General features: G+C 42.7%; 6 protein-coding genes across 12 annotated transcripts; 2 read left to right on the top strand and 4 right to left on the bottom strand.

The window, feature by feature from the left end:
• Positions 1 to 11,820: 11,820 nt before the first annotated feature.
• On the bottom strand, positions 11,821 to 17,646 carry nsmce4a (NSE4A component of SMC5/6 complex). 2 transcript variants are annotated; one of them, XM_071898032.2, is made up of 11 exons: positions 17,550 to 17,646; positions 16,425 to 16,623; positions 16,256 to 16,336; positions 15,865 to 15,992; positions 15,441 to 15,592; positions 14,829 to 14,928; positions 14,223 to 14,313; positions 14,037 to 14,131; positions 13,334 to 13,382; positions 13,128 to 13,213; positions 11,821 to 12,044 (listed from the first exon to the last, which is right to left on the bottom strand). In XM_071898032.2, exons 2-11 carry the CDS (start codon positions 16,621 to 16,623, stop codon positions 11,979 to 11,981), a joined length of 1,047 nt encoding a protein of 348 aa, XP_071754133.1. In that variant the 5' UTR covers positions 17,550 to 17,646; the 3' UTR covers positions 11,821 to 11,978. The 2 variants fall into 2 exon arrangements, with proteins under 2 accessions (XP_071754133.1, XP_078144945.1); XM_078288819.1 differs by lacking the exon at positions 17,550 to 17,646 and adding an exon at positions 16,742 to 16,873.
• Positions 17,647 to 22,851: 5,205 nt separating this feature from the next.
• On the top strand, positions 22,852 to 24,585 carry LOC139910604 (uncharacterized). The gene has a single exon (XM_071897929.2). It carries the CDS (start codon positions 22,852 to 22,854, stop codon positions 24,583 to 24,585), a length of 1,734 nt encoding a protein of 577 aa, XP_071754030.2.
• Positions 24,586 to 25,114: 529 nt separating this feature from the next.
• Positions 25,115 to 28,914, bottom strand: LOC139910656 (zinc transporter ZIP9). Of its 2 annotated transcripts, XM_078288796.1 has the most exons (7): positions 28,783 to 28,914; positions 28,302 to 28,407; positions 27,652 to 27,909; positions 27,471 to 27,539; positions 27,032 to 27,117; positions 26,811 to 26,945; positions 25,115 to 26,687 (listed from the first exon to the last, which is right to left on the bottom strand). In XM_078288796.1, the coding sequence occupies exons 1-7, from the start codon at positions 28,876 to 28,878 to the stop codon at positions 26,436 to 26,438; spliced, it is 1,002 nt and encodes a 333-aa protein (XP_078144922.1). In that variant the 5' UTR covers positions 28,879 to 28,914; the 3' UTR covers positions 25,115 to 26,435. The 2 variants fall into 2 exon arrangements, with proteins under 2 accessions (XP_078144922.1, XP_078144923.1); XM_078288797.1 differs by lacking the exon at positions 26,811 to 26,945.
• Positions 28,915 to 30,148: 1,234 nt separating this feature from the next.
• On the bottom strand, positions 30,149 to 52,535 carry LOC139910615 (mechanosensitive cation channel TMEM63B). 2 transcript variants are annotated; one of them, XM_071897949.2, is made up of 24 exons: positions 52,210 to 52,535; positions 45,815 to 46,036; positions 45,557 to 45,636; positions 43,326 to 43,367; positions 42,012 to 42,102; positions 41,846 to 41,883; positions 41,521 to 41,663; positions 40,768 to 40,819; positions 40,560 to 40,668; positions 40,330 to 40,400; positions 39,619 to 39,699; positions 39,345 to 39,468; positions 37,953 to 38,086; positions 37,687 to 37,824; positions 37,164 to 37,317; positions 36,881 to 36,987; positions 36,637 to 36,723; positions 36,434 to 36,499; positions 34,923 to 35,085; positions 33,892 to 33,997; positions 33,531 to 33,698; positions 33,289 to 33,404; positions 33,093 to 33,164; positions 30,149 to 32,945 (listed from the first exon to the last, which is right to left on the bottom strand). In XM_071897949.2, exons 2-24 carry the CDS (start codon positions 46,010 to 46,012, stop codon positions 32,769 to 32,771), a joined length of 2,517 nt encoding a protein of 838 aa, XP_071754050.1. In that variant the 5' UTR covers positions 46,013 to 46,036; positions 52,210 to 52,535; the 3' UTR covers positions 30,149 to 32,768. The 2 variants fall into 2 exon arrangements, with proteins under 2 accessions (XP_071754050.1, XP_071754049.1); XM_071897948.2 differs by having other exon boundaries at positions 30,149 to 32,948; positions 52,210 to 52,534.
• Positions 52,536 to 52,693: 158 nt separating this feature from the next.
• On the top strand, positions 52,694 to 54,526 carry mrpl14 (mitochondrial ribosomal protein L14). 4 transcript variants are annotated; one of them, XM_078288702.1, is made up of 3 exons: positions 52,694 to 52,820; positions 53,213 to 53,315; positions 53,863 to 54,526. In XM_078288702.1, exons 1-3 carry the CDS (start codon positions 52,757 to 52,759, stop codon positions 54,227 to 54,229), a joined length of 534 nt encoding a protein of 177 aa, XP_078144828.1. In that variant the 5' UTR covers positions 52,694 to 52,756; the 3' UTR covers positions 54,230 to 54,526. The 4 variants fall into 4 exon arrangements, with proteins under 4 accessions (XP_078144828.1, XP_078144829.1, XP_071754039.1 ...); XM_078288703.1 differs by having other exon boundaries at positions 52,708 to 52,820; positions 53,217 to 53,315; XM_071897938.2 differs by having other exon boundaries at positions 52,809 to 52,946.
• A 104-nt stretch (positions 54,527 to 54,630) lies between these two features.
• Positions 54,631 to 65,090, bottom strand: LOC139910608 (calpain-1 catalytic subunit-like). Its single transcript, XM_071897936.2, has 23 exons — positions 64,997 to 65,090; positions 63,625 to 63,642; positions 62,688 to 62,934; positions 61,903 to 61,972; positions 61,013 to 61,131; positions 60,781 to 60,914; positions 60,475 to 60,643; positions 60,239 to 60,322; positions 60,066 to 60,151; positions 59,852 to 59,926; positions 59,584 to 59,744; positions 59,298 to 59,467; positions 58,917 to 58,928; positions 58,529 to 58,740; positions 58,395 to 58,434; positions 58,178 to 58,243; positions 57,808 to 57,865; positions 57,556 to 57,620; positions 57,369 to 57,437; positions 57,193 to 57,271; positions 56,959 to 57,072; positions 56,744 to 56,802; positions 54,631 to 55,781 (listed from the first exon to the last, which is right to left on the bottom strand). Exons 3-23 carry the CDS (start codon positions 62,931 to 62,933, stop codon positions 55,755 to 55,757), a joined length of 2,115 nt encoding a protein of 704 aa, XP_071754037.1. The 5' UTR covers position 62,934; positions 63,625 to 63,642; positions 64,997 to 65,090; the 3' UTR covers positions 54,631 to 55,754.
• Between the last annotated feature and the right edge of the window lie 859 nt (positions 65,091 to 65,949).

Below are 65,949 nucleotides of genomic sequence, written 5' to 3'. Positions count from 1 at the left end.
ATAAGTGTGTGCATGTTGCAGGCACTGTAAGGGAACACCTATAGATTTAATGCTCAAAGCCAAAGAAGACAAACAACTCCACCCATGAGTTAAACTATTAAGTAAAGTGTTGTTTACATAATAACAGACAGCCTATATTAGTGCCGGAGACAAAGTTAGGAGTCAGTCACTCCAGTCAAGCTCCCTTGTCATTTATCACTTAGCCAGCTACTGAGATCAAAGAACAATTCCAACAATATATGGTGTCAAGTTCATAGCATGTCACTTATCTGCACTGCCTTGTTGAGGCTATGCTCTTGATCATCATACAGCTACTATTGTGAGACAGAAGTCATAATAAAATCCTCTGGTTGTTTGTCTCTTTCTAATCTGATATAAAGGAATGATTGTATGTGTTTTCCACCTAAGAGTCTCCACTAGTTAGCCAGAGGCATAATGTAGCTCACAAGGAAGTGTGGTGTAATTCTTGCTAAGTATTAACTTAGTCATTCGTGAGACAAGTCAATCCAGTTAGACCAGCATAAGCATAATTAGATACAGGGTTTAATCATTTTCCACAGTACATTTTGAGGTGGCCACATTTTCAGGCTTTATTTCATTTCTTTTTCCTCAAGTAAATAAGATAAATTATGCAGCGATATACACACACAAGCGCTGGGCCATATCTTAATATTTGTAATGCGTATGCTCTCTTTTTTTATGTCGTTTTTTTATGTATTCATGTCCCTCATTACTCTGTAAAGCACTATTTTAACAAACCTAACAAAAATGCTCTCTAAATAAATCTGGAGTGAAGGAGTGATCCGACCACAGACACACACCGCAGCACATGGCTGTGGCATCACGTTGCAGCAAAATTACCTTCACAACAGAGAACACTTGAGTGTGAACCCACCATACGATACGAGGGGATTTCCCCACACGGGCTGCCTCCATTTGGAGAGGAGAAACAGTTTCCACTCATGCTGCTCTCAGACATAAACTGTGGTGTGCAGGTGCATGCATGCACACACACACACACACACACACACACACACACGGATGATATTACTGCCCCTCTTAGACTCAACATTTAAGATTTGTGGTACACGCATATGTGATCCGGTTCTTAAGGACAGATCCTGTTTTAAGTGAATTAGGATTTGAGTTGATTTGTGTCAACAGAGTGTGAATACAGAAGGTCACAATGTGGCTTTGAGAATGCTGCCCATCTGAGTCTCTGCTGAGATTCAGAATTTAATCTATTCATTCATTATTTATGGACCAGTATTACACAACATGGCCGCATACAAGCACAGGTGACCAAGAGGCAATGATGATACACAATTAAATCACCTCTTTAAAACACATCTTTGAAGATAGCTTTTTAACTCATTCTCGTTTTTTGACTCATTTTATTTATTAAAGCATTTAGCAAAGCATTTTGTAAGTCTGATTCGAAAAGCAACAAATAAAGTTTATTATTGCCTAATGTGCATGAAATAGGCTGAAAACATGGGGGGGGGGGGCAATCTAATGTTGTAGTTGTTATTCAAGATGGATCTTGAACTACGAAACGCCGCCTCTGACCTCTTGCTCTAGTTTTATCTCAGCAGTGTAGTTACTGGAAGTGGACACTGGAGACGGGTTAACAAGTGGAGCTGTGTGTGAGGAGGCTCTGACTCACTGGCCTCACCTGTGTTTCCACTACAAAGAGCCTCCTTTGTGTGACACATTTCAGCACAGATGGAGGATCTCTTTCCCTTCTCACACACAGGAATGATGCTCGCATGCAAACTAGAAAAAATAGCTGAAATGTTGTTGTTAAAGCCGTGTCAGCAAAAAAGTAGTTATTCATCTGCATGTGTATAGGTATAACTGCATTAGGCTATTTTTAAATTTATGTATGTAGATCATTCTTGTTATAATCAGCAATGCTCTTTTTAGAGGGAGGGCCTGACCACACATTTGGTAGCAGGGAAAAAATAACAACATAAAATATTAAAGAATCTCACAGAGAAAAAAGGTGCTGCAGCAGGTAACAGTGTATCTGGATGCCACTGATCTTCCTAGTGCTGTCATTCTCTGTATTGACGTTACATAATGAGATAAAAGTCTTTCGCAGCTACACTGTCATGCATGCAGAGGTGCACACAGTTTCATCATTTGTATGTTCACATGTGGGGGGTTTCCTGTTTCCTGCTTAAGCTCTCAACCTGTCCTCAAGCCCAATCATTAGACCAGCTAATATCACAGTGAACACAACTCTGCTTTACATGCCAAACAACTCATGTAAGAAGTTGAATGTAGTATGCTTATGACAGACTAAACCCCCCTTGAATTATAATCTCAGAGAGCCAAAACAGACTAACAAGGAATGGCTCCAGGTGGCAAAGCATGCCCAAGTTTATGGCTAGCACTTAGCCATAATAATGGCCTTTTAAAAGGTCATTAGTTGGGTCATCGTGCGACCATTTGGAAGCTCAGCGAGGTGGAAAAGCAAAGCCCCCCGTTTCACTCTGTATGACCCCCACACAGAAAGCATTGTCTGTTACTAATTAACCAACAGGAACAAAACAGCAAGCAAGCTGAGGTTGCCTGGAGACTGGTTCCAGTCCAACAGTCGGTGATAAAGCCAACGCTCGCTGTTAATTCACTGTGTCAGTGGCCATGTGCTATCAAAAACTTTAATACTTCACACATGGCTCTTCTAAACACAGACACAGTGCTAAAGCAGGAACAGCGCCTGGCTTGGCCGCTCAATCGCCAGCGTAAACATTACAGTTCAACATATGCAACAGATACAATCTTTCTATCTTTGGCCTCTATCCCATGTTCAAACTGTTTATAACACAACTCCCCGCCCCCTTTCTCCCCTCTCTCTCTCTCTCTCTCTCTCTCTCACACACACGCATACCTTTGCTCACACACGCCACCTTACAAGTTTCATTCAGCCATCTCTGTGGTGTCTGACTTACCCAGCACTGCGCTCCACTGTGCTGAAGGTGACTCCACAGTGCGGTGCAGCCTCCTCTGTTACCCCTCTACCTTGCTCACAGTGCAGGCAGCCTCTGCAGGACTCTCTGTATTTTGACGGGGGCAGACGACGACGCAAACATGCTGCAACACATGCTGCTGACGCTCCCTCTCCTACTGACTCAGCTAACTTCCTCCTCCTCCTCCTCCCCTCTCTCCTCCTGTCCTGTCCTCTGCTGCTGACGCTCCCCTGTTAAATTTCCATGAGCCTCCTCAGGCTGCTGTGCTGTGTGGAGGGCAAGGTGGAGCCAGAAGAAACATTACACTATCAGGCACTGACAAACACAGTGCTGCTGCTGCTGCTGAGACTGGCTGACTATAGCTGACTGGGCCGGCCATAGGGAAGTGCTGAGAATTCTCCACCCCTCCTACCGTAAACTCTTTCCACTCAACCCTGTCTGTCCCCTCCTCCTCCCCGCTCTCCCTTCCCTCTTTTCTTCCTTCCTTCCCTCTCCACCTCGGCTTCCTCCCTCCCTCCTCCTCCTCCTCGCTGTGTCTGGTTGCTGGTTGGATTGAAGGCGGCACTCTTGACAGTCCCTCTGCAGGTGAATGCTGGGAATTAGGCCAAGGGTCGCCCTGCAGTGACCCTCTAAGAGAGGATCAGGTTACACTCCAAGAAGCTTTGGCTCCATGCACGCGCGCATACACACACACACACACACACACACACACAATCCCTATTCTAAAAGCTCTTTACCCATCCCACGCTGACCTCGCAGTGCCGCTAATGTGCAGCCATCATCACCATCATCACCAGTACACATGGACATGACAGCCCCTCTATTCCCCAGCACCTAATTAACACATCCCCCTCCCCATTTAAACAGCCAGTCTTCCGCTTGACTGGCTCTTAGGCAGCAAGCACATGAACCGATAGCTGTCATCTTGTATCTGTCAACCCTGTATATCGGCCATTCTTCTTTCAGTACACTGGATGTTTTCATCTGGTGGTTAGTTTGTGTTTTAGTGTTGAAACCAAATCAGAAATCTCCTCCTGTTGCTGATTTCCCATAGGGACTTAGCCTATCCTGCACATTTACTGTCGTCTTCCAGTAGCCTATGGCTTTCTTTGACTATACTATATGTTGTTTTTATTTCTTCATAAATTACCAACAGACATAAGTACTGTAAGACCTGACCAAAACATGTCACAACATCCTCATTCCCCCATTTCCAGAGCAATAAAGGGCATTTAGGGCTGTAGGAATCACAGTGCACTATGCAGAATGGCCCAGGAGAGACTTTTGTTGTGCACATTTGACTATCTGCATATTACTCTCATCCAGGCATGCCACATGAAATGAATGAATGAAAATCTTTCACACATCTTGTTGGGGGGCTAGAATTCATGGGATTACTTTACTTCTAATGTCTAATAGCATGAACTTAGTGTGAAAAGGCACTCAAAATCACTTAACTACTGTCAAGCACAAGCTAATATTCACTCACACACACAGACACACACATACACACACACACGCACACATTGTACCTTCAGAGAGTCATTCTGACATTCCTGAGGTGGAAACAGAACAACATTTTCTTGAGCGCCCTCTTCTGGCTGTAATGGGGAATGGTCACAACTGCTGTGAAAGAGATCTTGAAGGGGCAAACCTACAGTATATGGCAGTAAGAAGCATGCATTAACACACTCACACACTCACAAAACACAGTTGTTTCTGAAGCAAAAGTAAGAATGTTAAACCCCACTCTGCAGTCAGACACTATGAGGTCCAGGGTGCATGATCTGCAGATTCTATAGATCATGCGACGAGAAAAATGTTTATGTTAATCCTATTAAGATAATCCTGAATTCCGCAATTGAAGTGATCCAGTCACATGTGGAAATGACCGTTTTCTATGGCTGTCTGTTGTGTATCCATTATCCTCAGAGCAGCACAATCAAAATGAATAAAGCACTTAGTGTATATCTAAACAGCAAAAAATAGTTCAAAAAAGTTCATTGCAACTGCAGCACTACATGCATAGTGGAGGCACATACACAATGGCCCTTTTAGAAAAGCAGCAAAAGTCATAAACCAGTATAGAAATGGTGGCTCTCATCAACTCCAGCAAGGAACCAAGCTTGGAAGTAGCGGTGTAGCAGTCCACCTGATTATGGCTAACATTTTGAAAGCCATGGCATAAACATCTGCATAACATATAACATTTGTTTTACTTTAGTGAACAGCCTACACAGCCCTGAACAGCCTACAGCCCGTTATCTGAATGTATATTAGGCAGATACAATCTCTGTTAAGCATGGGAATGTACACAAAGTCTGCAGCTGCACTGACATCCCATATGACTGATCACTGAAGCCTACGGTCCAGTTAGTAATCATGCGAGGAAGCGTTAGTTTGGTTAGTCCTCGGTGCATGAAGGAGTTCAAGGTATGCAGCAGCGAGTAGCAATCCAAGCCATCCGGTGGCAGCGAGGTCGCCCTTACCGATGCCTCGGCCGTGCTGTTCTCGTTCCCCATGGCTCAGCCGGCTGCAGGAGGGCGACGCTGCCCAAACCAGCAGCCTCTCACATCAGCTGGCTGAAACACACTGACACAGCAGCACCATCAGCACGCAGAAACTCCCAGAGACGCAGAGTGTGTAGGGGAGCTGCGGCCCCTCAGCAGTCACAGATTCCTACTCCACAGGATTAGAGGTCTTTGGTATGAGGCCGGAGTAGCGAGGAAAGAGTTTGGTGTGTGTGTGTGTGTGTGTGTTGTTATTGTTAAGATTAGGAACCTGTGATGCAAGGCCTCTCTCCCAGACCAAAGTGCATAAAAAACAGGAACAATTGAACAGAGCAGAAAACATTCTAGCATCTTCAATCATGGAATAACTATCACATGATTATAGCTACATTTTTATATATCAGTGTTGGCAGAACACTTTAGAGATCGCTGGGTAAATTCAGCACTGATGAGCTATGACCAGCAGGCCCTCGTCACATGACTCTCTCTGGTCTGCATGACCTCAACCAAATGGCACCACCTCCTGCGATATGACCATCTTTATCTTCAAAATGGGATCATCATACTCCAAACACAACTACACATGTCTGTGCGTGTGTAAGTGCGTGTTTGTGTGAGTACTGACTGTGGCAGACTGACACAGTGACTGAAGCTGGGTAATCCCATGAGGTAATCCTCCTGTGGTAGATAACAGATTGTGGTGTCTGTGGGCTTCCAGCAGTGTCAGTCTGTTAACGAACAGGACTTAGGGGTCAGGCTGCTATCAAAATCATCCAGGAGCTGCTCTGATCCTCTTTGACATCAATATGTCTTTTTTGGTAACCCCCTGAAAGGTTACTATGTTGAGTAATCACAACATATTTATAATAGGAAAACTGCAGCTTTCAACAACAGATAGGACACATGACATGTCACTGGAAAAACCCTTGTAACTCCAGTTCTGCTGATTTTAAGGTTTTATTTGAACTGAAGGTTTACTTGGTCATTTAAAGGCCACTTTCATGACCCGTGAAACCCGTTCAAAACCCATAATTAAATTTCAAAAAGTTGTCAATGCAAAAAAAAGTCAATGGATCATCTGAAATAATGCCTACTCAGAGGGTAAAGTGGAACTATAGAGAAACACAAAGATCCATCAGCATGTGTGCACAGTATATGTACGTTCCTATTGAATCCCCTCTGACAATCACCTGTCTTCACTCTCATGGGAACACTGCCATATCGCACATAGCTACACAGTAAACACTGCAGGAAGGTTGTGTGTGCGTTCCTCCGCGGAGTGTGTGTGTGTGACCGCGGGGAGCGTATGGTGGGAGTGCGCTTAGTCAGAAAGCACTGACCTGAATATGAAAGACTTTATAAATAGAGTTCTGCTTTGTCCTCTGCTGTCAGGCTTTATTCCAGTCTTCTGCTCTGCACAATTTGTCATGCAAACAAACATCTCAAAATAAATATATATTCCAATTGCTTATCTTCAATCAGTGCTGAGGAGATTAAGAAGATATTTCCAATGTCTTTGCCATGAGAAAACGAATATTGCTGTATTCCCACCCTTACATTTTCATTCTCACGTATTCTGTGGTGCAGCAACTCTGCTCCCATGCCTGCCTCTATGCTATTTGTGTGAATGGGGTGTAATTTCAGCCTCTATGGTGTGTGTGTGTGTGTGAGTGTGTGTGTGTGTTTGTGCGCGCGTGGACGTGTGTGCACTTTAACTGGCGGCAATGTTTCATGGTGTTTTGGCAGCACAGAAAGCACTGGGGCAAATCATATGATTAAAGAGTGTTGCCAGGTCCCTCGATGCCTCATCACTGGCCTGTCCATCACTCAACACCTGGCCATCCATCTCTTAAGCTCCTGGGTTTTGGATGATTACCATATGTCTTTGCTCAGAACTACAATATGTATGATGTCAGTGCCTGCTGCCCTGTATCTGACCCCTCCACTGGTGAAAACACAGTTCTGCTGCTAACAATCAGCTTTACTGATTTCAAAATGGAAACTTGGAAATGATTTTAGATCTTTTTTCCAAACCACCCAGACTTGGGCATAAATGACTTTAATGAATTAATGTTTTATTTTGTTGTCTAGGAAGTGGCCAATCACACATGGAATCGAAGGCCATATCTCCCTTTTCAGGCAGCTAAACCTTTTTTTTTTTTTTTTAATTACAGCTTCACAACGCCAAACCTAACCATCAATCAAAACAATGTTCCTCATAGTTTTAATATGTAGTTCAGCAGACCCTGAGTGAAACAGGTGAACATAGAGGGTCTTCTGGCTTAAACCACATCCCTCCACCTGCCCACTGCAACTGTTTATATGAAACATATTGGATCGTCATACTCCAAACACAGTTACACATGCAGCCTGTCTGTTTGTGCATCTGTATATGTGTTTATGTGACTATTGACTGTGGCAGACTGACACTTAAACTATGCCTTTCCACCTGTCTACTGCCACTATATCAAATATATGGGATCAATGTCATTGAACCAAATGTTCTTAGAAACATAAGGTACTGCAGTTAATCAATATATACTATCCAGGCACTGACTGAGCACATCTTAATTTCACCATAACTAACACAGTCACCCCAAAATGTTCACAATGTTAAAACCAAGCTTAAATATTCTCCTCCATGTCCTTGTTTTGACGTACCTCCGTTTGAAGGTCTACCACAAACAGAGCTAAACAAACAAACAAACAAAAAGAATACTAATGTTACAGTTCATAAACTACTCACCACTACAAACAACAGCTCAGTTCCACCCACAAAGTTTGCCTCGGGCTTTTGACAACCCTCCGGTCTGTGTTTACTGTTGGGACTCAAGGCCGGTGTTTGTGTCTCTCCTGTCTTCTGAGGAGCCCCGGTCTCTCTGTTGCTATATTTGCACCGCGTGCCGAGTGGCAGGACGGGGGGGGCTAAATGGGGGTGGGGGGGGGTGATAGGTGGCGAGGTGGGTGCAGGACAGGGAGAGAGGTAGGGAGAGGACTGGGGGGGGGGGGGGAGAGAGACTGAACTGGAGCTGTGGAAGCCATGGTGTCTGGTGGGTGGGGGTAGGTGGGGGGTGGGAGGAGTGGGTGGGGGTGTGACAGGCTCAGGACGCCTGGCAGTCAGCTGGACGGGACACTAGTTCTAAGGCAACACCGTAAACAAACAGGCACGCTAGACGGACAGGAGGACGAGGTGTCAGCCCTCCTGTAAAGCCCTCAGTAACTCACTGTCGGTCCCCGGTTGATGATGTAACAGGCTGCCCCCCCCCCCCCCTCCCCTCTGTTTTGAGCTCCCTCAGCCTATCGCATTTCTTCATCTGGTCTCCTCATCCTTGTGTTCCTCTCCCTCTGCCTCCTGTCTTTTCTCGCTGCCTCTCTAGATTAGACAGTGATTTGTACCTTCCTCTTTGATTCCACCTACATTTAAGGGAAATAACTGGTTCCAGCCATGTGTAAGGAGTACTAAAAATAGACACACACACTCTCACTGAACAACAAACACTCCGGAAAGTCAGATTCAATCCCTGTGGTTTATCACATCCACATGCAAGCAAATGCTATATCACAAACCCATAACCTGCTGTAACAAAGCCAGCAATAGCAAGTATAACAGAACAGTCATACGATCAGCAAACAACAGCATTTATTCATTTAGCGTACAGAGGGTTTGAAATCCTGACTACTTCTGGCCGCTCTTTTATCTGCCTTGATCACAAGCTGACTTCAGCAGGGTGCCCAGTCTGTGGAGACAGCAGGCTTATTACCATCTCTATAAATACCACTGATTTGGTCAGCCTTGTTTCTGACAGTCAGAGACGTCTGTATCCTCTCATTCTGCCAAGCAACAGTTTCTCAGTCATTGTCTTTCAGGCATTTGCCTAAAAAAAATACAATCCATCCACACTATCCATTCCCTCAAGGATTTCTGTCAGCCTGTCTCCCATCCTTCCTCTCTGTTATTCTGCCTTTCCCCATCTCATGCTCCACATCCAACGGCGTCACCCTCCCGCTTTTATTTTCATCTCCTCCTTCCCTCCATCCCCCCCCCCCCCCCCGACTCTCCATCTCTACAGCTGACGTCGCCCCTCCTCCAACACCGTAGTACACCTACTCTCCCTCTCTGCCTTCAGCTGAGTACAGACACTGCCCTCGACCAGCAAAATCAATTGACTCCATATCTTCTTCTTGCTCGGTGTCTCTCTGATCCTCCTCTCTGTCAGTGACATGCATCGGTGCTGCCTCGCACTCGGCTCGCTCTCAGCATGCTCTCCTTCCTCTTTTTACCTGGCTGCGTGCGATTCCAATGCAGCTCCCCATCTTGTATTCCATGTCCTCCTGTGGCGAAGTGACTCTGGCGCTACACGGCTGGCACAGCACCTTCCTGCAGAACTGCATCGTTACCAGCCAGACGCGGCATTGCAGAAAGCAAGCGGGTCTTTGCTGGCGAGTGTGTGTGAACGTCTCTGTCTCTGTCTCTGTGGCGAGGAGTGACTAATAAACGCTCTCCACTGCATTGCCCTGGGTGCGCCTGTGACATATATTCCCAAGCCGTTATGTAAGATCTACATTACATAAAGAATCCAAACTGATCAAATGGATGTGAAAGGAGAGCTGCTCTGTCCAGCCTCATGTGAAGCTCAGCCTCACATCGCTGCACGGCTGAGCAGACTGTAGCAGCAGCAGTAGCGGCGCTGCTGAGGAGGGGAAAAACGGCTCAGAGCGGGAGAGCGGGAGAGCGGGAGCGAGGGGAGGTGTGAGGAGGAGCGCCTATCCCTTTAAAACACCCAGGGGCTCACTAAAGCTTTTCTTACATGATGGTGATAAGGATTGTGATGATACAAGAGACGTCCCATCACACCTGAACACAGTAACGTTCACTCGGCACAGGTGGAGAAATTAGGTTACATCCAGGGGGAAAAAGTGTCCTGATGTTAAAGAATGACTCATATGCCACAGATTGTGTCTTGCTACGGCTCAGAAAAACAACCGAACAAATTAGGTTATTCTCATGTGCATCCTTTCCCACCCCCCTCCCACATCCTGTTTTCCCTTTATATTTGAGCAATGGCAGCTCAAACATGGATCTTGATGTTATGTTTTCCCAACGTACCACAAGACTTAGTTTACCCTGCGAATGTTTTATTGGTACTACATATAACGCAATTAAGGCTGTGTGAGGACATTTTTTGGACTCCCATGATGCATCTACCTATTTGTCGCTATCGTTCAGGAGTGAAAAAGAGTGAACAAATGTGAAATCTCATTCTACCAGTTATAAAACTGCTGACCAACTTCCCCTGGTCTTTCGCACAACAGCACCAAACATAACAAAAAATATGAATCCAGAACTTGGACAGGAAACATACAGCTTATAGCCAAGGGCAGAAGAACACATTTGAAAAGACCACAGTTTAGCAGATGCATGTGAGCACACACAACATAATAACAACCTGAGGCCGTTGCTCTCGACTTACTGACCCTCTTTGTAATTCATTAACAAATTAGCCACATGCCTGGAGTGACAGCAGGATCACATATTCTATCATACACTTTAGGGCTTTTCACACAGCACATTCTTAGCCTAGGGTTATCTTAACCCTGGGCTAACAATTGGCCCAGGGTTAGCTTAACCCCTGTTCACACACAGACATTTAACCCATGGCTAAACCCCAACAGATAACCCTGGTTTTAAACAATTTTCTGGGGATAACCCTGAAAAGTCGGGGTTAACCCCTTGGAAATCAACAAAACATTACATTGTAGCTCTGTGTTCTCCAAAAAACACAAACAAGCCCAGTGTTTAGAAATGGTTTGCTTTTAACAATTTATCCAGATCAGAAGACTTTTACTGCTGCAACTTGTATTAGAAACAAAATGGGGGTGGATGTGGAATCAGTCAGTGCTACAGAACAGTTATAGAAGAAATGCTGAGGTTCTTCTTGTGATGTGAAACGCCTCTTTGCACTGTAAGGGATTAGATGAGCAGCAGCACTGCAGCACCCTCTGCAATATCAGTTTCTTTTTGGCAGCTGCATGTCATCTTATTTATATGGCTGACCAGTTAGTGCAGGCCTTAACTAAACACCTAAATATTAAACTAGTCCATACACAGCATGAATTCATCTTCTAGGAACCATTACAGAACAAAATATACATTTCAATGGTGAGTTGTCTAGAAAGTTAGAATGTCAGAATTCTGTATATTGATATGTTTTACAGAATAGGATTGATGACATTGACATCAATAGAAAAATGACATGAACAGAAGTCTGTTGCCTACTATTCTCACATGCTTTTGAGGGCTTTAAATAAATGAACACAGAGCCATCTTGCTTTTCTTTCTTTTATTATTCAAACTTCCTAAAAACAGTAAAAAGAAATTTTAAAACAAAATTTACAAAAGAGTATGTTGTGTGCTTGACCTAGAATATGGCCTTTTAGAATTTGTACTTGTTTTTCTCTCTAACACACAGATGAGAAAACGCGGTGCGATGCATCACTCATTCTGCGAGTTATGAGGCTGAATCAGTGGCTCACTGATGTCCAAGGCATCGATCAGCTCCTGGGAGACAATAAAAAAGCATCTTTACATCCATAACAGTGACCATTAGACATTTTTGTGTGACCACTGACTTATTGTAGCATCTTCTCTTTTATAAAGGTTATAAAGGTTCTATATGTGAAAAGTGAAGAAATTAAACGTGATCAATATTACAAGCCCATTCAATATTTGCTGAGAATGATCAATTCATAAACAAAATCATACTTAGGTTACGCCCCCCCCCCCCCCCCCCCCCCCCAAAATGCTGCCCTAGCATCAAACTAAAAAAATAAGAATATTTCTTATTTTGGCCAGTCATTTAAGTGCAATGTTCTAATAATAATAATAATATTTTTCCTCTTCTCCTCTAACAAAAATATATATATGATTCCTTTGTTTAATTTGAGTCTTATTGTTTGAGATACTCTGTCCTGTTGGCAATAAATTAGATTAGATTAAATTAGATTTACTGGACAAAGCAAAAAAAGACAGCATAAGGTTTTATGTGTGTGTGTGTGTGTGTGTGTGTGTGTGTGTGTGTGTGTGTGTGTTTACTAGCTGGTGCACTGTAGGCTGTAGTGCACTGAAGTGTTTTTCTTTAGGACCTGTCTAACACCAGTTCAAATAACTTCAATTTAATCCCCAAATAAGCCTGAAGAGTTGAAAAACAGCAGTAAAGTACACAGCCAATGGAAACAGCAACCATGGAAATTTCTCACCAGAAAAGTAGTGCAGAGAGACGTCTGAAACTACATTAAAGACTCAAACGCAACATCTGACAGGGTTTTCACTGTGACGTTGTACTTGGTGCAGCGTGTCATCTTATTGCCGTTTTCGTCCTTAACTGGAAAACCAAAATGCTGCCACACAGCAGACTTAAAACTTGATGCCTTGAGCGCCTTCAATTTCAGTTTGGCCCGAGTCCATGTTGTCACCTACTGCGTCTACACAGTAGTGAGTCAGCAGGGCTCGACAGAAGTGTGATGACCCAAAAGCTGAAACTCGCTAGCCTTAACTTTCTCTAGTGTTCAAATGATGCAAAAGAGAAAAGATGCGTATCGCAACATTTCGTGTCACAATCTCACAAAGCCCAGAGTTCCTCACCTTCCAGCTCCTGGGGCTGATAGAGACGATGCACTGTTTACGGCTGCACGATCCTCCATTTTCCACCTCCCCCTCCTCCACAGGAGCTGAAACACAGACACACACAGCCCTGGTAACATCATTCAGGTAAAGATAATATGTACAACAATAAGAACAATATGTCCAAACCAATGTAATATGTCCGAACAAATGTTAGGCCTTCTCACCTATACAGGGCAGCTTGGTATTATCCAGATACATTCTTGCCAAACCATCCTGAAATACAAAAATACAATTCTGCATATTCAACATGGAGCTTTTTACGATCTCGTTGCAGGTAAATGACTTTGACTATCCTCCAGAAAACGGACCTGAACTTGTTGCATTCAGCTGTGGGTTACATGGGACCAGAGTAAAGTTAGCTTGCTATTGGATATTATTATTATTTTTTATTTTTCCAAGATTTGAGGAAATATTTTTTCTTATGCGACCTACTGTTGAATTTGAATCATTGTTATACATTAGAAAAATATTTTATTAAACATTGAAATCAGTTCTTCCTCTTCCAGTGATCACAAATATATTCATCAATGTGGTTTTACTTGTCTGCTTTACAAGTTATTGAAGATGGAAAAATGATTATCCACAGAATGTCCAATATCAAGATAACTTCACTCTGGTTTTTATGTGTAGGTGGAGAGAGCAATAGCATAGCACTAGCTGTGAAAAAAAGAGAGAGCCGCGACCTTTATGCAAAATTCAACACGTCTTGTGGCTGCATTGCATTCTGGTCTATTGAGGTTACTGTCTGCAGAGAAATTTAGGGTGGATTTTTCCTTTAAGACACTTTATTTTGGTGTTTCTTTTATTTTAGCACTTAGCTGTAGCTGTTGAACACAACATGCAGCCATTCAAACATAGTTAACTCACCCTGATTAGAAAAGACGTGTGGAAAATGTTCTCTACTGTCCGAGAGAATGAGTTGGGGTCGATGACAAACTCGTAATAGGATATCGGTGATGTTGCTGCGACAGAAACAGAGAGACGTTAGTGACTGATAATTAAACGCATTCCTTGAAATGTTGATATTATCCTCATTAGCGAGTTTAAACTCACGATCATCTGCAAAGTAGCTCCTCAGGTATCCCAGGATCCTCTCCACCTCCTTCTCAGTCGCCTCTTGGTGGGATTCTTCCATTTTCTTCAACTGAAAGACAACATTAACAAGGTGAAGTAACCATTTGGGACGTCAATAACTTCTCAGTTTGAACACATCTAAACCTCCTTAACTCAAATTACAAAATGAAAAACAACATTCAAAGGAACTGACTTTCAGAAATGAACCTAAAATGAGTGCCTATTACTTGTGGTGAGTAGTAACTGTAACCATATAATTAGATAACAAGTAAGTAAAGCAACTAATCAGCCAGGATACTTTTTGAAAGAATATAATATGTAATTTAATTAGTTACTATTTTTTTTTTATTTAAGGGTAGCTTTGAAAAGTAAATTTGGTTCAAAAAGGTTCAAAGTTCACTCCTTTCTTAACCATCTGACCACATTACTCATACTCATAACAACTCATACCAGCGTACTTTGATATCAAAATGCAGAGCTTCTAGACAAAATGCACACAGGTTGGCAGGGCTGCTTACAGGCTGTGAAGTCACACAGTCACACGCATGTAGACAACCGGAGCTGTGTGTGTATGGGATTATCTACCTGAGTGGGCATGATCCTTTTGGCCTCCTTGCTGGGCGCCTTCCTCTGCCGCTCTATCCGTTGCTTCGGGGGAGGAGGCTCCACATGGAACGACCCCATCCTGATGAGAAGAAACACAGGAATGAAAAAGAGATAAAAAAGGAAAATACAGTCCCGCAGGGACACAACACATACATCCATCACTTCCACATCACATGATAGTTTGAGAACAGGGCAAAACAAAATGCCAATGCAAAATCATTTTTTCCTCACTAATATGCAAATTTATGCAGCAAGGTGCTTCAAAATCGAATCAGATCATCCACTCCAGGGGGAACCTGGTGGACCCCAGGAAGAGTAGTTGTTGCCTTGGAAACAACTAATGGGGATCCAAATAAATAATAAACCTTTGGTAGTAGTAGAAGTATGAAGTTTCTATCATGTATTGTTCTTGAATTATTGTGTTATTGTGTCCTGCACCATGTACTACATAATTGCCTTGAGGGCATCTTGCAGTCATTATTGTGCTTTTCAATCATTACCAGCAGTTTAAATAGGTCTGGCTCTAATCATGTACTGTCAACTTGCCCTACTTCAGCCACAAGGTGGCAGAGGAGGCCATGAGCCACTCACATGTAGTGGAAGGAGGGCGCCGTCTTGAAGCAGCACTCTGCTCTTTTGACCACTCTGTGCCAGGCATTGTGGGGCAGGTAGCCATCAACTGCACCTCCATTCTGCTGCTCCTCCTCCCCTTCTTCTAGTCGGTTCAGACCCATGAAGGACAGCTGGCAGACAAACAAGAGATCACCACATGGCTACTGGCCTGGTAGTTGCATTACAAACAAATGATTTTGACTGTATTTTGCTTTTCTACATTGTTGTATGTTGCTGGTCAGCAACTTTCATGTTTGTCATGATGCTGCTTTCTTGGCTGCCCTGGTAGTGCCTGTGTGTTGCTCAACATTCCCAACCAATCTGTAACTGTTCAGTCTTCACTGCAACATTTATGTACCCAGACATAATGTACATACTACATACATAATATACTCAGACTCACAAGGTGCTCAGCAAAGGCGGAGAGGTCGAAAGCGCCTTCAGCGAACAGCTGGCTGGCCTTCTCCTTGCCCAAGTCTGTGGCCACAACCAGGAGCTGTGCGTCCAGAGCTGCTTCCCTCGCCTGACGCACTGCAAGGAACATCATCATTAGAGGCAGAACCACCAAACTGTAGAGCTGCATTATACTGATAATAAAATAATTAAGTTTTGATTTGCATTCTGAATACTACTCTTGTAGTAAGAATTACCCTACATGTTGACATTTCTGCATAATTCTTTTTCCAGCACTTTACAAATGTATTGCAGTTTATCCATGCCACTCTACACATCTAGGTCATTGGCTAGTAAACCAAATTTGAGATTGTTGGGTTAGTATCACTATTAGACATTACCATCTTTAAAAAGTTTGTTTGCCTCATCCAAAACCTCTGTGAGTTTGTTATTGGAGGGACTCAGCATAACCTCCCTGTTCTCTGGAAAAGACATGAAAACAGGCAATGAGTCAGACAGCTGTTAACAGAGTCGGAGTTATCAACACAGTGCCTTGTCCTCCTTACTCACGTTGCACTGAGTTGATCAGGTCTCTGTACTTGCTCCGTATTTCTCTCCTCAGGTCGTTGTCCTCCTCCTGCATGTCAGCAGGACTGAAGGAGGCAGCATCGTCCCCGTTAGCTGCCTCCCCTCTCTGCTCTCTTCTGCGGCCAGCCGCTCCATTCTGCCGCGGTGCCTCCTCCTCGCCGCCGCTTCTGGCTCTCTTCATCTTTAGGAAGATGATGGTGTGTTTATGTTATGGTAGTGAGAGGGAAACACGTTGAGCAATGTTGTGGGACCGACATCAACAAAGTGCGCTTCTGGTTATTGTTGTAGTGAGTGCCTACCTGTAGCCCGATTGTGTAGAAAGAGAAAGAGAAAGAGAAAGAGAAAGAGAAAGAGAAAACGGCAACAATCTGGACCAGCAGACTGTTTAGTTTGCTGTGGGCAAACGTTGCTAGCCGCGTTGCTAAAGATTTGCCAAAGATATTTACAAAAAGACAAGATAGATATCCGTATATTCTCGTCCGTTTGGAAGGAAAGTCTCACACACAAGCACATAATATGTAAAAAAAAAAAAAAAAAAAAAAAAAAAAAAAAAACCACACGATAAAATGAAATTCGATATTTTAATTAATATGACGAGATTAGGCCTATATCTGACACCGAGCACAAAGTGATAACAAATTTGACCTTTCCGTAAGTGACTGCGCATGCGCAAAATTAGAACGACTGCAAAACGACTTCGCTTTCATTAAGATACTTCTGACGCGCAATTTTACTCCAAATAACGCTCGGATAATGAAATCAAATAAACCTGTCGCAAAAAATTAAGACATATTACACAGAATCGTTGACAACCCAATCGACTCTCGGCAAACCAGAAGCAGCACAAATTCCGTGGCGGGAATTTAAGCAAAAACGGAAGTACGTACGACTTTACTATCTCGTTTCAGCAAATTCTTCTCTGAGTTAGCTAGCTAATCCGTTCTCAACTAATCAGTTGTCCAAAATATAACTGTTAGTAACTTTAACGTTGTGGCTGCCGAATTTTTACTCTCATGTACTCATAAATCTGTCATCAAAAGAATATTCTCAACACGTTGTAGTTGTTGTTGAGATAGATTCAACTTTTTTGAGATAAATTCAACTTACCTCTTTGGTTGACAGATACAGTGCTTGTCTGGCGCGCCAGAAGCCAGGAAGTGTTGACAAAGCCGAAGTCAGTTCTCCGTTGGTACCACTAGTTGCGGGGAAATCAAGAGGGAAATTTAAACTGAGTTCAAACCACGACACTCTTGTAAAATAACACATGTAGCACTTGTATGTATAGTGTACATTAACATTATATTATCAAGGCAGGAGGCAGGAGTGAAAGGCCCAGACCAGGGATTTCCTCCTGCTCCTCCTCCCCCATCAAAAGCAGGAGTGAAAGGCCCAGACCAGGGATTTCCTGCTGCTCCTCCTCCCCCATCATCATCATCTGTACAATATCTGATTTGTGTATATAATGTGTGTATAATGTATGTAATGTGTAATATCTCATGTATATAATGTAACCTGTTACACCAACAACTCATATTTATTCCAGCATCTTTGCACTCTGCACCATTGCACTATTGCCCAAGTGTTGTTTAAGTTGTACATAGTAGTTAAATGTTTAGGTTTTACCTCTGTTCATCTTGTTGTCCTTGTTTTTAGCTATATATTTATTCTGTGTAAGTACATTGAGAGCAACAACAAAAAAAAAATGGAGTCAAATTCCTTATATGCAGTGGTGGTTCTGGGAATTTTTAACTGGGGTGGCCCAGGGGTGGCAAAGGGATGTCTAGAGGTGGCCACAATGTGTTGTTAATGTGCGCGCACAGCGCACAGAATTTTTTATATGCATTAATATTCTAATAGGCTAAAACATAAATTAATAGGCAACATGCATACACATAACTGTTGATGGTCAGTCTCCTATTTTGCAGAACCTTTATAGTCAAGTAGGCTAACATTAACAATGACAAATAAATAGGACCTTTTTCTGAGCTCATTTACAAAAGTTAAGGCTATTAAGTAGTCAAATGCTCTAAGCAAACCACCAAACAAAAATGCAGTATGCAAACCCTGGGCTCTATCTTCCTCTTAATTAACTCAAAATGACTAATCTGAATTATATAATATACCATACATTATAGCATATACTGATATAATAAGACAATTAGCCTGGATGTTTTTGGATAAAGAATAAAAAACAGGACCATATTTAAGGCCGTTAAAGTCATGGACTTTGTTCTGAAGAACAAACTGCAAGGTGTTAGGCAATCCCTGCCATGGTACACCAACATAACACCAATTTACAGGCTTGTTTTAATCTGAGGAGACTAGCATGAAGTGACTGGATAAGTAACATGCATCATTACAGAGTTAGTGAATGTGATTTTTGGACAAAGCAACAATGTGTATTATACCATCTTCAGGTTCCTGAGCTTTATTATAATAAATAATGCTCTGACCTGTAACTAAACCTGTGCAAGTATTTGTGGTCATGGATCTATAACAAGCCATTCAAAGAGCTGATGAGGCCTTTTACCAAAAGGTAGGCTACTTTGAAATAATAATAATCATAATAACAATAATAATAATAATAAGATGACTTCATGAAAGCTATACCTCTGCTATAATGAAATAAGCTTACAAGAGACTATTTATTAGAATCACAACATGTCATGTTTATTGTCATTCCAAACAAAACTAGGACTGAGCAATAAATCACTTTAATCATATTCAATAGCACAAGCAGCGCTTCTATGTGGAAGTAATAGGCATCTGATTAACAAGTGCAGATATTGTACAGTATTTGTATTTATCTCTTATCTGGATTAAACAAGTGGCATGTTCATATCACCAGCACCTGTAATAATCATAATCCAGAATTTACAGACTGTGAGAGGAGGGGTGTGGACTTGGGCAACAGATATCAAAATAAATGGGGGGGGGGCGTGTACAGCTCTGGTGATTCAAAATAGACTGGGCGATCAGAGCAGCCCTAATCTTTCATGGCTTTAGGGTAGAATTGAACTTTCAGTTTACAAAAATACTAACTGATGCATTATGTGGCTATATCAGGACAGAATTAGTGGACTGGAGAAACTGAAAAATCGCTATTAACGTAGCTGTCTCATTAACGTCACAACTTCAGGGAGGGGGGAGAGGGAGTTACCTGAATCTGCACACTCATCTGCGCAGCTAACGTTATAAGGGATACTTTGTTTTCAAGAGCCTCTTCAGCTTACTTGGCAGCACTGTTTGCATCAGTTGGGCAGATCACGCTCTCGGGTTGAGGGCTACTGACATCTCCAGACAGTCCAAATAACTCGAGATCATTTTCATACTGTCTGTTGCCAGCTTTTACACTTTTTTCTTGATGTGGACTGCCTTCCTTGTATCACAAAATAGATGAGTCGTTAGAGAGTAGAGAGTCGTTCATAAGATTTTGCTAGCAGCTCGCTCGTTATGCGTGGCGTCCTGACATTTGATGTGCAGCTAAATAATTATTCCCCCTCCTGTTACCAAAATGTAACGTTCCACTGAAAAGTTGTGTCCTGCTGGGGTCCCGGTGCTTTGTGTTGAGAGTGAAGTTTCGTTTGATTTATGTTCCGCCGATAGCAAAACAACTCTCCCCTTAAAGGCAAAGCGGGACAGACACCCGCCCCACAGCGAGGTGATAGCCAATGACGTGGCAGAAATTTTGGAGTGGCATCTGGGGTGGCCAATCAGATTGTAGGGGTGGCACTGGCCACCCCGGCCACCCCTTTAAAACCGCGCATGCTTGTATGTGTACATACCTGGCCAATAAAGCTGATTCTGATTCTGATTGTCATAGACAATATGTAACATGAACAGTTAGATATACAATTGCAAATACAAATGAAATGCAAATATTGTAATTTGTGCACCTAAAAATACATCATACAAAATTGGGAACTTATACAATTCTAAAATGTTGTGAAACTGTGGTTATTTCCACTTGAACTATTTAATATACATGTGGAATGTGGAATATGATGGGATAGTTTGATGATTAGGCTGCATAGCAAAATGTAGTGCAAAGGAGAGACAGTTTTACTTTCAGATAAGAAATGTAATTATCTTTTTTTTTTTTTAATAGGACCTTGTATTTTCCAGTTTTAATGCCACTCTTGTATAGTCATTGATACCATGACAGAATCATAGGCTATCATCTAATATCTTAACCAAGAACCACACTGAAAATAGGGCTAGTCATTTTATCAACACTCCTAATTTGACACTTCCTTATTAGATCATATTTTCTGTTCCTTCACCTCTTCTACATTCTGCTTCATATAACCATACATGTCCATACGATTACATCCAAACGAATGGTTGCTACCAGCTAGATAAAGCGCTTAGCTTACACTTATAGCCTATAGCCTATTACTGGACCTCTCTGGATTTAATACATTTCCACATCCATGTCTAGGAGTCCTGTGTCTCTGGACAAGAACACCCTGAATAAAACATGCAAGGTGTCATTTTGTCTAAAAATAGGTCAGTGGTCATTTTGATTCCAGGTAATGGGAAACAGCAATTCTTGTCTTGTGTGAATGCTCCAAAATGAAATCAAATTCTCAGCAGAAGTGTCAAAGCACACTGATCGTTATTAGCAGCCCCCATACACAATTGCTCAAATCCTTCAAACCAGGCAGGTTTGCAGCATTTGAATGACATCACATGGAAGCTGGTAGGCCAATTCTTCAAACTCCTTCAAGAAATATGCTACCCAATTAACTGTAGGCTATCATTTATTTGAAATCATCATAGCCTACATCATTCTTATCCGGACATAATATTCAACACAAATTCATCAAAAGTGAATAATATGGACAATTTAAAATTGTAATGTAAACAAATCTGTAGTAAATAGGCCTATGTCTTAAACTGTACAATTTTTATAATCCTGACAGACTGTGAAAACAGAATATCTCGCACTAAACAACATGTTTATACAGAATATCAGGTCAAATAGGCTACCAGTCTATTTTTCCTCACCTAGCCCGAGCTTGCTGTTAGGCCATAGCATAATTATTTTGAGTAAAGATAACATAGCCTAGTGTAATTTGGCAAGATTCTCGAGGTTTGAAATCAATTGAAATTATAATTTTTCCCTGACTTGCAAACAAATGACGAATATGGAACGAACTTCATCTTCATCTACGTTTTTACGGCCTTCAGTCTCCTGACTGCAGCTTTTCAACAGCAACAACCTGTAGGGCGGCAGTAAGACGTCAGCAGCGAGATGGTCATCCCAGTCGTACCTGTCAGTAGATGGCGTGCTAAAAGTCTGAGCAATATCTGGCAACACAGCGCCGCTCTTTATTTGAATGTCGTTGTTTTTTGCCATGGTCACCAGAAGAAGCGTCTCTCGCCACTTCCCAGCTGTCTGGAAAAGAAGCGGGTCATTCTATGAAAACGGCACTATTTTGCCCGTCGTCCAAATGTTGCTAAAGAACATTTTAATTTTCATTTTATTAATTTTTTGCATTAAAAGCATATCCAATTTATTAAAAAGAAAAGAAAAACATACTATGGTCATTCACAATTTTCAAAATCTTGTGTTGAGAATATTGTAGTGGCTTACTATAGTTGAAATTCTTAGCTTCAGTTGGCCATGGGATAAAAACATCAGAATATACAAAAGGTTGCTGATCAAGAATTCAAATATTGTTTTTGTTTGGCTGATTTGTTTGCTCAACTAGTCTGTCGACAACTATACCCATAAGAAAACAACTAGGCTAAATATAAATGTGAATAAGGACATAAATCTGTTCAGGATCAGTTTCGCCTGAATGTGATGGAAAGTTAATTGTAAATGCTGCATGTTTAAAAATGTATTTGTGTAACACGTTAGTCCAGGTTGCCCACCTCGCTTGTAATAGGTTACACCTAAACCAGGATAAACTATGCAGGCTACTTAGAAAAAAATAACATTCAACCATTAAGTGCAAGTAACAATTTTACTATAATGGCAAAATGTGATGTTTACTTCAAACTGTAGCCTAATAATTACAGGCCTAATACAAAAAAGTTATAGGCCTACAGTTTGGCAACGTTCTCTTATTTGTTAAGCAGGTTTTTTGGGTTTTTTTTTATACATAAAGTAGGCTAACTTCAAAGGCTTGTTTACAGGGGACATTTTGTGTTTAAAGCCTTTTTGAATTTGATTTTCATTTATGACAAATTTGTTACAGGTAGCCTACACTAGCCTGTATAGCCAAAGGTAAAGGGCATCGATTACATGGAATGACCCAGCTAATCCCTTAATGAAGAACCTCGCCGTGCTGCTGAATGAATGCGTTTCCAAGGTATGAGCGATCTTGTTAAACTGAACATATAAATGTCGCTGCGAACTTTTTAACGAGGCAATCGAGGTTTTTGCTACTATTTTGTCATGGGGGAAATCCGGTCGGCTTCTCCGGTGCTTCACTTGGATCTGAACAACTTTGACACAACAGAAGCGGAGGAGAGCCAGTATATTTTAACGAGCCCCCGCTCACTGGAGTCCTGCGCGCGACTGGGCGTCAAACCGGTTGAACTCCTCATTAAATCACTCAGTGAGTTCATCTCTGAACGGCATGACATGCCGTTTGAGGCGGTGACAGTCATGCACCAGTCCTACGAAAAGGAGCGTAGAAGGCTTTTGAAAATGTGTCGAGAGGAGAGGGAAATGATTATCAAGGCGGCCGGAGGCAGGAGGCCAGGCAGTAAGAAACTCTCAGCACTAGAAACGGTGCTCGAACTTGCCAGTCCGATCTCCGACTCTAAACTGAGGGAAGACCATGCTGTCCATGAGACAACGGGGTCCATCCCATACGGGGATCAGTGCTTCAAAGGTAAATCTGTGAGCAGGTCCTCCTGTTCTGCTGCAGGAAACAGGGAACCAGACAGGAGCACAGTCTGCAGCTTCAGCCTAGGAGACCTCACACACTCCCCAGCTACTGAGATGCAGCTGCAGAGGCTCACAAAGAGCATCAAGAAGGAGATGAGTGTCACAGTATCAGAGAGAGACCGCAAGATAGCAGCGCTCATGCTGGTGAAGCACCAAGAGGAGCAGGCCCGCCTGAAGCTGAGTCAGCAGGAGGAGCAGGAGAGACAGGAGGCCCGCCGGCGGGAGGAGGCCCAGCGGGCTCAGACAGAGAAGAGGAGGGCAAAGAAGCTGAAGCAGAGCATGAGGCGCTGGCAGGAGGAGCTGGAGGCCCGCAGGAGGCTGAGGGAGCATCAGGAGAGAGAGCTGGCAGGACTACGTGAGCAGGAGGCGCTGCTGCAAGAAGACCGCTGGAGGAGGCTGACGGAGGAGCAGGAGGCACAACGCAGAGGAAAGATAGAGGCAGCACGCAAAGAGGCAGAGGTGCGCAAACACTACCAGGAGAGGCTGCTCAGATACAAGGAGGAGCTGGAGAAAAGGGAGATAGAGAAGGAGAGATGGGTCGCGCTGGAGAAGGAGCAGAAGGCCAGGAGGAGCAAAGTGTCACAAGAGAGAAGAGAGAGGAAGAGGCTGCAGCAGGGGAATCGGAGGGAGCTGCTGCGACACATCCTCCTGAAACAGCAGGTGGAGCGGCAGGTGGAGGAGGAGGAGGCGCTGGTGAGGAGCAGCCTGGAGCAGAAGCTGCACCGCTCCTGGGAGAAGCAAGCCCAGGCCGCGGAGGCGCGGCTGAGGGAGCTGCAGGAGCGGGCGGCCCGGGAGGAGGAGCAGATCCACAGGGCGCAGCTGAGGGCCGAGCTGCAGAGTTACCAGCAGCTCACACACAAGCAGCTCCTGGTGCAGCTGAGCCAGCGGCGCACGGAGAGAGCCGCCCAGCACGCCTCGGCCCAGCACAGGGTCAGAGCCCAGCAAGCGCGACAGCACAACCAGGACAGGCAGCTGTGCCATCAGAAGCTGAGAGACCGGGTGCAGCGGGAGGAGGAGGCCAAGAGAGTGGTCAGGGAAGGCTACATCATGATGAAGGAGCACAGGAGGGAGAGGCTGCAGAGACAGAGAGAGCAGATACAGGAGGAGGCGCACCGGGCGGCCCGGGCCTCCTTCCACATGAGGGAGAGAGTGAGGCAGTACACACACCGCCGCACCTTTGACCAGATGGCTCTGGAGGCGGATCTTATTGCCTCCATGGGCCGCATTAAACTCTGAAAAAATGTGCCGACTTCAGGAGGACTCTCCATATCAGCCCCTTGCTATAGGCATGATCAGTGGTTTAGTTGCGTTCTGTTTCCTGCTATTCAGTGTTCCCATGATGTCACATGCATTTGATGCTTTACCATACACACAGCTCATTGGCTGTGGCTGTCATTTGATTATAATCACCTGTTAATGTATTACACAGTATCTTACCACCATGCCTCACTAGAAGCTTTGTATTTCAAACCAGAGCAAAATGAAGCTGGTGGAGTTGTAATACTAAATAAACTATAAAATGAGAGCAGAACAAAAGTAGAGTGAAATCTTTGATTCTTGGACAGAATATGATCACCATAAATACAATATTCTGGCACCTGATTTCAATGTGTCATTTCTCTTACACTTAATGTAAGCTTAAATAAATGTGCTGAATTTAGCCATGAGTGTTGTGATTGTATTAAGAATTGGTGATATGCTGCAGACAATTATGGAAGGATGTATAGCACAGATGTTTTTTATTAGTCAAATTGTCACAGTGTTTTGTAAAGGTCAGCAGTGTGTAATTTTTAGATTTTATATATAAATTGATTACATTTGAATATCTGTTGTTTTATTATGTTTATTAATAAATTATACTTTTACATTAATGTCTGCATTTGTAACATTCAGTTTCCATACCTTTTAACTCTGTTATTGTTCTAATCAACACAGCTGTGCCCAACTCTCCAGCTGTGAAATCAAATGATTAAAAACTGAATCAACATGAGAGACGATTTATCTCTACTTCATAAACAATATTGTGTGGGAAAAACCAAAAGAACAAGACAGCAAGCAGTCTTATCAGTTATTAGGTGACATGAGTGGTCATTTTTTTTTATTATATCCAAAACACGGTACACACTAAAGAATGGACTGCAAGAGAAAAAGTAGGAGTCATAAAAAATGATACTGATTCATGAGGTGCTATGTGCCTAAATTCAATGAGACATCTATGATTGGAGGTGCTAACTTGATAACCCCAATTACATATCTACTCACCACCACCTTTTTCCTCTAACATGCAACAAAAAACAGCTGTAACAGATCCTGTGTACTGGTAGATTTGTGCTTCATGTATTGCAGACTGATGGTCGCTGTTCTTTATATTGTGGAGGAACTGCATAGATTAAATATGGACCTGCTTTCCAGCTGGATATACAAAGGAACTAAAAAAGAAATGATTTAAAAATACGTGACCTAGATCTGATATTGTCATTGTCGGTGTTAAAACTGAGGCAGATCTTATCTGATTATTCTGTTCCTCTGTAAATCTATCCAGTTATTTAGATGGGATTTCACAGCTGAAAATCCCCTGCCCTCAATTTTTCAGTACCTTTATTACACATGACAAAAGGTAATTGAGAAAGCTTATTGAATTCAAGTTTGGCAACAAATGAAGCCCTTTTGTCAGTGGGGGTGTAGTAACTCAATCCACTGAGGACAACAATAGGTTAGCTATCTTCATAACCTATTTAGAGAGCTCTTTTTTTAACGTTATCACAATAGTCGGGGAAGTTCAAAAGGAGATCTGATCGTACCAGGAAATGAAAGTGGATCCCCCAGTCAACAGGCTTTTAACAGGCACATTTCTCCTGGCATGAAATCGAACACACACACACGCACACACACACACACACACACACACACACACACACACACACACACACACACACACACACACACACACACACACACACACACACACACACACACACACACCTTTCTACTTCATCCAGTATGTTCATATACTGTGTTCATAGTTTGCCTTTTAGGTGTGATGTCATCGTGTTCTGCCCAGTGAACTGCATCGCTCTAGCATATCTTCAGTCATCTTTGAGCCCTAGGGCCAGTAGCACAGGGAGCCCGGCCCCCAGGACCAGAGTGAGGCTCTCCAGGACCCCCAGGCGCCCGCGCTGGTAGGCCTCAGCCCCGGTGTGGAGGGGAGGCGAGTGCTGCTGTCTCCTGCTGCTGACCTCAGGCAGAACATGCACGGTGGCCACATAGAGGAAAGTCCCAGCGGAGAAGAGCATTCCCACACCTGTCACACAGAGCTGGTTCTGGTAGGAACTGCCGGACTGCAGAGAGAAGACAAACGCACTCACACATCACATAATGCCAATCCACCATCTGGTCTCTCAGTGATGTAATGGCTGTTTTTTGACTCTGCTATCACAAGATGATTGGTTTGTGCTTCTCACCGCATGCAATATGAAGTAAGTGGTGATGGCAAGTATAGGTGCTGCAGCTGAAAAGGCCAGTAAATGTCCCTGTATGTGCTTCTTCTCTACGCCTGCATGCATCAAAAAGGAGACCAAACCAAAAGCGGAAGGAGCCTAGAAGATAAGAAAGTGGGATATGGTTTATTTATTTAGTTAGTTATTGGTACTATTTCACTGTGATGTTCTCAGGGGAATCTCACCTTGTGCAGAATCACAGCAAAAAACACTATGACTTGCACCGTCACTTCAGGAGTGGCCATCGCTGCACCCAGAGCAAATCCATCAGCTAGAAGCAGAACAAATATCTCGTTACCGGTCACAGCAATCTACTTTTACACGAATGCCTCTCTTGTTCCTACATCAAATCATACTTGAGGCTATGCTATGCACTCAGACAGCTGAGGTCATTTGAGACCAGGGTGAAGCAATCACATGGTGAGTCACATGACACTCAGAACAACTCCAGTGTTATGTGGGGATTTTTCCAAGCTTATTACTGAGAGCAAATTTACAACTTCCTGGAATTGTCTCCACTTAATGTCTCGTGTCCCTTGATCAAACACAAACTATAAATGCGAGCAGCTGCTATATGTGTGCATCATATTCTGTGGGAGTGCAAGTGTGACACGTATGTAATACCTGCAGCATGAATGATGAGCCCCAAAGTGGCTGTGATGCTGGTGCTGCTACACAAACCAGTCTGCGGGTCTGGAATGAGACATTGCAGACATTGCGGTGATACGACAACAAGACAAGACGCTGGCAGAGCAGACGTTCTGCAAAATGAAGCAGACGTGGAGAGTTCTGATGAACAACTTGCCGTGCATGGAACAGTAGCTTCCGATCTGATCCACCACAAACATGAAGGTGAATCCGACAACTAAGGCCAAGCCGATGAAGAAGCGAGGCGGAGGGCCCGTGTCTGAGGGGGCCTCCTCCTGACTGGCGTTCAGACTGAGTGGTGCGCTGGCGTTCGGACTGAGTGGTGCACTAGCATTTGGATTGACCGGTGCACTCGTAGTCGAATTGAGTGGTGCACCAACATTCGGACTGGGCGGTGCAGCAGCGCAGGACGAGACTGCGGAGAGAAGACAGAGAAAAGCAGGATACTTCTGAACAGATCTACATCAAAGACAATGATGCTTATGCATATAGGAGCATGAATTAGATCAGCAAGCCCCTTTCAAAGCTCCTTTCATCCTGATGTGCTCTCTCACCATTCACCATAGTGGGTGTAAACACAGGCATACATTTGGTCAGAGTGGCGTGGGGCTGCTGCTTCATTCTTACAGCACATTTACACATCTCCCTAGAGAAATTATGAACATCTGGCGGGACAACCAAGCTCTGACTCAACACCCATGGCAGCGGCTTAGAGGGGGAACATGCAGGTGAATGGAGCGCCGGGATGGCAAGCAATTTTAATTCATTCCATCCACGTCTTGTTTTGTTTGGGGGTGCGCTCCTCACCTCTCCAGGACTTCTCCAGTAAGTCCACTCCCTCGGGGATGATGATGGCCAGCGCTGTCCCACACAGGAGTCCTGCCCCCAGGATGGTGACATACCGCAGTCTTTTCTGGGAGTCAAACACACAAATGATTACCGGGTTTCTTTGACAGATTCCCTCTAATTTATCTCTCCGGACACAGCAACAACTGGAGTGATGTTACAATTTCCCATGCCAATAAAGAAGAAACACTGTTGCAGTGCAGCTCAGTCATGTGAGCAAGTCCTCGTGAATTATTGACTACAAGAACAGTGCGTTTGAAGGAAAATATATAAATAGCCTACTGTTAGTGTGCTTTTTACTGCTAGTAAAAACATTTTGATATCATTATTCATCATCACTGCTGCGTCGGAATGATTTTTAGACTGCATGGGAAAGAATCCCGGCTGACTTTAGTATGAGGAAGTTGAAAGCATGCGAGGAAAACAGAAACGTTACACTTACCTCAGACATTGAGAACAACAGTGGAATGAATCCCAATATAAAACATCCTACAAACATCGCAGCCGATATACAAGTAATAGCTATTCCCCCGTCCATGGCGAAGTTTTTCTTTTTCTGCTTTTTCCACAAGTTTTAATTCAGTCCCGCGTACCTTGTGCCGGTACACTCTGATCCCGAAAACACAGCCCGTCCGCCCGTTCACATGGTATCGCTGTGTTTACTTCGCTGGACTGTGAAGGACGGGACTGCCATTCTGCCGTTCCACGTCGCACCTCGGTTTGTTTCCCTCTACTCTTTTACAACAAACATCCCTCCCAAGCAGCACCCAGTGTTAGACACTGAGAACTGCAGGGACCCAACACCCCCCCAACCTCTGGCTCCGCACGTCTACCTCAAAGCTCCAAGCTGAGGTCCGGGGACCCGCAAGGGGTCGTTGAGATTTCAAGGAGTCCCTCCAACGAAATGTAGCCTAGAACAGCTTGATTTCACTCATTTGAGGTCAGGAGAGCGAGGACAATATAGAAATGTCTGTTCTGATAAGGTTTCACTCGCCCCACTTAGAATATGCGCTGTTGTTCTGTACCAAGTCAACCACAATCTCAGAAAAAATCTTATAAAATGGAGGTCTGTGAGCTAAATTGTATCCATTGGAGGGACTAAACAGAAATATAGAGACTCACACTGTCAGCAACCTTGATTAAATACAGATTTATTGTTCAAAGAACTGGGGGAAATGTACAGATAAATATGTTGTACAGACAGCCCTTTGGGAAGAATGAGACACTGTCAAATGATAAAGTTGGGATCTGCCATTGTTAATCCTACTATCTAGCAAAGGCAGAGAACTAAAAAAAAAAAAAAAAGGCAAAGCAAACAAAAACACATTCAAACTGTGTACTGTTTTGAGAAGCAAAGATATTAGACTACCCCTGCTCAAGAAATTATACAAACAAGTTGAGAACTTTCATTAGAGAGCACTTGGCTGTTTACAAAAACAATCCGTTCGTTTCCAGTCCCACTGACTACACAGACCTTATGAAGATCATCTCCTAAGAGAAAATAAAATGGTTTAACATAAGGATGAATTAATACACTAATGCTAGACTTGTGACAAATGGAAGAAACAAAGACTACTGGAAATCGTTGCCACCGTCAGACTGACAAATGTAGATCTGCACCCGAATTAAACGCCATGACTTGTGACTAGACACCACTAAGTTTTGTTACATTATACAAAACCTTCAGTTCCCGATGAGATATTTCCCCTTTCTTTTAAAAGTTGTAATCAATCACATTTTCTTCCAGTCGGGGAATGAACCTACATTTAGTGTTTTAGATAGCAAAAAAAACAAAAACAAAACAAAACTGATTGTTAGAAGTAATTAATTTTATGCTAAGTATCTCCCTCAGAGCTGTACAAGTTATTTTGACAAGAAACATTCAGAGATTTCAAGACATCTCAGAGGTATAAAAATGAAGAGGTATAAAAATAAAATCACCTTGTCATGACTAGAAGAGCACCAGAGTCAATGGTGTCAAACAATTGTCTTGTTAGTACCATAATAAAGTCTTCAACAAGGGATAATCTACCCATGGACAAATTATGGCAGCAGTTGAGGATCACCATGTCTTCATCATACCCACAGGGACGTGCCCTTCTCTGTCAATCATATGAGTGAAAGTAAAATTAGTGCACATTTCCCACAGTGGTTCTCTGAGCAGCTAGATAGTACATCTTTCACCTTATGGTCCAACTGGTCCATAATGACTGTAGTGATAAACTTAGTCTGCAGCAACGTGCCTCGCTTTACCAACAATCCTATTAGTGTTTAATGGGGCAAACTCATAGCGGTGTCTTGACAAAGATGGTTTATAAAAAAAAAAAATTTAAAAAAAAAATGACAGAACAACCCTTAAGAAGCTTGATAAATCCTGAGTCAGTTCATAATTGTGCAGGCACTACATTGCGCTGTAAGATTTGTTACTTGGTGTATGCGTTTGTACAGTATGTCTTTGTCTGGGCCGTTGCATGAGCCTTCCTGATAACACAAAAGAAGCTGCTCGGTATGGCTGAGGCATTACCCAAATTTGTGATGAGAAATTTCTCAGACACATCTAATCCACATGTTTTACTATGACGTGTGGAGTCTACAGTAGCACAGCATGTCTACAGTCTACAGTATCTAAGGGACAATGTTAGACAAAGCTGTGGCAGAGGCCTTACAAAGTTGGTAATTAGATCTGCAAATGCAATGCAGACTTGGGGAAAAACACAACTAAAAGAAAAACATAATGGAGACGTCATCATCATTTTGCTTTCAATGGGCAGGACTAAATAATTTTCTTAGTATACAAAGTAAAGCTAAGCTTCAATGAGTGAGATGAAAAATGTATCAGTACCTAGTGCACTGATCTAACATCAAGACTCCCTCTTTTGCGCGGCCTGGCCTAAGATTTGATATGTTGTCACCAAACTTGTGCAACTTCAGTTAACCATTCTACAACTCAGCGCTGTTTGAGTAATGGCAACTAGGACATTTTTAAAACGTTCAATGACCATTGGAACTTACAATATGGTACCTACAGGATGAGGAGTCTTCTACAAAAAAGTCATGTTAACATTGGAGAGAACTAGACAGAAAGGGCACAGTGACAGGATGTAGATTATCGCAGTCTTAAAACTATCTGTAGCCACCTAAATTGAATGCTAATTTCAAAGTTGGCAGAGGCCATCCACAATGGAGACACGTCACCCACCAAGCCATGAAAATCTTAGACAAAGATGTAAACATCTGGACAAAGAGTTACATATGAGAACAATGGTGGGAGAGATGCAGAGAAACTATCTCAATGTGAATCAGCTGAAACCAAGCCCCGAGACCCAGGAGGCCTATCTCTCCATCTACTGAGTCGCACAGAGGACTGGTAGCCTCTCGGGTCCCGTTCCATGTCCTCTTTTGGGGGCAGTGAAGGGGTTTCCCCCCCTTGGGGGCCCCATCAGGAGCAAAGTCCAACAGCAGTCCCAACAAAGGCTCAGAGGCTGAACTGAACACCAAAAAGATCATTATCAAGGTTGAGTGCCAAGATGAGAACTATCGCCATCCACAGTTTAGGGGTGTATCGATCTGTCTCAATAGCATTTAAAATTCCATGCCTAAAAATAAATACCATGTCAAAAAAAGGCTATGTTACAAATCCAGAGTTTTGTAGCTGTACAGTGTCAAAGTGTCCAAAGCATCAGGAGTGTTAGTAGCAGTATTTTGTTTTTGTAAGTCTTACACAGGGTTGGAAGAACCGTTCAGTGACCATCAAAGCTGCAGAGATCAGGCTAACTGTTTGTGTGGACAACTCCTCTCTTGCTCTCCCTTCTCTTCTCTTCTCTCTCGTAAGCTGCTTATTCAGCTGCAGCATCTAGTGCAGATAATTAGGGATACTGGCAATGGATTATGGGGAAATCCCTCCACCCTCTGAACTTGAAGGCATGCCATACTACCATACTTAAAACTCGAGCTTATAGGAGGGGAGAAACGCTTGCCACAGCACCCCACCAGTGTAGGGCACAGAGACAGGTCCTCTTTCAAGTGCAATAATGTTAAGGAAATACAGACAGAAAATCAGTCCCCTTACATGACAAGGCAAAAAAAGAAAATCATTTCTTCATCTGTGTCTTTCCTGCATGGGTCCCTGTGCAGTGTTTTGGGGCGTGCCTATGCTATATCAGGAGCAGAAGGATGTTGCTGTCCTTGCTTTGTCATCAGAGTAGATTCCCTCTGAACTTTCATAGAAGCTGTTGATGTAGTGAGTCCCGGTGAAGGAAATGAAAGAGTCCATTAGCAACTATCCGTTTAATCCTTAGTAGATAGTGTGCCTATGTTAGTGTCGTCCCTCGATGGAGGTTGAGATGCCTTGTAGAACTGCTGCTTCAGTTCCTAGTTTAATTCACATATTCAGTGCACTCCTCAAGTATTTTTCTGTTCCAGGCAGCATCAGTGCCGCACTTCATTATCAATGAGGCTGTCTTCACCGGACTGGAAGTCCTCGTTCAGGCCATTTCCAACATGGATTATTTCCTCGTCCTGCGAGGACCCCTGACCGTCATCCTCACCACTGCCTGAACCAACCTCATCTGAATTTGGGTCTTGTAGTACCTGAGCAATGTACATCTGCTGGAGAGGAGAAAAGGAAAAGAAATAGCACGTCAGAGTCCGATATACATATTCTGAACTCGTTCTAAATTGCTACCAAATGTGGTGGTGCGAATACAAATGTTTAATGATGATGTCATAAATCAAACACATTCAGATACTTACTGCTGACTTGTTGGTAGGAGAGGTACGCACTGGACGCCCATTCTCCAGCCCATCCACGTCCTGGGTGTCAATCTGGGACAGAGAACAAACAGTTGACATGAGCAGCTGAATGTAAGAGTGGTGAGTAATATTGACATGGTGAATTTAGAAAACATGAATATTATGCAAAAGAATACAAGGCTGATTAGTGTGTTACCTTGTAGTTGTGAGCGCTGAGATATTTAAAATGCCCAAAGCAGACGTGAGAGAGGCAGACAATGATTGTGATGATCAAAACTACAAACGTGAACATGGATGTTGCAGCTGAAAAACCTGGGGGAGAAAGTAGCAGAGCACTTATTATATATAACAGATGCTTGTACTTGAGCATTGACCAAAGTACCAGTTTTAGGCATATGTTAGGACACAAGTGGCCTGTAGGTGGAGCCCTCTTCTTACCCGTGCGAACGGTGGAGAAGAAAAGAAGCCAGAAGAGACAGAGAATTGGGGCAGCCACTACTTGGTTGACCGCCCCAGAGTGGATCTTCTTGTCCAGTTTGGAAGGCAGGTAGGCGTAGTACATGTTGTACCTGTCCGCTAGGTGCTTCAGCAGCATGTACATCAGCCCTGGGCAGGGGAAGCAGACAAGACACTCAGTGGAACTAATCCTATTAGGCTTGATAAGCTTCTGGATAGAGAGAGAGAGAACAGAACCCCTATGTGCTCCCTGCCTTAGTCTTATAAACAACACACTACCATCATGTAAACTTTAGCAGCCAGCAGATCTAAACTGCATACGGTAGTAAATAGCGGAGCTCACCGAAAGGGACGATGATTGGGCAGGTGATACTGTAGGTCATGACCACAGTGAAGACGCACATCATCCAGGCGTACGCCGCTCCGAACTGGAACTCATAGGCTTGGTGCTGTGGAGATATAATGTGACGGGATATTACACAAAAACAGAATGCAAACAACCTAATTTTGGTGCGTTTCACCATAGTCTATGTGAAATTAATGTATATGTGTGGAATGTGATATTGTGCTACATTGATTCAATAAAGTAAATAGTGCATAATATAGTGGGTTAAATTAGGCCGTTATGTTACTATTGTCAGTTCAGGACCATTTCAAATTCTAAACTGAATTGTTCTCTTTTTGTTAACCAAAAGAGATTTCCCCGACAACAAAAGCAAATTTGAAACATGCAACCAAACCGAATTACACTAACTAATGATAGGTCACAATGCACCAATAATGTTATTACTAAGGAATCAAGGATGGCTATAGTCCAGCTGTAATGCGAGAAATTGGTTGTGCTCCGATGTGTTCTGCTCACATGTCCAATCACCTGCCTTACTATAGCCTGGACCACACTAGTTTGTAGGGAGGAACTGATTTAGAAATACTTCAGTGCAAACCAAGATGGTAGGCCATTGTAAAACATCAATACCTCCAGAGGTTTTGCTTCCAAGAAATAGAAGAAATCATGTCTGGCTGATTATGACTTTGAAAAATCTCTTCAAGCTGAAATCAAAGCACAGGTACCCACTTAATATAAAGTATGAGTATAGCCTGAGTTTGGCCACATCAGTTAGTTTCCAAATCATTATCAATGGAGCAGCTTCAGAAATCTCCACATTACAGTCTTGGCTCTTTCATCTTCAGCTATGGAAGAGGCTTGTTCATGTACACAAGCTTATTCTACTCTGTCCGAGGTCATGGAAACATTTTATTTCCGATTCAGTTTTACTGTAAGAGATTAATTATCCCAGCGGAGTAGCGTTATTGTAATATTCATAATTTGGATCCAGGACTGATTTTAACTTGGTAAGCACGGGACACACTGACCCTCTTGACGTTCCTCCGCTCGGCAGCAGAGCGAGCCAGGCAAAGGCGGATCATGTACATGAGCAGACCAGGGATCCTCAGCAGGTCCATGGCGTTACCAATGAACGCAGAAGCAATGACGTAGTTCACGAAGAAGGCTCCGTTGTCAGGAAGGAACACACACCTACAGAGGAGAGGAGAACGACAACATCACTGAAGGCTGAAGTCTGGACCTGTATCCATGAAGTCTGAAAAAGGTTAGACGCTGATTATTTATTTATTTTAAACTACTTGGAGTGCCAGAAAGGTGGGGTTGTCACATCAGACACTTCAATGAAAGACAGGAAACTGACATTTCAAAGCATTGGAATTTCCCATGACCGACAACTTGCCTGACAATATCTGAATTGTCCTAATGCAGTAAAGCCCATGCATTTGGTACTCCAAGTAGGTTAGCAACAACAAGCTATTGATGTGGATCTCTCCTTCTTAGACTTTTTTTTTTTTTAAATCACCAAAAATAAAATCATGTGGTAATCAACATTATCCAGCTAACTGAGCCAACATTATTCAAATAACTGAAATTTCTGACCCTTTTGACATTTTACCGTGACACGTAATGTACCTTAGTTAGATTTCTCTGGAGCTTAACAACATAAATCAACTTTTCAATGTTCCCTACATTTTACATTCTTTCAGCAATGGGGACATTTTACATACAGCTAGAAATATAAAAATAATCCATTCCACCATGCAAAAAAAGTCCATGTTGTTGCCTTGAACCGTCGTATTGTTCAAACGAATATTCCCACATCACATGAACACAGCATAAGCTGCAGCCACATTCATGAAGGAAGGGGCCTAGTAATAGCAGAGTGTGACATAGAAGAAAAAAGAAAGATATAAAGGAGAGAAATCCAATCAATATTCAAGATTTTCCTTAGTTAACGTATGGCCAACATCATTTGTTAAAAGGTCCCCCCTCCACTTTCACCCAGTCTGGTATATTTGCATTTTTACAGCCGTATCTTGTGCAACTGGCCTGGTCTCCCAATTCAAATCAGATAATCATCTCCCCTACAACAAACACATGAATCATGAATCATTTGGTTGCCCAGGTCTGATCTTTACAATACCATATGACTTGACAATTGAGCCTAAATCTGCACTCCTACTCTGAGAAACTTTAATAAAGTGGGACCTGAGGGTATAACTAGAGACCAGATGGCAACTTTAGGACATGTTGTGGTATAATAATATAATAACTAGACATCAGAAAAGATTAAGGTCCAGCACATGGCCACCACAAAAGCTTGAAGATATAAAAAGTATAGCACACTGTTCAACAGCTTGCTTAAAATTTCCATTAAGATTTCAGGCGAGTCCTGATATCATCTGATTAATAGTTTGCAGACTGCAGCAAACAGATATGCACTGGTATTATTTATCCAGGTGTATAAGGCTCCGTTCAGAGTGGTGCAGAATTTTTACTTGAAGGTTCACCATGGATTCATGAAAGCCATGCTACTTACTCAAATCTCACTGCAGCATCTGCCAAGAATCTCTTGTCAAACAGCCAGCGGAAGAAAACATCCAAACTGCAAAGATACAAAACCATTATTTGAATTCAGGAAATGAAAAACATAACCTATTTAAGCTGACACAAACAAAGACACAGCAATTGATACTCTTACATTTGATTGTATTGCAGAGCTATAAAAAAGACATGCTGTACCTGCTGAGTCCCAGGGAGGGCAGCAAGAGAACCATGAAGATTAGGAAAGTGTAGCATTTATGCATCGTAGTCCTGTTCTCTCCTGACCTGTAGGACCAAGAAAGATTTTGACACATGAAAAAAAAGACAACAACACTCACTCTCTCTCACACACACAAAACACAAACAGAAAAACAGAGAATACCACTGTTAACTACATTCAGCAAACAGAGTGTGAGATTCAGAGTCTTGGTTAGGGACATACCGGGTCCAGTGGGCTTCGAAAAAGGCGGAGTAGTACACAATGGTGGGGAGCAGGGCGGAGAAGGCCCACAGCAGGAGGGTGGGGAAGAACTGGGTGATGATCGGATTCTGGAGGACAGAGAACAGAGAGGTTTAGAGATGATGGACATGCTGTGCCCAGATCGTCGAGTGGTGAAGCCTCCGGCCTCTGCATGATGGATATGCTTAAGGACTAACAATCGTTCATTAGATTAGGTTGATTCTTTCTCTGAAAGCAGCGGTACAAGTAAAAGGGAAGCACTCACATTCAGGTACTCCACAGGTTTGGTAACGTTGAACTTGTCCATGGTGGAGATGATGATGGCCGGGGTGGTGAGGAAGAAGAGGAGGAGGAAGAGGACACAGTTGATGATGAAGCAGCGGAGCCACCAGGAGACTCCTCCCACTGACAGATGCTCCCTGTGGGAACAAGGTCATGCAGCGGTTAGACTGACACTGAGCGATGACCCGTGGCTATGGACACAGCTGGCCAGTAAACTGATACTGAAGCTCACAAATCGGTTAGTCATCTGGACTGAGACTGTCTCTTCAAAGTGGGCTGAAATCTACGTATTCTTCAGCCTGATAATAAGAACATTAAAAATCAATAAGTCTCCATTTGTATAGCTCTCGTTGGGTACTTGCATTACAGACTTAAAATGCCCACATATAACCACACTAATTAGTGCAGTTATGTGCTGGATATTTATCTACAACCACAAACCTTTGCTACAGAACACATTCAGCAGTTTGTGGGCAGAATGCGAGATTTAATTGTGTTCTTCTTACCAGTAGACATTTTGTGGATCAGGGGCGTAGCTGACAGTCCAGCTGTGTATGTGGAGGTTAGCGCTGAACAGAGAGGACTTGGGCTCCCGGCGACAGTGGCAGCCCTGACACTTGCAAGCGTTAAAGTCCTTTAGGATTCTGAGAAGGGACATCCATCCAAACAAAGGTCAGAAGTTACAGTGGGACAAGAGCCAGAGAACATGCCAACTCAAAAACAATCTCACAAATATGGATTCATAGGTTTTACCACACACAAATGCACTTACATAGCAGTCATGGCCTCGTTCTGGAAGGTGACAAAGGCCATTCCCAAGGGTTTGCTGTTGACCTTCTCTTTCTCCTTCCTATATTCCTCCTTCAGTTTTGCCTCCAGCTTGGTATAGTAGCTCACAGCCTCTTCCTGTGGGAGGCATGAAAATCTAGTCAGGATCTGATTTATTATTTTATTTTTTTAAGGTTTACTTGAATCGCCACAGTGATAGTGAGTCTCCCTGAGGTTCAAACATGAGGTTAATTGCATAATTAATTCTTAGTATGTGGGTAGAAACATCAATGTCAAACTACAACTTGTCTTCTAGATGTAATAATTGTGTAAATAACACTATAGTCCTTTCGAATGAGATGAGAAAACATGATCAGCTTGGGTACATTTCACTTATGTAACATGGGCAGTGTTCAGGACTACTTAAAATCAGACTAAACAATCTGATATAAAATAGTTGGTGTTACATATTGGCAACACTTTCTGGTCATAACAATGCCCCTGCCTAATTTATTAACTATATTATGAATGTGTGTGAACAGTGGTGTTCCCCATCAAAAATTAGACCCATCAACTTGGCTGATTTGACTTGATGAATAATTTCATGAGCAATCATCAGTGTCAAACCTGGTTCACTGCACGCTGATGTAGCATTAAACAATGTGGAGTATTGGCATATTGTGCTGGTTTGGCATCTTTGATAATAGAGGGTAAATCAGTAGTTATGGTGTAAATTTGCAGCATGATACACACCACACTTGAGACTACTAGACTCAGAGTCTTTGCTGAAAGAGATCACTGTTGTGGAACCGGCTGCCGTTTAGTTTGTTAATCAAAAGGTCATGGTCAGTTACATCAAAAGGTAGCACTAAATTCTAACATTACTGTACTCACCATACTTTCCCAAATCCATTTTCCTCATCTAACCATCTAGTATGTGACTCGTGGCCTTACAGCTATACATACACACAGCTGGCGTTGCTGCTCTTAATGCATTACAACGTTATCAGTTCCTACCATTTCACAGTTTATTGACCGTGGACGCAGCCAAATGTGTAAAAGTCAGTACAGGCAACATCATGATAAACACCATGGCTAACAAAAATACAGGCTAACAATATATAAAATAGATGTTTAGATCTGGTTCACTAATGATCTGAAGGTATGTGGTTTCGATGCGTTACCCTGCTGACATGTTTTTCCTGCTTAGCCCCACCTCTCTACAAATATCTATATGTTGACAGGCAGATGCCTTCCTCATTAACCCTAAAAATGCTGTCAATATCAACTTGCAAACAATGGCAGATAAACATATATGGAGCCCATCTAACTGCAAATAGCATTTCATAAGTGGGTTGTGTTGTAACCAAGTTATGGTATGAGGTATCATTCTGACCTGCTCACAGCCTTTGATGACGCAGCAGCAGAGGTGTCCGCAGGGCTTTGGGTTGATCATGGTGGGGATATGCTCCTTGGCCTGCAGGTCATTGAAGAACTTCTTGCTGCGCTCCGTCTTCTTCCTGCATACAAAACCGTCAGCCGTGTCACACTACTACTTTACTAACAAAGTCTTGTGACAGATGGGACACTTTTCAAATACGCCCAGAAATGCTATGAATGGGAGGACAAACACACACACACACAATATATGGTAATTCACAGACTGTTACCTTTCAGAGTTAAGGTACATCAGCTTGGCCACATTGTAACAGATACGAGCCTCTAGCACAACGCAGTTTTCATACGCCTGCCTATGCAAGAAGGGGAGGGAGGGAGAGAGAGAAAGATTAGATCACGTTTCTACAAGCCTAAATGTACATGCACTTCAACGCATTCCTGACAACAGCAGCAAAGTGCACTGAGATGACATATCATCTCTACAACACTACTACTGCAGCAGTGCAACAGTCACAGACTGCTTTCCTCAAGATGAGTATTCAAATGTGTTTGTATCTTGTTCTTTGGGGGTTTGGGGATTCCATTAGAGAGGGTAGTTCAGGGACAGACGTATTGTTGGAGTGTAGGGCAGAGAGTGCTGGAGCAGAGGTAAGATTTGGGTTAATACTATTTGGCCAAGTAGGAGGTGAAGCAACCACTCCTTCCCCAATCTTAGACCACCCTGACACATGACTTGCATAATCCTGCTCATCTGGCTTCTATTAGGGACAATTACATATATAGGCTTGCCATTGTCTGGTCCCAGCCAAGTCAAGACAGCCCCTTTTAACAGGAAGAGTCATGGCTCTCATAAAGCCTAATACTGTTACTGCACAGCTTACTGCTATGCCAACAGAGCAAGTGTGCCATTTTTTTTATTAAGTGACCACTATGAATTCAACATTTTGGTATATAAACCACAGAGAAAGGAAACCGGTGCTTACTCAAAGTGCTGCTTTATGTGCTTCTCCTCTGCATATTTGGAGATTCCATTGACGAATAAAGTGCGTTTCACCTGCATGGAGATTAAGACAGGGAAGTAATTATCAACAACATTCAAATCTATGCATGCAGATGGATATGCTTTAGTGATGTCGTGGGAAGGTCAAGTGTCCACATATAGGTAAAGCAAGAAGAGTGTGGGGTGTGTATGTACTGAAACCATGCCACCCACCAGGTCATCCTCTCTGTAGTGCATCTTGGATGTGTGCCGTCTCATGCTGTACACCGTCAGTAACAGGTAGAGGAATGCAAAGGTGGTGTGCAGCCATAGCAGTGTATCACTGGGAAACACAAAGGGTACACAGGGTTTGGTGTCACTCTTAGACACTCAAGATAATATCTGAATGTTTAAATGAAGGGACGGCATAAGAATTACTCACTTGACATCTAAATTCGCTATAGTGGTTCGCCCAAAACTGTAGGCATTGTTTTCTGTCAGAAAGATATAAGAAACAACACATTTCACTTCATGGTAAGATGGGGCTTGCATTGTAACACTGCACACTATAAAGCAAGGAATGTGGAACATAGTCTAATCTGGGAGGAACAGTACATTTGGTTTCCATTTCCCATTAAGCAGAGATAATGAAATGCATGTTTTCATAGAGGTCAGAAGTAGATTCATGTGATACAGGACAAAGACTACAAAAGACCTCTAATTAAGGTAGGGGTTAACCCACATTGGACCAGCATGGTAAAGACTATAAATACTAATTAATAAGAGGTTGTTGAAAGTTTGTACAAATTTGATTATCAATAACACGTGCACTCTGATGACAGGTAGTTTAGAAAATGTTATATTTTATCCAATATTGCCATTAAGGCAATAAAACGGAAGATCAAATGATTCTATCTCTGAGGCTTAACTTATTAAAATACATACAGTATACTGCAACATGTCAGTACAAATGGCTAAACCTTACTGTAAAAAAATGATTGAGATATGAAGTGCCAGAAACGCCAGTCAGCAGGACAGGAAATTAACTTTTGCATCCAATGGTCACAGTTGCAAGTAGAAAGAAAAAAAAACACCTGCCACTTTGACCATTTTATTGGCTGAAAAATTGAGAAAACTGGCAATTACCCCCAAAATTCCCCAGAAGTTGTCTGGTGTTAATTTCTCATCAACTCACCAAGTAGGTTTCCAGAGAAGTTAACAGGCAAGACGATGCCCACAGAGAGCACCCCCACCACTACCAGCAGGCCGATGATGTGGCGCTGAAAGGACAAGTAATGCACTGCATCCTCACCACACTTCTCCCTAATCTCCTCGTCCCTACGGAGAGAACCAACAGAAGTCAGCGACTCAAGAGCATCTCAACACACACACGATAATTTCGTAAAATAATTTTCATTCAGTCGCATCCAAGACATAATATTATTCAGTATAATCAGCTTTGAGCCACTTTTTTCTAACGTCCGCTATGTACTAATCCAATAGATCGTAGATTGACTCACTTGATGCGGAAGATGGCCGTCAGCCAGGAGCAGAAGCCCTAAAACGGAAGAGGGCAGAGAATTGAAGGCGTTCTACTAGTTTTCACATGGAGCACACCGTTAGATGAAAGGGCACCAAGTCCAGGACACCATGGAGTTAATCCTGTAGGAACAATGGCCTACTTACTGTGTCTCTCTGATCAATGTCCACCGAGCTGGAAACTGAGGTGAGGCGCTCGTAGCGTTCAGGTGTGTCTGACGTCATGGCAGAGGCCACGCTGCGCGACACAAAACACAACACATAGCATTTGCATGATGTGTTACACAACTCTCCAACACCACCACATACGGTAAGGGGATGTTAGTTTTTTCTGTCTCAGCACACTGGGATTATCATCAGTGTGGAAGAGTCGAAAACATAACACACACACACACAGAGAGACACACAGAGAGACAACCACACGCACGCCCTGAAATGGACTGAAGAGATTCATCCCTGTTCATCCTGTGTGGACACAGGATTTGGGTCGGTAAACCAGCCGACCACAGGGACAATCCTGAACCTCTGCAGTCCCATTCCATGCAGTGCGTCAGGAGGAGTGGAGCTAGTTTACACAGGTTCAGTACACCATCACTGTCAGAGCAAATTTGGGTGGTGAAACAGAGTTAGGAGGCGAAGACTGGGTGAGCTCTAGAGAAGACGGCATTCACAGAGGAAACAACAGAAACCCAGCGATCAGCAAGAGACAGACTCACCGACCCCTGTCCAGCAGAGCCTTAGATTCTACAGCACAAAGATCAGGGTAAAGTACACAACAAATTTGATTGTACTCCTCAAGGAGGTCATGTCAGATATTGTGAATTTCTATTTAACTGGAAAATATGAGCTGGACACATGCTCTGCTGGAATTCCTACGGTGTTAAACTACATTACAGGATGACGTCACCTGGGGCTCTATAAGATCTCTAATGGAATGAGGAGAGAGCCGGCGGCTATAATTCACCGTCAGCCTTCCTCTCCCGCATTCCTCTGAGAAATGGGGACGGCTCATCTCAGCTCTACCAGACACAGTTGAACCATGTTAGGGCCTGTCTACAAACAACCACAGATCAGGTAAGCATTACCTCTCCTTGCAAGCATCCTGCCTGTGCGCCTCATGCGTTGCGCTCACACAGAAGAAGGCCGTGCTTGACAAAGAGGTCAACACACAGATTAGCACACACAGATCTGATTAGGACGGTGACAGAGACAGGGACACCCAACAGCAGAAGTACAACAGAGTGATAAGGAGCGGGGGGAGAATAATTAGGGGCCTGGCACTGGGAAACGCCTGGAGGAGGAAGAGAAAAACCACTACAACACCAACAGTGAGAAAGAAGCTAAAACCCACAGCGGCCTAGGCAGAATGGAGGAGAGTTATGAGTTAGATAACCGGACAAAGGGTAAGGGAGAGAAAAAAAAAAACAGGTAGTGAGACTACGATATGGGGAGAGAACATACTATTCCCGATCATCCAGGCGGCTGTAGCGCTGATCCATTCTTCTGGTAAAAAGAGAGAAACAAAATGTGCTCAGCTTGGTTTAGAGGAGGAACTGATCTTGCTTGCCGGTATGGTTTTCAGTTTAGAGAAACTGCTTTTTGATGAGCTCAGACAGCGGTGAAACATTTCTAAACATCATGCAAGTGTACTGTATGTCAAAGAGCTATCTGCATATTACACTACAAGCAGTATACTAACACAGCTGTCTATCCACTTTGGCATACATTGCCTGAGTCAACAACAAACAAACAAAATCCACGATTTATGTAGCTAGGATATCAGACCTACAAAATCCCAATCTTATCAGGTGATAACGCTCAGCCTTCCGGGAATGACAAGACATTTCAAAAGACAGACACTGAAGTCAGCACTTTCTGGCAGTGTCATGAGACAGCGGTCTACATTTTCTGTCTGTTACAAAAGTAACCCATGCTGCCCCTTCCCCTTCCCACCCGCTTCTCTACTCACATATGCAGCTGTACAAATAGCGAAGCTGCAACATCAGACAAACAAAGAAAGTGGATGTAGGTGATGGAGCACTGTGTCATGTAGTTTCTGGGGTTGAGAGTCAAAGAGGCCTGAAGCAACGTCTGATCTCTCTCCCTTCTGAACTCCATCCATCCTCCGCTTCCCCCTCTCTCCCCCACATGATATAGGAATTTAAAAAGGAGCAGCTGAATCAGTCCTTGTTTACAGGCGTCTCTCTGGCTCCTTCCACAGAAAACTTATGTCCCTTCTGGTTATTTGATCATTATATATATATATATATATATATATATATATATATATATATATATATATATATATATATATATATATACATATACATACACACACACACACATCTCATTCAGCCTGGAGCCTTTTTTGCAGACATCAATCTTAAAATACCTTAATTTATCTGGCAGCATATCATCTTATAATAGCGGGGGAACTACAGCCCATGTGTCTTAGATGCAGACAGTGGCTTTGATGTGGCCTGGGGAAAGGCACTCAAGGGAAACTGATGAAGTTACTCATGATTTGTTTGTTTCTTGTTCCTCCATTGGAGCTACGAAGCCAAACACGTGACGATGTCATGGGAGTAAAACTGCTGTTCAAAGTGGAATTGCTGACATTGACCTTCCTGTCTGCGGTACCAGAGTCCTACACCTCAGTGCGTGCATCCCTAGTGACATCTGCCACAGTCAGAAAACTCTCCACTCGCAGAATGAGCATGCTGAATTTTGCAGTATCAACCAGGGTCAAATGCTGCTAAGATTTTGTCTTTGGCAGATAAATCGACAATGGGCACCCGCCACACTGGCCAATAACTTTTTGAGACGATAACATCTGAATGCCTCGGTTATATACAGTCTTTGATGTTTGCCTGTTGTCAAACTTTGTCCCTGCGGACCACCTTTCACGCTCTCTGACCGAGGCCAATCAAATCAAAGCAAAACAATGGCTCTGTATCAAACAGGCTCCTGATTGGCCGCCTGTTACGCTGGCTCTACACAAAGTGGTAGTCTCTAAACTTCGGCAAACCTTTCCTGCTGTTTCTCCGCTGCCTGGATGGTTAACTAGCTTGACGTTACTTGAGGATTAATATCAAAATGTTAAACATAACTTCAACAGAGTCTGTCTGTGTGAGTGTGTGTGGAAAGGGGGGGGACGCTTCAAAAGGTTCTCTTAACTTAAATTCTGTTGCACTTCATGATGGATTGTAAACTATTGTATAAGGGAATAAGCAAGTGTTGTTGTTTTTTTAAGTTTACCAGCCCATGGCAGGTTAGCCAAAAACGTTTTTTCAGACACTGGTAACTACTGTATGCTAATCATGCTACATATATCCAGCATATTTATCACATATATGAAGAACACTGAGATGCCAACACACCAAACTTCAACCATACTGAGACAGAAAGAGCACGTTGGCCATCATGTTATTGATTTTCATGATTTGCTTATTTTAAAAATCACCGATGTCAGCGTAGTATGGGTACCATTTTACCCCACTTCACTTCTTCCTGGACAATATTTTCAGAGAGTCTATTCCTTAAAATGCAAATTATATCAAGGCATTTTAACAATTCTAATGCTGGAAAAACCATTTGCCTTATAGTTTCAAAATTCAGAATACTGAAAAGGTCTACTGATTAGCAGGTACAGGATGTTGGAGTTTTCAAAAAGAGTGAGAGTCTTGGCTTACCTGTCTGCATCAGTCACCAGTGCGAGACGCCCATAGTCCCATGCCACCTTTCGCAAGACGGAGAATACAAACAGCAGCCCCTAGAAGAGACAACGGTTGTCAAAACATCTCATCCCTTCACTTAGTACACAGAGCTGGGAGGTGACCTATTATATACTGTATTCCAACAGGAATCACGCAAACAAGGTGTTGACCATTTAATAAAACCCCCTCAGTTCTGGTCAGTGGCCACTGCGTTCGAGGGACAGAAGGACTCACCAAGAAGCACATAAAGTCAAGGGCGAGGACAGTGGGCACCCCTCCGAAGGGCAAGCCCTGCAGCACAGTGCTGCGGATTCGGGCTGAGTAGCAGAAGTCCTTGGAGGAGTTGCTGGACTGCGCCGTGGGGCAGTTCCCCGAGTCGGAGCATGCTTGAGCCCCCCAGATGCCCATCATCAAAATCAGCGCTTGGTGCATCACTCACTGCAGCATATTGAGTACCTGTAAGAGAGGTAAGAGTAGCATATTATACTGGGTTGTTGCCTTTGCTTTCTGGTCACCTTGATCAACCTATATTGTCTAACAAGTACTGATTCTGCACACTCTCACAGCACACAGACTGAAACAGAGGGAAAGGACGTGACCGGAAAGAAAGGGAGGCAGACACCAAATGAGATTCCCCATGAATGGCGATGTTAAAATTCACATTTTCTGTGTCTTCCTAGTGAAGCTGACATAACTTTTTGTATTCTGACAATATAGCATATGACATCTATGTCTTGTCGTCAGTCACATATTTTGTTAGTCTTGAAAAACATGCATGACCACTGAAACACACTTGTCTTAAACCATTATGCTTCTTTTGTTCCTTGTTTCTGTGTTGAAAGTCCACTCTGTTTCTACGTGGCGATGACATATAGTTCTTTCTGAATACAAGGAAGTGAATAGTGGGGGGTGAAAATTTGCAGCTAAGGTGTAAGAGTTAACTAGTTGTTGTTTTTTTTTTTACAACAATACAACTTCTACTTTCACTGTAATTAACTTTGAATGCCCAAGTATAGAAGAGTGAGGTGTGACTCACCCTGACTGGCTGACCTCAATTTACCTCTTGATGACCACGGCTCTGTGGGGATAGTGCCGTTGTAAACAGATACCAGTACTGCAGTGAGCACAGACAGTGCACTCAGTTCTCAACCAAGTACATCCATACAGAAAGGGGAAAGAAGGACAATCCAGCAGACCAACCAGCACAATGAGCTCAGCTGGAGCGTTACAATGTCACGGGCATCTAAGTGCCACAAGCTCTGTCACGTCTTCCCTGTGAGAGTAAACCTTTGAGTAACCATCCTCTTAAGAGGGATGCTTTAAGACGTGAAAAATAAATAAATATACTTTGGAACGCTAGCCAACTTGGTCAGGAAATATATCCACTTATGTAACCACTTAAACTACATAAGACTGAATTGGTAACTGTATTCCTAGACTTAGCCTGAATAGATAAAACTCATAGCACTCAAACAAACCAATCAATACCTTTAGTCATCCAGTGACGCATCAACACAAGCTTTGGAAAATGCACAACATGGTCTACACAAGCACTTGGAGTTACGAAATATCAGAGCTTTCCTGCTGATTTAATCAATTGTCCCAACAGAAGTGGTACAAGAAATACTTGTTCAATTCAGACATGAAGCCACACGACATGAGGCAGCACACGGAACTGACAATTTATAGGCTATTGCCAATCCTTAGATAAAAGTTGGATTTCATTTATTATAAATAGCCTACCTGAAAACTGCTTTTGTCCTTCCCCATCATGCAGAAGATGGACCCATACTATAGGATATTATTCATATAGAAGGTGTAATATGTCACACTGAACGAAGGGCTCAGGGAAGGCCAGGCTGTATGCTACTCATGAGGAAGATAAGTGGACGGTCTGGCGAGTGCCGGCGAGTGTGTTTGCACAGTCTCACTGCTATACTTGTGCCCTTCGACCCACTATTACCAGTATTCACGATGCTGCTCATCTGCCCTAACACTAACTCATTTATCCTCTCCCTGGAATGCTGTGACATCACTGGAGAGGGACGCTGCCGGAGCCGAACAATAGACTGATAGAGACCAGAGGGTTCAAATGGACCAGTCTCATCCCATGGAGGACACAACAGACCCCCCTGTGCCTTACATAAAAAAAACGACACCGCTTCACATCCTGGACCCATGGACATGTAGCCCGCTGGACAGTCAACACAGACATCTTAAAAAAAGAACATCACCTTAGCACAGAACACCTCAAAGCTCATTACTACACCTACGCTATAGGCTAGATGTTACATAATGTGTGTAGGCAGAGTAGGCCTGCTTCTCTACAATGCCAATGCCATGCCAATATTAAACTGACTCAAGTATACATAAAAAATGTTTAGTCATTAAGTAGCCTATAACAAACGACTGTGACCTCGGGCCCCAAAGTATCAGTTGTACTAATTTCTAAGTCCTCTATTATTCTCACTTCTCCCCTTCGGTAATATTACATTGATATACAGTACATACATACGTTCTCTTTCGCTCTTATGTAGGAAATACACAACGTAACAATACAAAACTGGTGGTAGAATACAGCTAAATATCCTATCTTAGACATCAAAAGATGGATGACAAACATTCTTGTCCTTAATGCAGACAAAATCAAATTGCTCATTTTAGGCCCTAAGGAACAAAGAAGTCAATTATCAGACTTCCGTGTCAGTTTCAATAGCTGTATGCTCAATGATTCGATCAAAAACCTGACCTTCCCCAAGCATTACGTGATTTTGTGCCACAATATAATGCTGATTTACTTCTTCCCTATAAGTGTACCCATACAGTCTTCTCACAGGATGCACAACTTGCTATTTCCTGCATACAAAAGAAAACAGCTGGGGTCAGAGCATTCCCCTATAGGGAACGAACTTCCTGCTGCTACAGGGAAACAGTATTTAAGTCCAGGGCTCCAGACCCATTTATTTAGTAAATCTTAATTCCAATCTTACAAGCTATTCCTTTCCCAAGGTTTACTTTCACGCAGTTGGTCATTTACTCACAGCCTGGTGTTGTTGGCGCTCTCATATTCACTTACAGATGTGCACACACACACACACAGGCCCCATTTCTTGGAGTTTGTGTTGTACTTGCTCTCTCATTTGCAATCATCTCTTGTTTTATTTAGCTAAACTTTTGTTTTTAACCTGTAGTTCTGTCTATTAATCTCTGTAAAGTATGTCATGATAAACCTATTTGTGTTATAAATATATTTGACTGGACAACTCTTGCCAGCAGTCAAGTAGACTTTAAAAGGCAGAACATCTAAATTGAAGTGGTGGGTGTACGAATGAACCATACTACTTCGGACATATACTTGAGCCTACAGCATGACTCAGCAGCACAGAAATACTCTGCCACCTTTCCGCCTGATGGTAGTTGCTATGGTACCATCAGTCTAGCATACATTCTCAAAATACAAATAAACATAAAGGGGATGAAGGCAATGAGGGAGAAAATCACGTTTGTCCATTTGAAACTCAATCTACAGCAGGTTTGCTGTTTGTTGCTACTACTTTACCAGGCAAAACAGTGTCATTTGTCTAATTGTCTAATTTAAAATATCACAGCAAAATGTCTGCCGGGGCAAGAAAAAAGAAAAGTAGTTACAAAATACAGTGCCTGCTTCAATTAAATTATGTAAGCAGCTGCAGTGCTTAGGACTAATAATATATGCTAATAATCGTGCAACATCCCATCCCCTTGAGATGACCCTAACCCTAACCACAACCGCTGCTGGCATTTCTAGCAGAGCAATCAGTTTAACTGGCTTTGTTCAACTCTGTTGCATTGCCCTATAATCCAGAAAAAGACTGGAAATCTTCAACATGATGAGGCAAACCTCACCGATTTAAAGACATGCTTATGATTATCTCGCTGGATAAAAGTCAGGTCAACCACTCCCCTTAAACTAGAAAACTGTTGTATGCTCACGGCTAACTGCCTTCTCTGATTGTGCAAGAGAGATTAGCTTCCTTTTAAATCAACAACAGCGTTCCACTTGCACTGAAAACACCTACTGACAGCGGTCAGGGAATCTTGGTAAAGCAAGGTCTAATCAAAACAGGATCTTTTACAGGTTGACAACACAGCGACAGCTAAGATTTACAACTGCTGCTTCACAACAGTCACCTCGGTAAACCTTTGAGGGTTAGATCACACATCCATCACATAACACACTCCTGGCTGTTTACTGTACAAGACAAAAAAGCTTCAGCCAATCGTGCCTTCTTAACAGAATTTGTCTCATCGAGTGAGTCACCACCATCACCCTCCTTTAGAGGTTGGTGGAAAACTCATATCAGAAATGTGAATGAGTAGTCTAGGGCAACTCACTCGAAATAACCTGTGACTTTAACGTGTTTAGGCCTTGGTTTTTGCGTGAGTTACAACATCTGATTGATTTCTGGGTGGGAGTCAGCTCAAAATAAGAAAGGAAGAGCACACCCTTTTAGCAAAGTGCCAACTATACCTGGCCTAGGTTGTCAATTCTCACAAATTCCTACACACATTTATTTACATATGACAAAATTATACTAAAATATCAAATAATAAATGATACAAGGAAACATTCGGTTGAATTCCTGATGAGCCCAGTTCATCTAGTGAAGTAGGCTAATTATCAAACCAGCCTTTACATTTGAGTACATACGTATTCTGTTTGACAACATTTTAAACTTGGCATGAGTTGGCCAACAATACTGAGACTTCCTTAGATAAACAAGATAGACAAGTGACTTGGCTGATAATGTAGAATTGCACCTATTAGCCTTGTGGGTATTAGCTTGTAAATCATTGACAATGCAAATACTGCTCAACACCTGAGCTATCACAGGATTATAATGATGTCAAAGCACTCGGTTTCGTAATCATGTCACAACAAATATGTAATCAGGACAACACATAGCAGAAAAAAAGTGGGGCAGGAAGGAGAAAAATGGGGAAAAAAGTTAATTCCTGGAGAAGAAGAAAAATCACATCACTGCTAAGAATCAGAGGTTCATGTGTACATGATCAGTTTTTATTGGAAAAATAATTTTGATCACAGTGAAATCAGACAAATTCAAGAAGTATAAAGGTGATCTACAGGCCAAAGTGCATGTTGGATGAATGACAAATAGAGGTTGCTAACTGAGAGAGTGTTATACCCATGGATGTATTAAACTAGGTTATACCCTAGAGAAAGCAAAACAATGGCTGCTCTCCATGGTTCGGCAGCAGGATCGTACTACACCTGGCCTCTCACCTCAAATCAGCATAATGAGTCAACGCACTACTAGACACGCCACAGGGCCTGACTCGGTGGTGAATAAATCCATCTAAAAAGAATGACATTATCTTGGACGGTGTAGGTAATCCTGCCATTGCAATTCAATTCTATCTACAAAAGACTAAGGTGGGTGATGCACTCCCTGTTTAGGATGTTTTTTCATTGCAAAGGGAAGACTGTCACCTTGAAGTCTCAAAAACCCCCAACAGTTACAGCTGTCTCCAGCTGGGAAGTGGGACCCAAAGTAATGAATTCCCCTTTAGCCAGCTAGGATTTTCAGCATAGTCAAGGTTATAAGTATTCAATATGTAGGATAAGTGGCATCTTCCTCAGTGTTAGAAACGGAATTAGTGAATCTTTGTATTATTATCTCCTATAAAATAGTGAATCTTTGTATTATTATCTCCTATGAAATAAGGGACTGGCTCTAAGCGCAAGTATGTCAAAGTGATCATTCTCCCTGAAAGGCATTCCATCAATATTTCATCCCAGTCACTCAACACCAGTGGGGCTCATGAATACAAAATTAAAACTGCTAACGGCCGTCTCATGTTCATCCCGTTCTGGGCAAAGCGAAAGGAAACATTAAAAGGACAGAACCAGATTGTGGCTAGTCATCATCACTCCGTGATAAAGCCCGTCTCAGTTAAACCTGCGAAGTGATTAGAGCTGTGAAACTGTCAAGATATTCTCAGGGCAATATTGCTCAACTACTGGCTTTGATAGCTATTTTATATCAGGATTTACTAATCAGTTGCGGATTATCTATTGCCATGCTAAATATGATGTAGCTAGCTAGGCAAACGTTAAAATTAACGTTAGCTGCATTATGTTATGTCTCTTCTAGTACCTTTCTGCCCAGGCACTATCATTTATTAACAGTTTAGAGAGAAAGACATTGCGGGCTTTCAACATCAACTTAGCTAGCATCAGCTTGCAGAGCAGCCTACATGGGCTTCTGGCTAGAGTGTGACATGCATAAATAAATCACGAATGCCACAGCTGCCACTTTAAACAAAACCACATAATACCTAACGTACGTAAGTTACCTTTACAACGCTGGCATCTAAGAATTAACTAGCTGCCGTTAACCTTGCTGCTGCATGGCTATCTAACTGATTAGTTTTGCTAGTTAATCTTAATGCGTTGTGCGATGTGTTTACTCGCTTATTGTTCTAACAGCTAACGTTACCGTAAAGTTAACTACAGCTAAGTAAGTAACGGTTCGCTGCCGCAATTGTATAGAAGAGGCAGAAACTACCATCATGAATGACCAGTAAATATTATGTTAGAGTGCTTAATTAGTAAACTACTGACTTACCTTGCTATGATACGCAGGGGCAGAATTTGTCAGCCGGTTAGCTAATGTGAGCTAGCAGTCAACCGTAACGTTAACGCTAGCTAACGTAGCTCCGCGATGTAGCAAATAACAGGTGGAGGCTATCTAACGCCCTGTAACTAATTCCCTCATCGAATTAAATAACGTTTGTTTTCCCTGACCACAACACCAGTGATGACCGCTAGCTGCCAAGCCAACGCTAACCAGTTAACGCTAGGTATACTGTCTACTAACGAGGGAGGGAGAAGTCGGTCTTGATATAAGCAGCTAAGGCTGTGTGTCTGTCAGCCGGTTTAACAACTATCGCTAACCAGTCCAACGGGAGGTGAAAGCAATCAGGTTTAGGACGTGACGTAAGTTAGACATAGAAGAAGTAGAAGGGAAACAGATCTATCTTAGCAAGTAGTCATTGTGCAGCTTCTATGTCGGTATATATCTATGTTTTCTTTAGCGCGTTTTTATGACGTCTGACAAACAAGCTAACTGGGTTGGTAGCTGTTTTGCTTTTTCCTTTATCAGTCCAGGCTGTATGGGCACAAATGATGAACATTTAACAACAATTTGCAAACAACAGCCTGTCTGGTTATTTGCAGGTGGGACCGTTTGTCTCTAGATGTTTTACCTATTCTGTTTCTTAGCTCGCTCGGCTAAAGGCGGCTGGTCGCACTTTACTGACGCCACACTTTGACATTGGCATGGGGTGCGAGTGTGATAGAAGGGTAACAAGCTAGGTATTTTAAAAAAATATTTTGAGGCTTTAATTCTCACTTTAATCGGAACACTATTATTACACTGCATTTATGTTATTATATGGGGCAAAGACGTTGAACCAAGCACGATCCTGATTTGTTGTAACTTGTCACCGCACTAGATACTCCTCAATGTTAGCTAGCGACATTATTTGCCATATAAACCCAAGCTTGCCCAAGGTTTTGCTACACAACTAGCTAGCTTACTGGCTACTAACTCTGCCCTTTCTCTTCAGATAGATTGGTGTCTGTTGTAGTTATGGCTCTTCTCCGGCTTTCAAGACCCTTCGGTGGGCTCCTCGCAGAGGCGTCGTCACTAACCCAACAGAGGGCTTTCAGGTAAGTAATTTTTCTGTCAAACTTTAGAAATGTGGACTCTGTTATTATGACAAATACTTGTGAGGCTTGATGGGTGACAGTGAACTAGGTTGTGTATTCGCCGTGGTTTAGGCCCTACTGACACATTCCTCATTCACAGTTATTTAACCAGCTGAAGTAAATTGAGACCAGCGTTTTATTTGCAGCGATGATCTGGCCGAGGGGCAAGTCACAAAGCAAAACTCTGCACTTGAGCATATTTCAGTGAAAATGGGATTTGGTTGATTTCGGTGACGTCAATCCTGCATCACTTTATCGATTAGGTTTCAGATTAACTTCAGTTGTGCAGCTGGTGATTCAGGGTAGGGATGAACAGCTGTGTGTTGGAATTAGCAGGAATCAATTGTTACTTCTACTTTGCCCTGTAAACTAATGACTTGTTTGCATGGCCCGTTTGAAGGACTTTAGTCATTACCATGATCCTGTATTCAGTGATGGGTTTTGGCCCAGTAGTCTTCCTGTAGGATGAGGCTGATGACCAATGTACCTTTTTGTCTTGTCTCGTCAGTGTCTCAGCTGTTGCAGCAGCCATTCAGAAAATGACAAGAGTTCGTGTTGTGGATAACAGCTCTCTTGGAAACACCCCATATCACCGTGCACCAAGGGTCATTCATGTCTACACCAAGAACGGCGTGGGAAAAGTTGGTGACAAAGTTTTGCTCGCCATCAAGGGACAGAAGAAGAAGGCACTTATTGTTGGACACAAGATGCCGGGAGAACGCATGACTCCACGTTTTGATTCGAACAATGTTGTTCTGATAGAGGACAATGGCAACCCCACAGGAACAAGAATTAAGGTCCCCATACCTACACATCTGCGTAAAATGGAGGGAAGCTACTCCAAACTGTTGGCAATTGCTAGTACATTTGTATAGTTCCAGCATAACTCATCTAATTTCATCACTTTTTAGTCTTGATCATTTGTTACATTCATTGTCCTTTACTGCTGTCAACTGTTGAAAAGAAAACAATTACTGTACATTCATATGAGCATTTTGTGCTTTGTCTCATCATCGTCCTCATCTTCAATACAAACTAAAACTGCCCAAAAACATGCACCCAGTCAGAATTATTCTCTGTATAACTTTTGTTTAATGCGTGTAATAGGCTTAAATATTTGTCAACATGTCAAAGCATTTTTACTGAGGCATTTCGATGCTTACAATAAATACAATTTTTCAGTGAATGAAAGAGTCCAACGTGGGCCAAGCACTTGTTCCCATGAACAGCACACCAGGAAAGCAGTGGGATAGAATACATTGAGATTGCACAAATCTTGAGGGAAATATTTATTCATTGAAGGCACAACATACATTCACAACAACACAACACAACACAACACAGTACACAAATATGACTGGCACTTTTTTTTTTTTCCTAACAGCAGTGTCTATAACATATTGTGTTACGGGTATAAGTATAAGGCTCTCAGTATCAGCTTGATGTGACACCTTTAAAAAAAACTCACTGTGGTGAAATGAGATCTTTAATCTGAAGTAATTGCACGTTGAACTTCACTAGCAGCTTCCCTACACTGAATCACATCCCAGTGCAATAATACAATCTATCATGTAAAACTTCAACAGCGGTCAGGTATTTGACTTCAAGTTCCACTGGGGAAATGAGGCTAAAATAAATAGGCTTAACTTCAATATCAAAGGCAACAAAGACCTTTCCCATACTGACATCAGGTCATCTCTGCACTGCCACCTACAGTTGTAAAAATGAAACAACAACCAATTTAAACAACACTGAAGTGTTCAGGTCATGTTTAAAATGTTCTTATCAATTAAAAAAAAACAAATCTAGAAACATGAATGAGTAAAAAATGATTAGGAGCAACTAATAAGACTTCACTTATATGTATCGAAGCACTGCAGTAACAAAGACTTACACCTCAAAGAAATCACAAATTCAATTTCTGTAACTTTTCTTCCACTGCTAGAGAAAAAGGCTTTTGTGAAGTTTAGGTACAATGAAGACAGTTGTCATTGGTTGTTAGTAAATCAGTTGACATGCAGACATCATACAGCAAAAAACATAAAAGTGGGGCAATATAAAATAAGCCATTGCAATGCACATTACAGCTAGTGATTTTCTCATGCTTTGACCCATGCCATGTATATAAAGAGATGACAGGTCGGTGTAGCACAGTGACTGCTTTATACAGCAATTTTGCATAGTTTCTAAAGGTATAGGTGAGAAGTACTTGGCTTGGCAGGACCTCGGTTCTCCATTGCACAGCTCGTTCACTACTTAAGGTACGCTGAGGTGGGACGTGTGAGAAGGATCATTCATCAACAGGTCACTAAGGCTGAGGGTCTTAAGCGCTCCAGGTTCATGGCACCCGGTGCAGCACTGTACCTTTTCTGTGCATCCCTCCGCTAGTTAAGGTCTTCTTCAACCACACATGGTCATGTATAGCCACTAGACATTTTGGAAAGAGGATTGAGTTAAGTGGACAGAGAAGATTGACACATTTATTGAAATGTACTTTTCTATTGGCCAGGGGGACCCAAAAAATCTAATATGTTTGAAAGATCTGATGTAAGAGAAAGAAAGGAGACATTCATCAGAGGGTGTTGCTTGCAATACTATAATCAAGAGTAACTCTATTACAAACTCCAACTTTGATTAAAAAAAAATGAAAATAGGTTTGAGATTAAGACATGCATACCATACCACACTAAAAATGTAATTTACATGTCCACGCTTCAAAATATATGTAGGTAAAACATCTCGTCAACTGAGGATTTCAGATCACAAATCACATATTAGACACCAAAATAGCAATTCTCCTGTTGCTCAACATTTTGTAGAATGTAAGCACTTTGTATAGAGAAAGTTATCCAACCATGTAGAGGTGATGACTTGGAGAAAGTACCACTCAAGCCAGAGGCATAATAGATCTTTACATTAAACTCCATGTCTCCTAGTAACCTCAAAGAGGAACTTAATCATCTCTTTGTTATAATCTCAACAAGCCAGTGGAATTACTGAAAGTATTTCTCTATCTCTTCTCTGGTTTACACCACGCTGGTTAATGACAGGACAAATGGAAGATATGTTTGCTGCCTGCTTTTTGTTTCCCTTTCATCATTGTGGCTAAAGTATTCTCATTGATATAGATGAGATATTAAGATTCAAGGACTGCCATTTCTCAGTTACATGCCTGATTGTGATTTGAGGTTAGTAGGTGATCCATTGTTAGTGGTAGTAACCGGTTGTTGTTGCACACTAATGAAGGCTTAGGCTCAAACATCTGTGCCACGTTTTCCTCCTGTGTGCTGTTCACAATAACAAGAACTTTTTGAAGTATTCTTGAGGTTTTTCTGCCGTGTGGACTGCTTTACTTCTATTTTGAAATTTACTTTTGAAACGGAACTCACCTCTGTGATATTCATTTCAGCCACTCCTGTTCCCTCCTTGTCAAGCTGCTGGAAAGATCCTGTAAAAATCAATTAACAAAAAAAAACAATCTTTCCTTATACGTGTGCAAGAGCAAATAACTGAGCATAGTATTTTTTATTTTTGTGACTTTCAGTAGTCTATTACTTATTAGTTTGCAAACACATTCACTTAGAACAACATGTGGAATACTCACTAAACATGGTTTCAAGTTTGACCAAGCAGCAGATGAAGTTGTCAAAGTCAATGATTTCATTCTCTGCATAGCGGGCTACCAGAATCTGGTTCAGTCTGTTGTTCAGTTTAAAACCTACATAGGAGGGGAGATCAAAGAGAGGGTTACACACGATTGCCTGTGTGTGTGTGTGTGTGTGTGTGTGTGTGTGTGTCTGTGTGTGTGTGTGGAGATGAGTGCTCAAGAACCGTGTACCTGCTGCCTCCACAGCAAGACGCATCTCGTACGAGCTCATGGCCCCTGACTTGTCAAGGTCGAACTCTCTAAAAACGACCTGAGAACAGAGACAGGTACAATCAGAAATCAGAAATATAAACAAACACCAAGTGTAAAGCTGTGTATTGGTTGTTTGTAGACAAACCCGTTCTTACCAGCCACTTTCGGATCTTATTCCACAGGATCTGAAACTCCACCAGGCCTAAACGGGCGCTGCCATCTTTCTGGGGATCATTGCGTCAAGGGATGAGACTGGACACAAACGAGTTAAACTGTTTTCTTTATAATAAAATATAAGTAACATTTCTTGTCCTATTCATGCCTGATAGCTCGAGAGGATACATCCATGAGGTTGACCATAGTCCTGCAGGATTCTATACTGAAGCCATCCGTCTTCAGATCTTTGTCTGAAATGACAAAAACACAGTTTCACCTACTCAGTTAACACACAAGCTTGTCTGAGAGGCACTTTAGCAAGCGGACGGTACACGCACAACAGTGGAATGTAATACAGGAATGGCAGATGGAAAGTATTACTAATGTGTAAACTTTCCAGTAGCCATGAATTATAAACTAAGAATAAATATAACTCACGTCGAGTCACAACCCTGTTCAGAATGGTCCGAAGCTCACGAATAGAAATCTCCATATCCTGGAAAGCACAGACAAGAGATCAATATAAGTAAGCCTGAAATAATCCCATATGTGTTAACCTTTTACCCCATAACAAGAGTGATACCATGTCTGATCTTTAAGATTTAGAAATAATGTAAGATGGCGTGGATGTTGATTCTCATGACGTGTGATACCAAAACAAACAAATGCACTGGATTGGACAAAATTGCAATGTTAATGCAATGCAGATATGTGAAAATGATATGACTATAATGTAAAAGAGCAGATATGGAAACACAATAACGACTGTTAAACAAAAGGTAAGATGGACCTGTGTTTAGGAGCTTACCTCTCCTGCCAGCTGGGCAAACATGGACTTAAAAGAGTCATCAATGTCATCTTCAGTTATGTCATCCTGTAGGAAAAGCAAGCATTGGGGATATGAGGCATTGGTGTAACATCCAGGTCCTTTCATTGATACTCACAGCAGTATCAGGCTATGTGAAATGTAGGTACATTTTTCCACAGTGTTCATCATTTGTGATTTAAGATTTTCAGATACCTACCTCATCTTCCAAATCCGCAGAGATTTCATCATCTAGTTCTCTGCAATGGAAAAAGACGTGAGCATGAGCTTTCCATTTCCACATGCGCGTTACCATGGGTACAAGCATGTATTACCACATGCAAAGACACATACTCTGTTTCTGACTGCTTCTCGGTGAAGACTCTGAGGACAAAGTCGGCCTCTTTACTGGGCTCAAAGGTGGAGGGGACGACCAGGTACTCTCCGGGCGGCAGGCGAAGACGCGTGCTCACCTCCCGCAGGTTGATGAAGGTCTCAGAGCGAGCGCACGATGAGTTGGTCAGAAAGAAATTCTTCTTCAGGTGGACATTCTGGCAGCCCCTGTACTGAGGGCATTAGCAAACAAACCTTGGGTTGAAATGCCACGGCACACCCAGTTACGCAACTCAGACAAAGTAAAAGGTAGGTAAAGTAAAAGGTAATACTATATCTTAAGTCATGGTGTTAATCATAATGCTGTGGTAGAATCTCGACAGTGGTAGCGTTTGGTGCTGTGCCATACCTCTTCTGGAATCTGCACAAAAAAGACAGAGTGAAAAGATTAATATGCATGAGCTGAGGTCAGACTTTAAAGTCCCCATGAAATGAACTCCCATTACTTTTACTTCCTGGAAAACACAGTATCTTTAGTGGTGACCTCATACTGCACTATTATAAATTCCCTCAAATAAAACTGCCTTTCTCTCCCTGACTCATATTCCATTGGTTTAGACTTTTGAATGATCCCTCACTGCATCATGTCCCGCCCCAACATCCAGTTTCAACAGCAAATGCATCAAATCCAGGAGGTAAAGATGCCATTTCGTGGGGTCTTTAAAAAACAGTGTAGATAATAAACCTTGTAAAGCAGGAAGAGGCAATGTTTTTCCCTCTCTGCTCTCACCTCGTAGATTGCAAAGCCAATGGTGTGCATGTCCTGACCCTGGCGCCGATATCTCCGCCGGTCCTTCTGCATAAGAGACACCAGGAAACTGCACGCCATCTCGTCATCCTCTGGGTCGTCATCCTCCTCCAGCAGAGTGATCTTATACTGAGGGTTGATCCAAAATGTGTCTGTGCAGATGGTTCAATTGTCCATGTTACACCAGGAGCTGTTTGTGCTTGTAATATAGGAGTAGTACCATTTCTTTGAAGTTAATATTATCTATGTCAGTGTGTGTGAGACTCACTGGGGTGGTTCCTGCAGCCTCCAGCAGTGCTGCCTCTCCTCCATGTGCCGTGGAACTTGATGGTGTTCCAGTGGCTGAGGCTGTCGTCATTCAGCGCGTCCGGAGTCAAGTTACAGATCTCCAGACGGGAAAACTGCCTCAAGAACTCATTGAAGGACATCCTAGACGATGAGAAGAACGTGTCTGGCGAGAAACCTGAGCGCCACTATTATACAGCGATTAGTTGAAATGGTCGAGACCGTAATCATGGTAACTTGTGGGAACTTACCAAAACTCTCCATCTTCCATCTGAAGATGCAGGTCTTCCCGTTCGGATGGGTCGATCTCGTCCCATTCAGGAGAGCTCCACAAAGACAGGCAGACAGGGATAAATATTCAACCAGTATGAGGCAAAGGAGACAGTAACCAAGCAAAATAATATAGGGTTAGGGATGGAAAGCACTTAAGCAAATGTGGATATTTGGTATGCTATGCACACTCACTTGTCACTCCAGGCGCCAGTCCACTCCACCTGGCCCCAGGGGTTACGGACCCGGATTAGTCGCTCCATGTTGCCACGGAAGTCGACCTATGTAACACCGGAGAGACAAGCAACTTAGTCTCATAGATAACATGCATCATAGTAACTGGAATGAATCAACAAGTACACACAGACCTGCTTCAGTCCAGTGACGGAGTAAGCGTGGCCCTTCACAAGCTTCTTGAACGTAACCGCCTCCATGTCAAAAGCACTGGTGATCTGTATTTATATGAAAACACGACCGGCGCGTCTCAGTAAGAACAATCCAACACAGGAATAAATAAAAATGCTTTTAATGTAATTGGCCTTTTTGAGATGGGAGAGCATCGATCGGCGTGTCTCGGTGGTGCGCCAGCAGGTCCGGCACTTACATCGATGGAGCAGCCCAGCAGGGAGCCTCTCTCCAGGGCTTTGCCGATTATCCTGTACAAGTCTCTGGGAGCTTTGCGGAGCTCATACATCTCAGACACGCCGCCTGTGAAGTCCTCAAAGCCTTCGGTGGTGCTTCCTCCGGACAGAGCCTCATAGGAGCCATTCAGCCTGAAACCACACACAAAATCCACACGTTTTAATCAACTGCAGCGCTTGTGAGAGACAGATTTACAGTTTCCTTGCTTGAGACAAATAGACTAGTGCTGAATAATTTAGCGACCAGGCAGACCCTCTTCAATACCTACTTGGCATAAGCCTTCTCCATCAGAGCACTCCAGAACTCGTTGCCCTCAGCAGAATGGACGAACATGAGCTCCCCATCTTTGACCGGCAATCTGTCATCAATCACAACATCTACCCATTCGCCAAACTGCCAGAACTGCAACACAGAGCATTAATCACACATTACTTAAAATGTAAAGTGCCTTATTTACTCTTGACAGGAAGGATACAGTGCAGAAGATGATCTTTAAGTACCTGAAAGTGGAAGATTCCAGCGTAGTCATCGAGGAAGGACTGACCGTGCGGAACGACCCGGTGAAGAAGCCTCTCGTTCAGGGTGAGGGAGGCGATGGCTGCCAAGAGCCAGCAGTCACCTAGAAATCAGAGAGAGAGGTGAGGGGTGTTCAAACAACCGTTATGGGAAAGAGTGTAAATACTGAGATACCACTATTAGCAGGGATGGGACGAGCAAAATTCAACACATCGCAATACAAAAATGCGACAATACGTATCGTGGGGCAGAAAAATTTCACCAGCTCTCCATCAAAATTATATTATTTGCACTTTGTAATGACATTTTTAAATTGTTGTTTACATTCTAGCAAGCCAATGGCATTGCAGGAAAGATTTGTGTCTCAGAAATAAACATAATTCTGCACAGTCAGACTTTGTTGTCACTGTTTTATTTATTACATCCTATCTTAGTTGTATTGAATAGTGAACCCCATATCGCGTATCGAATCATATTGTGACAAAATGCACTTAAAAGTAAGTCGCTTTGGACAAAAGCATCTGCTAAATGACATAATGTAATGTAATGTAATGGTGAGATAAACATATCAACCCATCCCTGACTATTAGTGTCTATGTCAAGAACAAAACGTGATTTTCTAAGGCACTCTACATTTTGAGTCAAATCTAACAGCATGGTTCAGTTACAGCCCAATCAATGAGAGTTCCTCCATCTCCAAGCAGAGACTTTGTTTACAAATGGCTGTTGTGCAGACTCGTTTTCTGCAGTTTTTCATTTACTCTAGGCCCTGAGTCATGACCAGGGTGCTTCCTGGCCATCCTGTCTTCCCCTTATTTTCCTCAAGACAGACTCAGACGGGGCATCAACACTGACTTGGCTAACGAGGACTCACCCAGCGCTCCCTGACAGATGTCCGTTCTGGTAGCGCCACCCAGGATGAACTGAGGGTCATCTGCCAGTTCCTACAGGAGAGGAAAAGTCGGAGTGAAAACTATTAAAAACAGCGAATTCTAAATCATTTTTTCCCCCGGGTACCATTTCATTTTATAGTCTAATTCAAAACAACTCAACACATTTTAGGATCTACTTGTCAAGGCTTCGCTTATCAGACTTTCAGACCATTGCTATTCTTGCATCTACGTGTCAACGTCCTGTGTTTTAAACTTATGAAGTAAACAAATGTCATGGCAAGGGAGTGGTCAGGGAATGCCACGAGATGCCAACAGCTGCGAGGTTCCTGTCCCTACTTGTCCTATTCTGTCCCAGATTGCAGACATGGCTTGGTATGAGAGTGACTGACATAACATGTTGCTGTGTAGACTAGAAACAAACTGTCCCAAATGAAATTGGAGTCCATGTTGTCAACAGCAACAGTCAAACGCATATGCAAGTTGTGAAATACTATATGAACAGTCAGTCAGGAGAATTCCAATAGTTCTACATTATTTCCAGCCATTGATCTGTAATGTGTGTCTTGAAAGGATTTTTTCATACGTACGTGTGCACACCAACCATATGTATCATCGCATGTCTTCATTAAGGATGCAAATATCACAGTTTTACACATTTCTAGTAAGTAACACATCTCTGAATAGGAATTCCCAGAAGAAAAATGGGTATGTAAAAATCAAATTTAAAAATTGGTCATCATTAACTTTTCCCCCTCGGTTTTCTCACCGTGGGCCTCATCCACTCCACATCCCTGGTTTTGGAGGAGTAGGGGGCGAGCTCCTTGAAGCCCAGGGATGGAGGCTCAGCGGGGAAGCAGGGGTCTTCAAACAGGCAGCCGCCCTCCAGGCATTCCTGCTTCAGTGCCTCGTAGTCCTGGTTGGAGAAGTGCACCGCCTGCTCCTTGGAGCCCATGCCTTCTGCCCGCAGCCTGTTGGCGTGTATGCTTGCAGATATCCCTCCTGCTAGATACATACTGGGGCGAGATAAAAATATGGAGCTGGATGGGTGTGCACGGTCCTGACTATAAATAGCAGCGGGTTAAACAGCGGCGCACTCTTGTCTATGAGCTACAGCCGAGCAATCGGGTGTAATTTGTTCCTGCTGCAAAGTACAGTGTGTAGTGTTCAAACTACTGATAGTGATTTTTTTTTTGTGCTGATTTTACTGGGCTGGATCTGTCTTCAACTAATCTGGTCTGACACAATCGTGTTAGTCATTCAGCTCAGCAGGTCATTGCTCTGGATCCTACACTCGCCTGCTGGCCTGCAAGTAGCACAAACGTGAACATTTCCACTTTGACATATTAAAGCAAAAGGCCAGTTAGATTAAAAATAAATGCAGATTCTTAATAATATATATATACTGTATGACTATACTTCTGAATCTGCTAACCAGCTCAGTCCTGTTTAATTATAGACAAGGACATAATGGAGTGACAGTGACATTTTATAATGAAACTAATCATGCTGCTACAGTATGGAGACTTTAATCAATTAGACACAGACACAACTAAAAGCCCAATATAGATATTATGAACACACAGAAAGCATACTGCAGAGAGGGGGGGGGGGTCAGGAATGTGAGACAAGGACAGCAAACCACCACCTTAAACACATCTAAAAATAAGACTAAGAAACAACAAAAAGAGTGGGAAACATGATACCTTGGCTCAATGGACAGGCTGAGGGAGAACAAGACAAAAAAAAGGATAGATGTCATTCACTGAAGTAACATCATGTTCAAATGATGTCAACTGGCTTGAGTTAGAGGAGCTTGCAGAGTGGTCTTTGGTAAACCAGACCCTGAGGGAGTTTAGCGTTTCTTCCTGCCTTCCCTAAGTGCTGCTGGCGGAGTGCACTTGCTTTTTCAAGCCAGAGAGGCTTCTTTCACAACTTTCAGCAAAGCCATCATGGGGGTCGATAATAGCTTTGTGTGTAAAACAGTTAGTAAAAAGTTAAAAAGTCAATGAGAAGCTGTTAGATTTGACGTTTTTACACGAATACCCCTTCTTGAAACGGGAGAAACGGGATGATCCATTATGCTGCTCTGCTGCACTGGACAGGAATCCTAATGAGCAAGTTTCTATCAGTAAACAGCCTGCTGGCACTGGAAGAGGCAAGAGGGAAGGCTTGGATTGGCGCTCCAGTGATGAGGGACTGAGAGAAATGAATGAGTGAGGGGAAAAAAAACAAAAAAACAATGATAGGCTGTGCAAAATAGACTATGCTTTTGATAGAAACAAACCCACAGGGAAGGACATTGTGTGTGTGGGAGCTCCCCTCGGAGGCCCCATAGGCCCTGTGGAGTCTGCAGGAATGTCAAAGAGCTAGTGACGAAAAGGATATCTCTGTTCCCCCCCCCCCCCCCCCCCCCCCCCATGGCCGGTGAAAAGCTGATCCATGCAGTCCTGTGGTGAAGTCATCCATAGGATTTCAACGTCAACAAAAACTCCTAAACAGCCAAGAGCTTCTCAGTCACACTATGGCAGAGAAACCAACAGTGGGCTCCCCTCTTCCTCTACTCTCCAAAAAAAAAAAAAAAAAGCCTCACAAATGTTGGCTACATTATGAATTCATAGCCCATGCCAGTTACTCTGTGTTACTATCACAATGGCATGTTAGGCATATAATGATGATACTGGATACAGAGATCAGGCCTAGGCTCAGATAGTTTACAGCACCTGTTCAGAGGGCCTGTCTTCTGTGTGTGCGCACTAGCCTATAGTCTATTTCAGAGATTTCTTACAACAATAGATCACAACTTCTCACCTTTACAAACCCACCCCACCTATTCAACACTAGATTCCCGTTGCGCGCTGTCATGATATAACTTGTATGAGCGCGTGCGTGTGCGTGTCAGCTGGGAAAGTGTTCAGTACGGTTATTGGTGTATACTGAATCGAACAAAACGCACAGCACAGTGGCCTACAATATAGTAAACCTGCTGCTAAGGCGCACCGTTAATCCCACGTCACCACTCACTGGGTTAGTCAACAAATCCGGTCAGATTAAAAGAAAAAAATAAACAACACTTACCACAATGAAGGCAACACAGCTTCTTCCAAATGAGTCAGATAGTGATAATCGTATAAATCTGTGAGTGGGCAGTGGTGCAGTGAAGAGGCAGCTCTCTCTGCTCCACACTGCGGGAAAGCCCAGCCCCCACCAGGAGGAGGGGCCACCGCTCTGCTGCTCTGTCTGGTCCACTGTCCCCGTGCTGGCCTGCACTACACTGCACGCTACACTGCACACTACACTGCACACACTGATAAAACAAAATCAGGTTTTCAAATAAATAGATAAATCAATAAATAGGCCTTGTTGACGCACATGTTGTGACAACGCTTTTTTTTTTTTTTAAGCAATGCAGTACCACAATTAAGCTAAAGAATGTATCTAAAGGGGAATATGTAGATTTTTTTTATTATTTTTTTTTTCATAAAGTCCTTTCCATGGCATGTATTCATAGAAAAACTCAGTCACAAACCTTATAGCTACCAGCCAACTTGGAGGGATATGTCTACTATCTTGTAAAAGTCCATTTTAACCCATAGAAGTGGCAGAATTGTTCCTGAAAAGAACTCCATTACTTTGTGTCATGTCTGACAGAATAAGCCACCAACTAAATAAAATAAATGAATGATAATATTAAATGTCCCGTGTTTGACATGCACAATCCAGGGCTGCCAAAAAATTCTGATTCAAACAGGAAACCTATTTTACACGCTTTTATTTTGAAGGCAAAATCGCCCCTCTTCCGGTAGCCTATTATTCCGGCTCTGGCTGGCTCGATGTTGCTCTGCAGGTGGCAGTCTAGCATAATAACATAAACCTCTATGGAGAATTTATAGTGTGTGTGTGTGGTATTCAACAGTGAGTTTACATAGTGGCCCTGTCATACTTTAAGGCGTTTTATAATCTCATTTGGTGTTTGGATTTCTATGGTAACACAGACATAAGGCCATGAGAGAATCTTTTCCACAATCTTC

Source organism: Centroberyx gerrardi, chromosome 15 (assembly GCF_048128805.1).
Source record: "Centroberyx gerrardi isolate f3 chromosome 15, fCenGer3.hap1.cur.20231027, whole genome shotgun sequence".
In the NCBI taxonomy this organism is placed as follows: Eukaryota; Metazoa; Chordata; class Actinopteri; order Beryciformes; family Berycidae; genus Centroberyx; species Centroberyx gerrardi.
The sequence above is the reverse complement of the archived record's forward strand: the minus strand, read 5'-3'. Positions and strand labels throughout refer to the sequence as shown.

What these genes read in the sequence shown, in the direction of transcription:
- LOC139910604 (XM_071897929.2), top strand. Translation starts at nt 22,852, where the DNA reads ATGGGGGAAATCCGGTCGGCTTCTCCGGTGCTTCACTTGGATCTGAAC.
- nsmce4a (XM_071898032.2), bottom strand. Translation starts at nt 16,623, where the DNA reads ATGAAGAGAGCCAGAAGCGGCGGCGAGGAGGAGGCACCGCGGCAGAAT. An exon ending in CCGCCTTTGCTGAGCACCTT is followed by an intron (nt 15,593 to 15,864) that starts GTGAGTCTGAGT and finishes TTTGTCTGCCAG; the next exon opens with CTGTCCTTCATGGGTCTGAA. An exon ending in TCAGCCCCAGGAGCTGGAAG is followed by an intron (nt 12,045 to 13,127) that starts GTGAGGAACTCT and finishes ATTGTCTCCCAG; the next exon opens with GAGCTGATCGATGCCTTGGA.
- LOC139910608 (XM_071897936.2), bottom strand. Translation starts at nt 62,933, where the DNA reads ATGTATCTAGCAGGAGGGATATCTGCAAGCATACACGCCAACAGGCTG. An exon ending in AGGCTGCAGGAACCACCCCA is followed by an intron (nt 59,468 to 59,583) that starts GTGAGTCTCACA and finishes CCATCTGCACAG; the next exon opens with ACACATTTTGGATCAACCCT. An exon ending in GAGAAGCAGTCAGAAACAGA is followed by an intron (nt 58,435 to 58,528) that starts GTATGTGTCTTT and finishes TTTCCATTGCAG; the next exon opens with AGAACTAGATGATGAAATCT.
- LOC139910656 (XM_078288796.1), bottom strand. Translation starts at nt 28,878, where the DNA reads ATGGACGGGGGAATAGCTATTACTTGTATATCGGCTGCGATGTTTGTA. An exon ending in AAGCTACTGTTCCATGCACG is followed by an intron (nt 27,540 to 27,651) that starts GCAAGTTGTTCA and finishes GTCTCATTCCAG; the next exon opens with ACCCGCAGACTGGTTTGTGT. An exon ending in CTTACTTCATATTGCATGCG is followed by an intron (nt 26,688 to 26,810) that starts GTGAGAAGCACA and finishes TTCTCTCTGCAG; the next exon opens with TCCGGCAGTTCCTACCAGAA.
- LOC139910615 (XM_071897948.2), bottom strand. Translation starts at nt 46,012, where the DNA reads ATGCACCAAGCGCTGATTTTGATGATGGGCATCTGGGGGGCTCAAGCA. An exon ending in CACATAAAGCAGCACTTTGA is followed by an intron (nt 39,700 to 40,329) that starts GTAAGCACCGGT and finishes CTTCTTGCATAG; the next exon opens with GCAGGCGTATGAAAACTGCG. An exon ending in GATGCTGCAGTGAGATTTGA is followed by an intron (nt 35,086 to 36,433) that starts GTAAGTAGCATG and finishes TCTCCTCTGTAG; the next exon opens with GTGTGTGTTCCTTCCTGACA.
- mrpl14 (XM_078288702.1), top strand. Translation starts at nt 52,757, where the DNA reads ATGGGCACAAATGATGAACATTTAACAACAATTTGCAAACAACAGCCT. An exon ending in GCCTGTCTGGTTATTTGCAG is followed by an intron (nt 52,821 to 53,212) that starts GTGGGACCGTTT and finishes CTTTCTCTTCAG; the next exon opens with ATAGATTGGTGTCTGTTGTA. An exon ending in ACCCAACAGAGGGCTTTCAG is followed by an intron (nt 53,316 to 53,862) that starts GTAAGTAATTTT and finishes TTGTCTCGTCAG; the next exon opens with TGTCTCAGCTGTTGCAGCAG.